The 72089-nt window shown below is 42.5% G+C and overlaps 1 protein-coding gene and 2 non-coding genes across 3 annotated transcripts; 2 read left to right on the forward strand and 1 right to left on the reverse strand.

The window, feature by feature from the left end:
• Positions 1-393: 393 nt before the first annotated feature.
• On the reverse strand, positions 394-1556 carry TMEM74 (transmembrane protein 74). Its single transcript, XM_063450289.1, has one exon. The coding sequence runs from the start codon at positions 1506-1508 to the stop codon at positions 690-692; it is 819 nt and encodes a 272-aa protein (XP_063306359.1). The 5' UTR covers positions 1509-1556; the 3' UTR covers positions 394-689.
• Positions 1557-34431: 32875 nt separating this feature from the next.
• Positions 34432-34566, forward strand: LOC134609522 (small Cajal body-specific RNA 11). The gene has a single exon (XR_010090810.1). It is a non-coding gene; the product is annotated as a small Cajal body-specific RNA 11 (non-coding RNA).
• A 4775-nt stretch (positions 34567-39341) lies between these two features.
• LOC134609521 (small Cajal body-specific RNA 11) lies at positions 39342-39476 on the forward strand. The gene has a single exon (XR_010090809.1). It is a non-coding gene; the product is annotated as a small Cajal body-specific RNA 11 (non-coding RNA).
• Positions 39477-72089: the final 32613 nt, after the last annotated feature.

A 72089-nucleotide genomic window follows, 5' to 3' on the forward strand; every position in this document is an offset into this window, starting at 1 on the left:
TGCATTAAAGAATAATATCGGGCTCTATCAGAATGGGAAAACAGACAACGAGAGTTACAAGATGCAATGACAAGGCATTACAGAAATATTATTCATTAACGTATTTTTTTAATGCCTTATGCATTTCTGCTTTGGGGGCTTTGTTGCCATTATATGAAATTAAAACTCTTGACTTCATGGCTCCTTACCTTCCTGCATCTCACACAAGTAAGGTGACATATAGTAGAAAATGTACAGTTGTATACTTCCCAAAAAAATCACTCCGCAACCTTTTCTCACTTAGGGGATGCTGACGTACGGCAAAGCCATTTACAGATTCTTTATTAATTACAAACAAAAAAAAAATGAATGAAAACAGCTCACTTGTAATACTGGTATTGCCCAAAATAAATAGAAAGCTATGAACAGATCTGTTGTGCATGTATACACTTTGTATCATTAACTTGAATGAGACATTAATGAGCAAGAGTCAATGCCCAAGTCCAAACACCATAATTATTCTATGGAAAGTTATAGGTGAAAAAAACATTGGCTAAGAAAACCCAAAGATTTCCTTCCCCAGAAGGTTGCTAAAACAATATGTAAGAAAATATGAGAAGTAAACCTAACCTTGAGTGACCCTTTTATTTTAACACAAAATGTAGTATATTTATTTGTAAAAGCAGAATATAGAAAAAAAAACGTGTATTTTAATTAATGTCCACTGTATCCTCTTGCACTAATACATTGTCATTACCACCAGTCTTTGCTTGGTTAAAATTGATGGATCCATACAGTTTTGAAGATTCTTTAGCTGCTAAGGTTTTTCTCCTGTATATTTCACCCTTCCACATGGATATCATTAGTAAAATTGATAAAACTACACCACCCAGAGTTAAAAGACAAAGCCCAGCTATAACGCACCTATCCAGATGGCCACCTATGATGGCATTCTTCTTTTCTAATTGCTCCATTTCTCTAGCTGTGGTTGAGTTTGGATCGGATTTGATGTCCCTTGGGACTAAGTATGAAATGATTACAAGTAATATCCCCGTAACAAGGAAAGTAACTGCACTGATGAATCCATAATCTACAGACTTTCCAGAGGCTTCAGATAGAGCATCATCATCGAACATTAAGGATGCATCCTGTATCGGATCTGGTTGAATTTCTAGGTCAGTCGTGTGATGCAGATGTCCATGGGTTGTCGTATTGGAAGGTGGATGGGTCACTAGCTCAATGTTGACATTTTCATCAACATATGTAAATGAAGTCTCAAGTTCTTCCAAGCAGCATATCTTTTTTTGCTCCTTGGCTGCATCTCCATGAAGATGTTTCACATCTGGTGCATCAAGTGTTGGTTCCAACTGTATAGTCTCATACTGATCTGGTGAAACCTCGGCTGCTAAATTATAATTTTCATAACAAAAAGTCTTTATGTCATTGTTGTTGGAAGTGCTGTAGCTCCAATCCACATTGTTGCATTCATCGAGCCTCTGAGTCTTCCCAGTGATATGTAAAAGCTCCATGCAAGCCGTATACTCTACATATTAGGTCTAGCTCATTCCACGGTGAGCGATGCTGTGTTGAAAATAAAATATAGATAAATGTTAGGAAACAAACACATAGATAATGTAAAAAGGAAAACATCCCAACGGCTCAATGAGAAATCTGTATTCCTTAAATGTTTAATATTTTCTGTTAATAGAGATCACAGAATGGAAAAGATACAAACAAACATTTCAAATACTATTTTAAAAAGGGCATCCTTGGTTGGAAGAGTCAACATTTAAATGTAGAATAGAAATAATATATAAAAAATATGCAAAACAGGAAAAAAAGATTACATTGGATGCTGTTCACCAACTTTGCAGCATGGTCCCTTCAGAATAGGAGATCAGAATGTTCCAATTATATTTGATAGGAGATGGACATAGCTTCTAAAACTCCCAGGACTTTATGGCAACATCCAGATCACAATTTGGCAGCTATTCTATTAATCAGAACAAAATGAATGGAGGCTCTGTATTAGATGATTACAGCTACACTAAATTATTATCTCTATACTGCATTAAAAAAGGCACGTGGCCAATTAACTTAAGCATTGAGTGTTATTTTAATAATTTATAAATACCATTATTTTTATAATAATTTTTATTATTACCATTATTATTATAGTCATCCAGACTAAGTGTAGGTTGATCTTATACAATTATTTATAGATTCCGCAGTGCTCATCACCCCTTTAACTTCTTTCGCACCATAATACTACGTTTTATTATTCACAGATGAATCAGGCTCACTGTAGCTGATCCTGTGCAATGTCTCATATTCTATTTATATCGTAAATCTTGTTTTCCTTTATCTTAAATGTCAGCTTTTATTACATCTATATGTATACCACACTACATATCTTCCTGTGAATAAACTATTGTCAATTTCTTTTTATTCAGATACATTTAACGATCTCTGATCATCCCCGCATAATCGTAAAAGTGTCTGTCTGAATCTATGTTAAATGACAAATTAAGGACAAAGCATAGTTGTGAATAAATTAATGATCATTGCCTTGGTTCATATTTTGCACAGGGAATGGCCCTTGAGAACCAATTTCATTGTATTCTATTATTTTTGCACACTGGCAAATTTTGGCTTGCGCATAGGTACAAAAAATTTTACTTTTTTGGTGCACATAACTCACAGGTTTCTGTGCAGAATTGCATTGGGCAGATGGAGGCTGCAGGGGTCACTAGTTGTAACAGTATATTTTCTTACAACCTCCATCAATATGAGTTTGCACAGATTGAGGAAACATTCACAGATATTTGAGCATGCCAACAACATTCAGACTCTTATTCTCTGGAATCCGTTGCCACCGATAACAACACGAGCACATCAGTATCTTGAGTACTGGATCACTCAAACGTTACCTTCATACCATACATAGTCATCATAGTCATAGTCTTGTACTCCTGTTGACTCTAGATACTGCAGTCTTCTGCAAAATTTACAATGGTCAAGTCCAAGCCTGGGTTTTAAAAGTCTGCAGAATGCTAGTGGACCGGGAGGATGGGAAGGGGGTGTGGTGAATTTCCCCTGAAACGTATCCACCTATTTTCCATTTCCTTCATTCAAGGTATCAGATCATTTCCAAAAATATTATATCTAAACATGGTATGTATTGTTTTATTATGAACACTTTGGCTTTGTAAAAAAAAAAGACATTAAATAGTATCTAGTAATTCCTATAGATGGAAGATATCAAAAAAGATGGATACACCTGCTACCTACCTAGAGACTGATGCCTTGTTTCCGAGTTGACACATATATACAGACAGGCACATAGACACACATACAAACAGACAGGCACACATATAGACACACACACGTATACACACAGACAGGCACACAGACAGGCACACACAAGACACACATACATACAAAGATACATACATAACAAAAACACACAGGCACACATACACACAGGCAGAAATGGAATGCAGGGGCCTCCATCTCTGGGTTTTCATGGAGGATACGGAGAGTGTCACCTGTGCTAAGAGCCCTGCTGGTCCTGGATGATGGGGGCCTCCGGCAGACCAGTAGTCAGGGGTTATATGAAGCTTGACTCAGACAAGTGGCTAGCAATAAGATAGATGTTGCGGTCACCGGCCCGCCGAGCCTCACGGTCGTGCCCGACCGGCACGACCGCCCCGACTACACGAGCTTACCTGCTCGTCGGCGAGCCGGGAACCGCGCGTGTAGTTCTTCCGGGCATCACGCCCGAATCCAATATGGCGCCGACCACGTGGTCGCGTCTATGGATAGCCCCGCCCCCGAGAATTATACTAACGTGTGCGTGACGTCACGACGTCAACGCACACGCACGTTCTGGGGTCAGAGGTCGCCCTCTGACCAATCATAGCTTAGAGAGGGGTATTTAAACCCCTAATTCACCCTAGTACTTTGCCATGTCGTGGTTTCAGTTTCCTGGTTCCCTGAAAGTGCTATTCTCGTGTTTCTGATTTCCTGGTATCCTGATCCTTGGCGTTTCCCTGGTTATTCTGATCTCTGGTTTCCCTGACTTGGCTTGTTTTATCGGTATTGAGTATTTTCTGGCTTCCTTGACCTCGGCTTTCCCTTTGACCATTCTCTGTCTCTAGCGTATTAGTCCGGCCATTCTAAGGTCCGGTTTACGCTCTGTCCTGTTATTTTTCCTTTTCTGACTTATGTATATGTTTACATAGTTTCTGCGTGCTGGACCACATTACTAGTCGTGACAATAGATATATTTGAGTTCTTTTGTAAAGCTACCTGGGGCTTTATTGGCACTTTTCCAATGCGTCATTTGCATGGGGGTAGGGAAGAGAGAGGTTGAATAGTTTTGTGTGATTTATTTAATGTTTATTTTATTAATTATAAAATGTGCTTGTTTTTTTCTTTCTGTTTCTAGTGGAAATAAGTCAATAGACACTAGTTTGTCTGTATGTGTATTTGTTTGTGTCTGTGTATTTGTATCTCTTTAGTGTGTGTCTGTGTCTGTGTATGTGTGTTAATGTGTGTACCTGTGCATCTGTGTCAGTCTTTGTAGGAGTGTCATTGTGTGTATCTGTGAGTTTGTGTATCTGCATGTATGTCTGGGTGTGTATCTGTATGTATGTAGGTGTATTAGATTGTGTATCTATTGTGTCTGTGTATCTGTATCTGTTTAGTGTATGTGTGTTAGTGTCTGTGTCTTTGTATGTGCGTTAGTGAGTGTCAGTTTATTTGCATGTGTGCCAGTGTGTGTACCTGTGCATCTGTATGTGTGTCAGCATGTTTCTGTTGATCTGCATGTCTATACCTGTGTACATGTATGTTTGTCAGTGTCTGTATCCATGGGCGTAGGAACCGGGGGGGATGGGGGGGAAGCATCCCCCCCAGCAAATCATGGGGGGGCCCCCCTTTTGCTGCAGCCGCCCGAGCGCTCTGCAGAGAGCCTCAGGCGGCTGCAGCTCTGCCCGGGCTGGTGCGTCCATGAGGGCGCACCGCCCGGGCGCAGCCAGAGGAGAGGGGCTGACAGGAGGTAAGCGCTCAGCGCTCCCTCCTGTCACTCCCTCAATGTAGCGTGGCCGAGCCCTGTATAGTCCGCCGGTACAGGGAGAATCTGTCTCCTGTACCCGGCCGGACTAACAGGAAGTGAACACTGAGTGTGCACTTCCTGTTAGTCCGCCGGATACAGGAAACAAAAGCTCCCTGTACCCGCGGACAGTACACAGCTCGGCCACGCTACAACACAGGTAGGGGAGGGGGGAAGAAAGAAACAAGGAGGGGGGGATAAAGAAACAAGGAGGGGGGGGATAAAGAAAGAAACAGGGAGGGGGGGATAAAGAAACAGGGAGGGGGGGATAAAGAAACAGGGAGGGGGGGATAAAGAAACAGGGAGGGGGGGATAAAGAAACAGGGAGGGGGGGATAAAGAAACAGGAAGGGAGGGGGGATAAAGAAACAGGGAGGGAGGGGGGGATAAAGAAACAGGGGGGATAAAGAAACAGGGAGGGGGGATAAAGAAACAGGGAGGGAGGGGGGGATAAAGAAACAGGGAGGGAGGGGGGATAAAGAAACAGGGAGGGAGGGGGGGATAAAGAAACAGGGAGGGATGGGGGGATAAAGAAACAGGGAGGGGGGATACAGAAACAGGGAGGGAGGGGGGATAAAGAAACAGGGAGGGAGGGGGGGATAAAGAAACAGGGAGGGGGGGATAAAGAAACAGGGAGGGAGGGGGGATAAAGAAACAGGGAGGGGGGATAAAGAAACAGGGAGGGAGGGGAAAGAAACAGGGAGGGAGGGGGGATAAAGAAACAGGGAGGGAGGGGGGATAAAGAAACAGGGAGGGAGGGAGGATAAAGAAACAGGGAGGGAGGGGGGATAAAGAAACAGGGAGGGAGGGGGGATAAAGAAACAGGGAGGGAGGGGGGATAAAGAAACAGGGAGGGAGGGGGGATAAAGAAACAGGGAGGGAGGGGGGGATAAAGAAACAGGGAGGGGGGATAAAGAAACAGGGAGGGAGGGGAAAGAAACAGGGAGGGAGAGGGGGAGAAAGAAACAGGGAGGGAGAGGGGGGAGAAAGAAACAGGGAGCAGGGAGGGAGAAAGAAACAGGGAGGGAGAAAGAAACAGGGAGGGAGGGGCGGAGAAAGAAACAGGGAGGGAGGGGGGATAAAGAAACAGGGAGGGAGGGGGGGATAAAGAAACAGGGGGGATAAAGAAACAGGGAGGGAGGATAAAGAAACAGGGAGGGAGGGGGGGATAAAGAAACAGGGAGGGAGGGGGGATAAAGAAACAGGGAGGGAGGGGGGGATAAAGAAACAGGGAGGGAGGGGGGGATAAAGAAACAGGGAGGGGGGATACAGAAACAGGGAGGGAGGGGGGGATAAAGAAACAGGGAGGGAGGGGGGGATAAAGAAACAGGGAGGGGGGGATAAAGAAACAGGGAGGGAGGGGGGATAAAGAAACAGGGAGGGGGGATAAAGAAACAGGGAGGGAGGGGAAAGAAACAGGGAGGGAGGGGGGATAAAGAAACAGGGAGGGAGGGGGGATAAAGAAACAGGGAGGGAGGGGGGATAAAGAAACAGGGAGGGAGGGGGGGATAAAGAAACAGGGAGGGGGGGATAAAGAAACAGGGAGGGAGGGGAAAGAAACAGGGAGGGAGGGGAAAGAAACAGGGAGGGAGGGGAAAGAAACAGGGAGGGAGAGGGGGAGAAAGAAACAGGGAGGGAGAGGGGGGAGAAAGAAACAGGGAGCAGGGAGGGAGAAAGAAACAGGGAGGGAGAAAGAAACAGGGAGGGAGGGGCGGAGAAAGAAACAGGGAGGGAGGGGCGGAGAAAGAAACAGGGAGGGAGTAGGGGGGAGAAAGAAACAGGGAGGGAGTAGGGGGGAGAAAGAAACAGGGAGGGAGTAGGGGGGAGAAAGAAACAGGGAGGGAGTAGGGGGGATAAAGAAACAGGGAGGGAGTAGGGGGGATAAAGAAACAGGGAGGGAGTAGGGGGGATAAAGAAACAGGGAGGGAGTAGGGGGGAGAAAGAAACAGGGAGGGAGTAGGGGGCAGAAAGAAACAGGGAGGGAGTAGGGGGGAGAAAGAAACAGGGAGGGAGTAGGGGGGAGAAAGAAACAGGGAGGGAGTAGGGGGAGAAAGAAACAGGGAGGGAGTAGGGGGAGAAAGAAACAGGGAGGGAGTAGGGGGGAGAAAGAAACAGGGAGGGAGGACAGGGAGGGAGGGGGGAGAAAGAAACAGGGAGGGAGGACAGGGAGGGAGGGGGGGGAAACAGGGAGGGAGGGGGGGGAAGAAAGAGAGTGACGAGGGAGAGAGATTGACATCCATCACACGCACACACATACAATCACACAATCATGCCACCCTTACACACACAGAAACACACAATTCATCCTTACACACACTCAATGCACCCCGTGCACACACACACAATCATGCAATCCTTACACACACAGAAACACACAATGCATTCCTTCCACACACTCAATGCACCCCGTACACACACTCAATGCACCCCTTACAGACGCACACACTGCATCCCGTACATACACAGAATCACACCTTGCAGCCCTTACACATACAAACACAGATTCACACAATGCATTCCTTACACACATATCAGGACATCCCCTACACACTCCACCCCCTGTGAACAAACTCATTGGTGGAACGTGAAGGTGGACCCTGGGAGCAAGACCTTGAGCTGTGTAAAGGGCCCCCAAAAAATGGAGCTGATTCCCGTTCTCACAGAACATTGATTTTTGGGACCACAGTTACAAACAGCCTCCAGAGAGCCTGTTCTACACCAGACCAGTGGAGCCAGACTGCAGCTAGAGCCCATCATCATCCTCATCTGGTTGTAAGTAGAAAATCTAGCATATTATTCGTGTCACTAATCTCTAATTTACCTCACATTAAAGAAACACTATAGTCCCCAGAAGCACTGCAGCTTAATGTAGTGGTTCTGGTGTCTATAGCCTGTCCCTGCAGACCTTTTAATGTAAATACGGCGGCACTCCAGCACTGGCGTTAGTTAACATGGCATAAAAATAATTGGAAAGGGTTAGGGGGGCTACTAATAAGGATAGGGGGAGAGGGGTAGGTAGAAAAATAATTGGAAGGGTTTAGGGGGGGCTACTAATATGGATGGGAGGAGGGGGGAGGTAGAAAAATTATTGGAAGGGGTTAGGGGAGTACTAATATGAATGGAAGAGGTAGGGTGGGTTATAATATGCATGGAAGGGGTTAGGGGGTACTAATATGCATGGAAGTGGTTAGGGGGTACTAATATGCATGGAAGGGGTAGGGGGTTAAAATGCGTGGAAGGGGTAGGTGGGGTTCTTTTGTGCATGGAAGGGGTATGGGTGGTTCTAATATTCATGGGAAGGGTAGGGTGGTTCTAATCAGGAGGATCCCGGCGCTGTATACGGGTAAGTAAAACCCCTTCCTTGTAGTGACCCTTTAATGTTATTATTTAATCATTTATATGGCGACTGCAAATTCCGTAGCGCTGTACAATGGGATAAACAACTCCTAGTTTACGGAATAAGAATATACCCGGCGAGTAAAAATGCTATCCCCCCCCAGATTTTTTTGGGTTCCTACGCCCATGTCTGTATCTGTGTATCTGCAAGTGGGCCTGTGTGTGTGCCTGTGTATCCGGATGTGTGTATATGTGTGTGCATGTGCATCAGTGTGTGTGTCGCAGTATATATGCATATATACATACATCTAAGCATTCAAACTCCAACACTACACACAGATACAACCCTGCATCGAAACATCACTACTCATTGGCGTACAGCAAAACATTGGACCCTGGTGCGAAAATGATCTGTGAGCCCCCCCTCCTCCCTATTCCCCCCTGACAGACACACACATACACACAGACACATACATACAAACAGACAGGCACACATATATACATACAGACAGACACACACAGACACATACATACAGACAGGAACACAGACACACAGACAAACAGACAGGCACACATACAAACATACAGGCACACACACAGACACACACACACAGACACACACACAAGACACACATACATAAAAAAAAACACAGTCACACATACACACAGGCAGACACATACAGCCAGACACACACACAGATAGACATACACACATACAAACAGATAGGCACACACACACAAGACACCCATACACATACATACATACAGACATACATACAAAATGTTTAAGTCAGCCTCCTGTTTCCTACCTTTAAGGTGCAGGAGGGTGACTTTCCCTGGGGTCCAGTGGTGGCTCAGGTGGATGGGAGTCAGAGTTCCCACTCTGACTCACCCTGCTTCCTCCCGGCTCTCAGTGTTAGCTGGGAGGAGTGACGTGCGGTCACTTCCTCCCAGCTTGTGATATCATCACAGGGGCCCGGTCGCGCTGTTAAAGTGCCCAGCGCTTACCGGGCCCCCTGACAATCCACATCAGCATGGGCCACCCGATGGACCCCTTGGACGGCGGCCCCGGTGTTTTGACGTGTGGGCCGGGGCCGCAGAAGATAATGGCGGTGGATACCCGGTCACAAGGGTCCGCAGGGTGGCCAGGCCCCCTGGAGTGACGGGCCCGGGCGCAGCTGCGACCCCTGCGACCGCGGTATGTACGCCGCTCTCACTACTATATACAGACACCCCATACAGACACAGCTGGAATTCATTTTGCTTTTTAAGTTCTGCGCCTTGTTGTATGCAATGCCCCCTAACCACACTTTTATGGGCCTCCAACCTGATTGTCAGGGATGTCTGCTCAGGGGTATTGGTTTCAAAGTATTCCCTGAGGATCTTCACTATGGTTGCGGTCAGATCTGGTCTGGGCAACAGGTATTCGTTGAGTCTCCACTTGGATGTTGTGGGCTGGAATAGGAGGGATTTAAGTTTGATTGTTACTGGGGCGTCGTCCGACCATGTCGCCACCCTTGTGTTCAGCGTTATGCTGTAACTTTATGTGCCTATTCTTAAGCTAACTTTTTAGACCCAAAAACGATTCAGTGGAATATTAATGGTTATGACGTATAACTTAAATAAACCTTGAAATACATAATTCTCTGATCCACTCTCTGGTTTGGTAAATGCTCATGGAAGAAATCCCATTTGTCCATTAAAAAAAATATATATATATATATATATATATATATATATATATATATATATATATAATATGAGTGGGTGTACTAAATGAGAGAAATACAGAAATGCAGAAATCTTAAAATTGTTGTGAATATTTTAGCTAAGACTGGCTAAAACTGGCTTTAAATAAAACACACATCAAAACCAGAGTGAAAAAAAAAATATATAACAATAAATATATAGAAAAAAAAGATATTGCTTTTCTATTCATGAAGCTGTAGTCAAAGTAAATCTAAAGTTACCAGACTAGTAGAGTGGAGGCACTTGTCATTTCTGCTTTGTGACTTTGAAATTTGAAATACTGCGTGCATTTGATTGTCTGTCTTGTCTGTTGCACATAATGTACCCTGCATGCTGTTAAGATTTGTTATCCTGTCATGGCAAAGCTTCATGCTTCATTCATCCTTTGACAAAAATATCTTCCAACTACAGCAAACACAGACAAACCTGTTTTATGAATAATGAACCAATGTCAGTACAATAAAATGAGCGGGCAGTTTTAATGATAATTTTACAGTTTTAATTAAACAAAGTAATTGTCATCTACACAAAACTTCAGCAAATATTAGTTTACTTACTCTTGTAATTTTAAATTAATTTACCTTCTTAGACATTCTAAAACAAACACTTGAAAGGAAAATGTGAATTGGCCAAAATATATGTATATCTATATTTTTTTAATTGTAGCATACTTTAAAGGGACATTATAGTCACCAGAACAACTACAGCCTATTGCATGTCCCTGCAGCCTTTTGCCATAAACATAGCTTTTTCAGAAAAAAGGCAGTGTTTACTTTGTTCCATAGGGACACCTCCAGTGGTCACTCCCCAGAAGGCCACTGGAAAGGCTTCTTGGTGCAGTGTTCCATGGAGACACTTAACTTTCCCTATAGAGATGTATTGATTTAATGCGTCTCTACGAGGAGATGCTGATTGGCCAAACCGGCATTTGGCACCTCCCCACTTCCTTGACGATCACAGCCAATCCAATGCTTTTCCTATGGGAAAGCATTGTGTAGCAGAGCTGCAATATTAAAATCAGTATCTCCGCTGGTAGACTGTAAGGACATCAAAGAAAGGCGCAGTTCAGCAACACAATCCCAATCTCCCAATAACCGGACGATACACGTTTCTGGGAGTCAACTGATTTTTATTTAGTCACAGCAGGCTTTTATGCAACTCCCCATGCAAGGAGTTTCTTTAATTACATTCCAGGGGTTTTCCCCTGATGGACCTTGTTGGGGACAGGGAACAAAGCAACATTCCCTAGACTCCTTTTCTGTAACTGGGTAATAATTGAGTAAGAGCAACTCCTTTATTACATTATCTCCCAGGTACAGAAAATATACAATAATTCAAAACCTCATAACACATATTAATATTGTTCAGAAATCCACAAAAGACACGTCCCCGAATAGCAAGGATCTGAGCACCCACATTGTCAAAAAAATGGCTCAGATCCATTCGGTAGATTAGGAACGCTATTCGAGTGAAGTTTAGACCGGTCAACCATGAGGTGAAACCCCCAAATAGTTCCAGATGGTTTTAGGCTTTTACCGGTCTTCTTTCGGGAGTATTCACCATCAAAATAACGAAGGGACTTGTTCGTGTAACGGGGAGTCGTGTGACCTGTATTCATTAGTTTATTCCATACGAATGCCGCTGGTTGTAGGTGAAATGGAGCGAACACACAAAGGGATGGTAGTTCAGCGATGTTTGCGCCGTCAAGTGTCCGATTATAGTTCCATGCACACGACGACCAAACATACAGTAAAAACATACACACTATTACATTGGCTGTCAGGTCCAGAACACTCCCATACAAAACAAGATCATTCCTCCCCTGTGCCTGGGAAATAATTGAGTCAGGGACTGTACAAAACTCAATTATCTCCAGGCACAAAAAACACACATTTCCCAAACACCCAAAAAGTACCTTGAAAATACATAAAACCCCCTAAAAGTTACATCCCCTGATAGTCCTGATCTGGATGACCAACATATCCAAAAATCACCCAGATCGGTACAGGATTTTCCTGGAAGTCATAATTTGACTGACCACATGCATGGTCCAATGCCCAAAACAGTTCATAGTATCAGGGCTAGCGGTCGGTCTAGTTCAGTAGTTTAAAAAAATGAACAAACTACCAAACATAGTCCATATTCTTACCCTGGAGTTTGTCCCCCTTGTTCGTGGGAATGCTTCCACCGAAGTCCCGCGGTGTTCGGGAGTTTCAGTGTCCGAAAATAGTTCCATGAACTCGACGACCAAACACCGCTGCCTGCGTTTGTGCAAACAAGATGGCCGCCACCTCGTGGTTGTCCATAGGAAATGCGGCCACCCAGACGAATACTTATAACACTGCGGTGAAAATTGCTACAAAGTAACAATTAGGCTTAACAAGCTCCAGGGTGGGTCTCTGGTTCGTGCAGCTGTTCCGTTCCCGAACTATACAGTCCAAATACACGAACGGAGACCTTTACATTTGATTTTACAGAGTCCATAGTCTGTGGGTAGGAGGCTGGCAAGTAGGCTACTCCAGGAGCTTGTGGCAAACTTAGAAAGGAGGGTTTGTTACATTTATATCAACAACAATAAAAAGAAAAGAAAATCCTATTTCAATGTTGTATATCCATCATATGTCAGCCTGACAAACATAGTTAATGAAGCCATGACCTTGTGTGTTTGGCTAACACCTGGATCTAAAGGACCAGCCAGAGTTGTTCCTCTGTTGAAGCACTACTCTGGAACACCCATGAAAGCGTTAATTTACACACGTGTGAACTTGCAATAGGAAAGGGGCAGGTAACCTTTGGCACTCTAAAAGTTGTCAACTACATCTCCTATTATGCTCTTATAGCCATAATACCAAGAAAGCTGCAAGGTATTATGCACAACATCTGGAGTGCTGAGTGTTGCTTATCACTGAGACTCACACACATATGTAAATATTTAGGATATATAGTGTATGGCTGGTTTAGAATTCTCCATAAGTGAGGGCAACAATGCTATCTGCCTATGTGCAGTGCTGTTTACCAACATGTGACAGTGGTGGCAATTATTAACATCAGCCTAAAAATACCCTTGAGAAGGTGCCCAGTGCTATACAATCCGAGATGTCCATTTTCTATGTTTTGAGATACATATACATCTAGTAAAATACTTTTTCTTGAAGGAGGAACTTGCATATTAAAAGGTACAATATTAAGGGGGGTGGAGCTAACTGGCTAGCAGTCAAGACGCATGGCGCTTGAGCTCTGACAAGCTATTGCATATTACACACTACAAAGCATTCCTTGGCTACATCACAGGGCCCTGGAGGTGTATAACAACCTCAATAAGCCATGGGGAAACATTCCAAGAAACTCTGAGGGCTGAGTGAGGGACATACCAGAGATATCGGCCAGCTCCTATCCCAAGCAGGCAGGCCCAAGATGGTGGACCTCCTGCCAGAATCGGCACAGGATTCCCAGTCAGCATCTGAAGATGAAGACATGGGACTTTTGGCTGCTTCAAATCCACTGAGCAAGAGCAGGACTGTACGTTCCAAGAGACCTGAACCAATCCTGGCTACTAAAGTGGATCTCAAAAGCATGGTGACAGACCTCAAGGCCTTCTTCGCTTCGCAGTTGGATGTGCTGGAGGAGTACCGAAACAATCTAACAGTCTGGATGTGGGCTACAGAGGAAGATGTCCGCCACCTAAAAATTAAACAAGACACCTTAACGTCTCAATTGCAGGGACTCTCTACTACCTGCTCACAACTAAGCACCAAGATTGGGCAATTGGAGGACACAGCAATGCAACACAAATTAAAGATTATGGGGATCCCTGACACCATAGATGCAGCAGAGCTGCCTCAGTATGTTAGGAGGCTGTTTTCTGCCACTCTGACGCCGAAACAGGCTAAACGTCTATCGCTGGACAGACTCTACTGATTACCGGGGCAACCTCGCCCTGCGACCCCCACATCTAAAGATGGTATTCTATGCTGCAAGTCACGGAGTGATGAAGAGGGTTTCTTACGAGCAGTCAGAGGGCAAACCCCTTATATCTTTGAAGAACACCAATTGAGCTTTTTCCAGGACTTAAGCCACCAGACGCTACAATGGCAAGCTTCCATCAAAGGAGTAACCTCACAACTGCATGCCGCATCTATCCCATAAAGATGGGGGCACCCAAGAGTCCTCATTGCCGAAAAAGATGACCACCATTACCGGCTGACATCAATGTCGGAAGCCACCTCGTTCCTGCACTTGTTGGGACTTATACCAACTAGACCGGTACATCAATGGGACGTGGCAAACATGACAGTCTTTGCCCCAGCTGGATCCACAGCTCCTGGCTGATTTAGCCTGTCATCCATTTTGTCTCCATTTGGAGCACGAACAGTTGCTGAGGACCTCTTGGGTTGTCCTTATCCTACCGAGTTTCTTATACTGACGATTGTTTGACTTTCAGTTAACTTTTGTTTATCGTTGTCACCTACCATTTAGCTACCGTGGGCCCTGGTAGGGACTTAACCATTCCTCCTACTTACCTTACTTATTATACATGTGAGAAATACTCTATGTATGCCCAGGCTTGCCCATGATCCAGAGCTGATTTTTCTCTCCCCCACCGCAGCTCCCGGGTTATGGAGCTCATTAACCCTACTGTCTAAAGCACCATGCCTCCAACCTGAGAGGCTAATTGTAGATACTCCTATACTCTCCATCTAAAGGATCGTATGCCCACTATCCCTGTTAGCCGTGTTGCCTCACTTAGCAGTCTTTACTTAAGTCCTCAACATTACGGTCTATAACACCTACCATCCTGTGGTCCAACCTCCGAGAGTGGTGCGCTCTAGCGAACACAACTCCCAGGGAGGCATTGGCACAGTGAAGCATGTATTCTACTTACATAACAATAAAAAACGGGTTTGCACCTTTTAGACAGGGTTGACACTTACAATCCAGTCTTTTCAGTATTGCTTTGCACAATTTGTTTGTTGATACTTGTCTATTGAATGAGATAACATGCATTTGATGTGGCTTGTCATAGCTTCAGACCTCCAACACTGTACTATTACTGTTTGTCTAATCTCTGCCTTAATAAGAAATAGATTGACAAAAAAGGTACAATATTATATAACCAGGGCCGGACTGGCCCACCGGGATACCGGGAATTTTCCCGGTGGGCCGCGGCACCTGGGGGCTGCTCTGAACAAGTATGTGCCACCGGGTGGCCGGTCCGGTGGCACATACTCTGAAGGGGGCGGTCGGCGGCCGCATTCCGCACTGGAGCCGCCGGACCGGGTGGCAGCCTCGCCGGTCCGGCGGCACTGCTTTCACTAATGCAGACACGCTGAGGGCTGATGGAGGAGGGAGGAGCATGTCTCTGTACCATGCTCCCTCGCGGTTCCTGTGCTGGGAATTGTGGGAACCGCGAGGGAGCATGGTACAGACATGCTCCTCCCTCCTCCATCAGCCCCCAGCGTGTCTGCATTAGTGAAAGCAGTGCCGCCGGACCGGCGAGGCTGCCACCCGGTCCGGCGGCTCCAGCGCGGAATGCGGCCGGCCCCAGCCCCACTCAATCAGGTAAATGGGAGGGGAGGGGAGTGGAAGGGAAGGGAGGGGGGAAATAAAGAGACACAAGGGGGGGGAATAAAGAGGCACAAGGGGGGGGGAAATAAAGAGACACAAGGGGGAGAGAAAAAAGAGGCACAAGGGGGGGGAAACAAAGAGACACAAGGGGGGGAATAAAGAGGCACAAGGGGGGGGGAATAAAGAGACACAAGGGGAGGGGGGAAATAAAGAGACACAAGGGGAGGGGGGAAATAAAGAGACACAAGGGGAGGGGGGAAATAAAGAGACACAAGGGGAGGGGGAAATAAAGAGACACAAGGGGAGGGGGGAAATAAAGAGACACAAGGGGAGGGGGGAAATAAAGAGACACAAGGGGAGGAGGGAAATAAAGAGACACAAGGGGAAGCGGGACATAAAGAGACACAAGGGGAGGGGGCAAATAAAATAGAGGGGCACAGTGAAAGGATGGGGGAAAGAGACAGAGGGGGGATAGAGAGATGGTGGAGGGAGGAAAAAGAGACAGGGGGAGAGAGAGACAGAGAGGAAGAGAGATGTGGGGGAGAGAGAGACAAAGGGAAAGGGTGGAGCCGGCAGGGGAGGGAGAAAGGACCCGGGAGGTCAGCCTGCAGCTCCTCTGCGTCCTTCTCGCACGAGCACAAAGCGTTGCCGCGGTTACCACGGCACTGCTCCGGCTCTCACGAGAGTGAACTCTAGCCCTGGAGCTATGGACTAGAGTTCACTCTCACCACGAGTTCCTGGTGGTCGCAGTGTTGAGAGTGAACTCTAGCCCCATAGACACACTGCCCCCACACACACACCATACACATTCACACACTGCCCCCCCATATACACACTGCCCCCACACACACACACCATACACATTCACACACTGCCCCCCATACACACACTGCCCCCACACACACACACCATACACATTCACACATTGCCTCATACACACACACAGTGCCTCCATACACACTGCCCCCATGCACACACACACATTCACAGCCCCCCCATACAAACATTTCCCCACACACGCTACACATTCACACACTACACCCCCCACACACACATACACTGAACCTTTCACACACACTGCACCCCTCACACATTGTACCACTGCTCCTATACCCTACTACAGCCCCATATCCCAGCAAACCCCAGGTAAGTTGTCAAACTGTTCTTAAGCGGTTTGACTACTTACTCTGTGAGGGGGTCCCGGTGTTCTATCATTCTGCTATACCTGTCAGATTTCTATACCCTCGTCACTTCCGGGGAGGGGAAGCAGCTGGATCCTGTGCTGCACATGCGTGCTAGCACTCCTGCTACTCCTCCACAGCCAGGTCCTGGAAGGTAAGTAAAACTAGTTTTACACTTTCATTATAGTTCGTGCATTCACTAAGCTTAGGACATGGGACATTTAGGGGTAATGTTAGGGTTCAAATTAGAGTTAGGATTAGGGACTTGTTCACATTTAGTGATATTTCACAATAGGGGAATATCATTAAATAGGGATTTCTCACACTCTATTTTAACCCTTACCCCAAGGGTTAGGGTAAGAATAGAGAGTGAGAGAGGTTAGAAGCACTTACCTAACCCTAATTTGAACCCTCACTTAACCCTAAATGTCCCGTGTGCCTAAGCTTAGTGAATGCACTAAATATAATGAAAGTGTAACACTAGTTTTACTTACCTTCCAGGACCTGGCTGTGGAGGAGTAGCAGGAGTGCTAGCACGCATGTGCAGCACAGGATCCAGCTGCTTCCCCTCCCCGGAAGTGCCGAGGGTATAGAAATCTGACGAGGTATAGCAGACTGATAGAACACCGGCACTTCTTGCACCATAACCACTACACAGAGCAGTAGTGGTTATTGTGCATGGATTTTTTCTTTAAATAATTTACAAGTGCCCCTCCCGGGATCAGGCTCTGGATCCTCCACTGGTATATGACATGTATATTAATGTGTGTATTAGATATATATATATATATATATATATATATATATATATATATATATATATAATTATGTCTATTATATTTACACATATATTAATGTACATTTATATATGCATAATACACAGAGAAATGTCATTAATATGTACCATATGTAATGAGCAGATATTGGCCCAGTCTTGTTGCTAGGTAGGTGCACACTCCAGCACAATAACATATTTAAAAGTGAAGAGCGCACCCACAGGACTTCAAAGTAAACAAGATAACGTCAATTTTTTACAGTTGTGCCCTACATACATTCACCATTTCAGTCCCATTACCAAGCTTTCCTTAATATGTCATGGTAGTTGGACTGAAACATTGATTACATGCAAAGGCACATCTGCTTAAAATAAATCAGCACTTTTGTTTATTTTGAACCATATGAGTGCTTTTTTTACGTTGGAGTAATCATTTTTAATTCTAAGTTCTCTTTTCTAACTCTGTATCTGCACACTATGCTGGCGCAACGCATTATGGGGCTGGTAAAAAAATGTTTTCCAGGGCTGCTTTTAATGCCCAGTCCGGCCCTGTATATAACTAATAATACTTAGCAAATAGTAAAACCCTAATTATTCCAGTACCAGGGCATGCATAAGACTGCAAAGTGTTAATGGAAGCAAAAACCTTTGTCTAATTCATACATTTATTCAAAGAGCAAAATAATTAAATAAATTTGCTGGATAAAAAAATAAAAACAAACTACAATCTGTTTTTCAAACGATGCCAAAAAGATTAAAAAATATATAAAAAAAAAAAAAAAAAAGAAAAGAAAAAGATAAGTAAAATGACGAATTATTCTTGGCAAAGCTAATGTTCAGTACAAGTGATTTATTTCCCATGCAGCTTAACCAGAAGTGAGATATTCTTCCATAAAACAATCTGGGATCATATATTCATCATATGGAATTAAAATAAAAAAAAATAAAAGAGCATATTAGAGTCCAAATTTTCTAATTTGTTAGAGAAATGGGTGGATTAGAAAATAAAATGTCATATGCCCAGTTCTATTTCTTTATTTTACTTAATTACATTTATTTTTAAGCAAGCTAGAGATTAAAAAAAGACAGATCACATTAAATTGAAATACACTGACTGTACAAGAGCCTTTATAGATTGCCAGCCGGATAGTTCAATTAATTATTTATGTTTCCGTATTTAGAACACTCAATATCATCATGTGGAAGCAAGGAGGTTCGGCAGAAGACTCTTGGCAAACAGTATACTAAGTGAATTCTTGGCTCTTGGGATATTTACAATAAATTTAACGTTGGTGGGCATCTGATGGACAATGTTTAATTGTGGGGACATGTTAAATAGTGTATTGGGTTTTCAGTCTCTAGCATTCAAAGTAATGATTGCTTTGGGGTTTATAAGATAAATAACTGCACCCAGTACCCAAATAATTAAATCTACTCTACCATACAACATTCATTTTAAAGGGACACTATAGTCACCTGAACAACTTTAGCTTAATGAAGCAGTTTTGGTGTATAGAACATGCCCCTGTAGCCTCACTGCTCAATCCTCTGCCATTTAGGAGTTAAATCCCTTTGTTTATGAACCCTAGTCACACCTCCCTGCATGTGACTTACACAGCCTTCCATAAACACTTCCTGTAAAGAGAGCCATATTTAGGCTTTCTTTATTGCAAGTTCTGTTTAATTAAGATTTTCTTATCCCCTGCTATGTTAATAGCTTGCTAGACCCTGCAAGAGCCTCCTGTATGTGATTAAAGTTCAATTTAGAGATTGAGATACAATTATTTAAGGTAAATTACATCTGTTTGAAAGTGAAACCAGTTTTCTTTTTCATGCAGGCTCTGTCAATCATTGCCAGGGGAGGTGTGACTAGGGCTGCATAAACAGAAACAAAGTGATTTAACTCCTAAATGGCAGTGAATTGAGCAGTGAAATTGCAGGGGAATGATCTATACACTAAAACTGCTTTATTTAGCTAAAGTAATTTAGGTGACTACAGTGTTCCTTTAAATAACTGATATACAAAAGATATACAGAGGCAAGGGGTGAAGTGGTAAAAGTGGTGTGGAAGAACCAAACAGTAGAAGGAGAAAGAGAATGACCTGGGCAATGGAGGTGAAAAAAAGAGAAGAGGGAAATTGTTCCAATCACCCAGGATGATAGTGGTAGTTTCTAAAATGTGTTTTCAATTACTTCTTAAAGGACTAGAGGCAAGGAAGCGTCTGATGATACGGGGTAGAGAAGTCTGTAGGAATAGGGCAGTCCTAGAAAAGTCCTGCTGACGAGAGTTTGCAATGCGGCAACAAGCAGCTGTCAGAAGAAGGTCACTCACAGAGCGAAGGTTAACGAGAAATGGTATATTTGTTGACTAAACTGGAAATGTGAGGAGTGCAGTTATTGATGGCTTTGTAGGTTAGTGTTATTTGCCGTTAAAGGGACGCTATATTCACCAGACCACTTTATCTCACTGATGCAGTGTGGATGTAGTGTCCCTTTCCTTTTCACCCTGCAATGTAAAATATTTTTAGAAACTGCAATGTTTAAATTCCAGCTCTATATTATTTCACATCTCGGTTCCCACATATTAAAATCAAAAGTTTATAAATAAATAAAAATTTTAAAAAACTCCTTAACTACACTGTATTACAAACAAACAATATACCACACATGTATTAAACTGTTCACATGTACACATACCTTCATATAATACAAAACAAAGATAAACATTGCAAATAAACAAATAAATAAAACGTGAGTAAAAATATGAAATGCACCCACAGAAATTAAAATAAACCAATGAAAAAATTCCTAGAGGGGGCGGGGCCTGACCGCTAAGCTGAGCTGGCGCAAATCAGAGCAGCTCCTGTTTTTCAAGAATGGAATAGCAGTCTACCGCAAAAATATAACCTGAGACACATAACGGCCACCTGGCAAAAGCTGACACTGCAGTGACCATGCTGGCACCAAATATGCCGACTCTTCTGCGTGATTCGCCTACACGTGCTTGGCGGCCTACGAGCAAAGTGTGTGCGGGGGAGACTGCCGCTCCCCTGACACCTCTGAAGGCTGAGAACCAATCTATTGGCACCTGTTACACCCTCCCGGACCAATGAGGCTCATCCCGGCCCCAGGAGAGAACAACCTCATGCTCACTGGCAACAGAGGCCTAGTACCCCTAAAATGGCAGAGATCTCACGTGAGCCCACCATAAAAACACAACCTTGCACTCTCCAATGGCTGGACAACATCTTCGCTGCCTTGTGGTTCCATATTGAGGAACGTCAGAGGGGATATCCCCTGGCTTCCCAACAATCCTTACCTGCAGCACACCATACGGAAGTTTCTGCGGTGCAGCGAAGGCCTATCGCAATGGGCGCTGTCGTGCAAAGGGTTCCTGCAGCAAGGTGGAATGTAGCTAAAGAAGCCTACCAAGACAGGGACTAAGGTGTTGCCTCACATCCTACAACCACCTGACTTGATTGTGGCATGTGGCCAAGATCCCTGTGTGAAATAGACAAGCCTGCTTCACTGGACGCCTGCCTGATACTGGTCTTGGAGGGCCCTCTGTCATACATGATCTTCCTAACTTTATACCTACATCACAAAAAAAATGCGCAGCTTTGCCTGATATGTTGTGTGTTTGAATTTAGTCTGTAATCACCAGTTTTGCCTTGCACCAAGTATCACTGTCAATACATGTCTGTATTACTGCACTTCAAAAATAAAGAATAATAAAAAAAAAAAGTTCCTAGAAAGAGATGCAAAGTAAAATGCAAGAAAAATATCAGGAAGACTTGAAAACCACATTAAGCACATGACATAAACAAATGTTTCATTGCAAAATTAAACAAAAGACATGAGAATATAAAGTGAGATTACGATAGGAAAATGGTGGGTAATAATAAAACAGCTGAGAAGATTGTTTTAATACCCTAACCTTCAGAAATGCAAAGGCAGATGGATGCCACAGTAAATACTACGACACATGCTCCTCAAACATCATATTACAAAATCTTGAATATTAATTAAAATTAATATATAATTTGTCACAGTTTGAAGCTGACTCCACTGTTCTATTAATGTTTTCCACTAGACTCTGGAGTAGAATTGTGGGCATTTGCTTCCACTCAGCAGCATTAACGAGATCACAATTGAGAATAGAGATGACTTGCAGTCTGTGGTCATTTTTCACAAGTCACCCGAATGGACATGGCTTTATTGACAGGGACACTATCACATACCTTTGCCATACATTTGGAAGCACAAAATACTCTAAAATATCACATAACACAAAAGTGCTGTCTCGACTAGAACCAAGGGACCTTTGCAAAGCAAAGGAAGATAGTTCAGATGATTATTCCACTTCCGTCAAACTTTCAAACTTGACACCTGGTACTCTGCACCAAGACGTGTAACATTCTGGCGTTTCACCGGATTCATCCATTCATGTTCCAAGATAGTGAAGTTTCATTACTGCAGAGGAAATTTTCATTGCTCCACTTTCAAATAGACATGAGCAGGGCTGGATTTCCCATTAGGTAGAATAGGCATCTGCTTTGAGACACCTGTTTGGACGTTTGGAGTTTAGATGGGTAGATGGGCTGGTGAGGGAAAATGAGTACCAGGAGCCTTGGCCAGTGTTACAGTCCAGTCAGCCTCCTGTGCTTGATATCAGGAAGATGCAGGAACAGTTAAAGATTGTTCCAGCTCCTCCTGTGTCTGTGTGTGAGGTTGGACAGGAAATGCAAGGGATCACTTCCCATCTGCCCATTAACAGCCTCTCACACGGGAAATGCCAGGCAGGAAGAGTAGGGACAACACTGAGTGATTCACACATTGCAGCTTTTGCAACTCTATTTTTACTATTCAAATAACCCTTCACGCTCCACCTGACTGTACCACATGTCATGTCACAGGTTTTCCTTAACCCTAAAATTAAACTCTTCCCAAAACCCAAACAAGCTCTTTTTGCACTCCAAAGAGCAATATGGACGTATTGCCATCACCCGGGGATTGAGAAATGATTTGGATAATCTTCTGATATCTGGAGGGCATGAACCAGAGCATCCAGATTGTCGTCTATGTCTGCACTCTGTCAGTTGCACTAAATATCAATTCCTTCATGGAGGGCAATGCCTATATTAAAAAGAGTACTGTAGATCCATAGGGGGTGAGATAAATACCTTTTGCAAGCCAGTTTTGTAAATGGGGAGTCACGGCCTGCTTACTGGTGGCACTAGTCCCTGCAACATATTAAGAAAGAGCTAGGCCTTAGAGCCACACGTGTCTTTATAAAGGCAGTAGTTGGAGGCAGCAAAGGCAGATGGCACCATACTTGCCTGGGAGAAGCTGGAGGGGTAGAGGGGTCGATACCTTCCTAGAAGGAGGAGGCACTGGCAGATGGGCCTGTACCATACCTGGAAGGAGGAGGCATTGGCAGATGGGCCTGTACCATACCTGGAAGGAGGAGGCAGTGGCAGATGGGACTGTACCATACCTGGAAGGAGGAGACAGTGGCAGATGGGACTGTACCATACCTGGAAGGAGGAGGCACTGGCAGATGGGACTGTACCATACCTGGAAGGAGGAGGAATTGGCAGATGGGCCTGTACCATACCTGGAAGGAGGAGGCAGTGGCAGATGGGACTGTACCATACCTGGAAGGAGGAGACAGTGGCAGATGGGACTGTACCATACCTGGAAGGAGGAGGCAGTGGCAGATGGGACTGTACCATACCTGGAAGGAGGAGGCATTGGCAGATGGGACTGTACCATACCTGGAAGGAGGAGGCAGTGGCAGATGGGACTGTACCATACCTGGAAGGAGGAGGCATTGGCAGATGGGCCTGTACCATACCTGGAAGGAGGAGGCAGTGGCAGATGGGACTGTACCATACCTGGAAGGAGGAGACAGTGGCAGATGGGACTGTACCATACCTGGAAGGAGGAGGCAGTGGCAGATGGGACTGTACCATACCTGGAAGGAGGAGGCAGTGGCAGATGGGACTGTACCATACCTGGAAGGAGGAGGCAGTGGCAGATGGGACTGTACCATACCTGGAAGGAGGAGGAATTGGCAGATGGGCCTGTACCATACCTGGAAGGAGGAGGCAGTGGCAGATGGGACTGTACCATACCTGGAAGGAGGAGACATTGGCAGATGGGCCTGTACCATACCTGGAAGGAGGAGGCAGTGGCAGATGGGACTGTACCATACCTGGAAGGAGGAGGCAGTGGCAGATGGGCCTGTACCATACCTGGAAGGAGGAGGCAGTGGCAGATGGGACTGTAGCATACCTGGAAGGAGGAGGCATTGGCAGATGGGCCTGTGCACTGAGATCAGCCGTGGGAGATCTTGTCTCTGCAAGGATTCCTATCTGAGGTGGCAGACCCACATCCATGGTGTTTCACTACAAGTACCAGCTGCCATCTTTATCAACCCCAGTTCCTGTGTTTTTGTGCATAGTTGAAAGCTCATTTGTTTCCACATTAGAGGTATGGCTTTTAACAAGTCTTCTATAATGAACACTTCTCACGAGTCTTCTGACAGGTTTCTGTCAATTCTGAGCTGATGGTATTGATTGACATTTTCCAATTGCAATGGGAAGTAAGCATGATTCGTCTTATCTGCTGCACTGAGTTTATTTGGTTTGGCTGACCACTGTGTCTAAGGCCCTCAATATTGGTTTTCTTAGTTCTTCTTCAGAAGACCTTATACAACACATCTGAAAACAGCCTTAATTTTTTTGCATATTAAATGTGTGAAAAATGATAAGTCGCTATGTGCTATACATGGTAAGACAAAGCGTCAATATGTAAACCACACAAAGTCTTCATATATTGAGTTAATATAGATCAAAATGTATCCATCCAAAAATGCAAAGGCCACTGACCTCACTACAACAGGTCTGCTTCAATAAATGTCTCATTCATCAAGCACCATGAGATCACTGTAATTTACGGAGGAACAGATGTGCATAGCAAGAATGATATGCTCTCCGAGTGTAGGTCATTATTGATTCGAGAGAACAGCCAATATAAATGGCAGAACAGGCCAACCCTTTCACTGCAGTCTCTCCAACACACATACTAAACAACTACCTGTTTATCAATTATGTGTTTATGCAGAAAATGTTTATATATATATATATATATAAAAAGTCTAGAATTAATTTGTCTATTGACAAAATACAGTGAATAAAAGCCAATGAGTTCATCTAGATTGCAAATTTCCTATCCGTAATAATTTATCCTTTAATTTGGTTGTTGTGTCAAGGCAGCAGTAAGTCTGTCTTTGGGGATTTTACGGGGTAAGCTTTGGATAATGGGAAACTGAAAAAGGTAAAGATTTATCAAGTGTAATCGACAATTTTGCATCTTTATGGTGCAATTTATTAAAAAATTTTGTTTGTTTTGGTCTGTTGCTTCTTTTGCGCCCTAACTGTAATTTTTAAATGAACGTCGTTTTGTTGCGAAGCAACACATTAATTAGTCTTTTCATCACTTTTTCCACTAAGAACATGTACTGTTTCACTTATCTTTTGATTTTCTGCCACTCTAAAATTCATGCGCCTTTCAAAAATGTATAATACTGCAATAACTGGAAAATTAGGTAGAAAAATATAACACTTTTAAGACTAACTTTAGAATTTCTTCTTCTTTCCATTTTGTATTTGTCTGTGTATATTGTACTTTCTCCCCCAATTGTACAGCGCTGCGGAATATGTTGGCACTGTAACAATGCCAGTAATAAATAAAATAATATGAACAAAAAATAAAACACACAGAAAACCAAGATAGAAGCGCTCAGTTCCTGGACTCTACATTTAATTTTATTTTTCAATCCTCAGACACACATTTGTTAAATATAGGGAACAGTCAACATTATATTAAGAAAAATGGAATGTGATGGCTCCCCTTTAAATAAGCAGCTGAAGGACAAGGAGGAAAAATAAAAAAAGAGAGATGCTAGTTTGATTCAGCATTTGACTTCATATGTAGTGCAAAGTGTAGCACGTGTTCACATGAAAAGCAATGTCATGTGATTTAGCATTAAAGGGTGAAGGAATGTTTGAATAGCCATAGTTACTAAACTACATCGAATTGTTTTGTTTAGATATTTAAATGTGACTGTAGAATGTCAGCGAACATTTTTATCATAAGTAGTGATGTCGCAAACATAAAATTTTCGGTTCGCAAACGCGAACTTCCGCAAAGTTCGCGAACGGGCGAACCGCCATAGACTTCAATAGGCAGGCAAATTTTAAAACCCACAGGGACTCTTTCTGGCCACGTAAAGCACGTAAAATAAGGCAGGGGGACGACCTACTAAATAACAATAAGGGGGGGGGACTACTGTCCTCCCCCCCTGGCCCCCACCCCTGAGCGGTGGGTGGGGGCCCTAAATAAAGATAGGGGGGGTACCTACTGTCCTCCCCCCCCAGCCCCCACCCCTGAGCGGTGGGTGGGGGCCCTAGATAAGAATGGTGGGGGGGACCTACTGTCCTCCCCCCTGGCCCCCACCCCTGAGCGGTGGGTGGGGGCCCTAAAAAAACAATAAGGGGGGTACCTACTGTCCTCCCCGGCCCCCACCGCTGAGCGGTGGGTGGGGGCCCTAAATAAAGAGAGGGGGGGACCTACTGTCCTCCCCCCCGGCCCCCACCCCTGAGCGGTGGGTGGGGGCCCTAAAAAACAATAAGGGGGTACCTACTGTCCTCCCCGGCCCCCACCCCTGAGCGGTGGGTGGGGGCCCTAAATAAAGAGAATGGGGACCTACTGTCCTCCCCCCGGCCCCCATCCCTGAGCAGTGGGTGGGGGCCCTAGATAATAATGGTGGGGGGGACCTACTGTCCTCCCCCGGCCCCCACCCCTGAGCAGTGGGTGGGGGCCCTAAAAAAACAATAAGGAGGGGGACCTACTGTCCCCCCGGCCCCCACCCCTGAGCGGCGGGTGGGGGCCCTAAGTGAAAATCCCCCCCAATCAAGGTGACTAGGGGTCCCAAGCCCCTAGTCACCCCCCCCCCACCCAAATCAAGCTATCCCCTACCTACCCCCCTCACCCTAAAAATAGTGAGGGAGGAATAAAATAACTAACCTGTAAAAAAAAATTTTACTTACCATTTGACATCTTCTTTTTTCTAAAATCCTAATTTTTCAGCCCCCAAAAATGCCAAATAAAAAGCCATCATACCCGACGAACTTAAAATAAAATAAAAAACCAGAGCGCAAAAAAATAATCCATCTTCACCCACGGAGGGCTCCGCGCAGACTGAGCTACGCAGGGCGAGGCAAGGCTTATAAAGCCTTGCCCCGCCCTGCAATTAGGCTAAGAACACTCTGATTGGTGGGTTTAAGCCAATCAGAGTGCTCTTTGTAATTTTACACAGCGTGGGAAAGTTCTTTGGAATTTTCCCACGCTGTGTAAAATGACACAGAGCACTGTGATTGGATGGTTTTCAAGCCAACCAATCACAGTGCTCTGTCATTTTACACAGCGTGGGAAAATTCCAAAGAACTTTCCCACGCTGTGTAAAATGACACAGAGCACTGTGATTGGATGGTTTTCAAGCCATCCAATCACAGTGCTCTGTGTCATTTTACACAGCGTGAGAAAATTACAAAGAACTTTCCCACGCTGTGTAAAATGACAAAGAGCACTCTGATTGGCTTAACTCCACCAATCAGAGTGTTCTTAGCCTAATTGAAGGGCGGGACAAGGCTTTATAAGCCTTCCCCCGCCCTGCGTAGCTCAGTCTGCGCGAAGCCCTCTGTCACGTTTACATAGATTGATGTGGAGCGCAACTGCAGATTTCTTAGGATTTAAATTGAGGATTAGAAAATTAGAGAATAAAATAGGAATTGTCTATTCAATATAGGAAAATACAGGTACTGTATCTTTAATTACTTCGCTGTAGGAAAATACAGGTACTGTATCCTTAAATACTTCGCTGTTGGTAAGCAGCTTCCTATATACATGCAATCTAGCACATTTGGTGTTTGCAAGTTTTAGGTTAATGGAGAAAGCTATAATGAAGTTGTAACAGCAGAGATTCGTTTTAGTTTTAAAGTTAGCAGGTTAGGGAGCAGCTGGTGCCTGAATGCTTAATGGGATTGCGAGCAGGTTGTAGCAGAAATGATTGGAGAGCTTGAGAGCAGACTATGGAAGGAATGCTCAGCAGTCTTGAGAGAAAGAAGTTCGTATCACAGATGAAACGATTAACTTAGCTTCCAGAGGGTGGAATTCAGGTTCCGGAGTTCTCCTCCGGGGAGGTTCTTTATGAGACAGGATGAGAGAAGTCCAGATACTAGCCGTGGTCGAGGAGAGGAGAAGGAGTTTAGTTCGAGTTCCAGTCCGGTTCGGTACACAGGTAGGTTTGCAAAGAAAACTTTCAGCCGGGTTGATATCGCGGTAACGCTGTTCATTAATCCAGCGTCTTGTATCTGGCGCGGTCGAATTATGTAGCGTGGAGAGACCGCGTCAGAGAGGGGGTGTGGCTAAACTCCGTCAACCTGGAAGAGACAGGGAATTACCGGTAGCTGGGGCATGACAGTACCCCCCCTGTAAGGAGCACCCACCGGGTGCTATCCACATGGTTTAGAGGGATAACGTTTGTGGAATGCTGTAATTAGCCTATTGGCATGGATCATGGAGGAATTTTCCCATGTATCCTCATCAACTCTGTAACCTTTCCATCTAATGAGGTACTGTAGAGAGCCACGATGGATCCGTGAATCCAGAATTTTTTGGACCTCGTATTCTTCTTCACCTTGTACCAGAATAGGATCAGGAGTAGTGATTACATCTCTATGGAAAGGGTCAGGAAGATGGGGTTTGAGCAAGGAGACATGGAAGACTGGATGAAGTCTTAAAGTAGGTGGGAACTTCAATTTCACAACGTTACGGTTGATAATAGACAATATTTGAAAAGGACCAAGAAAAAGGGAACTTAGTTTCTTTGAAGGACGGTTGGTGGATATGTTTTTTGAGGAGAGCCAGACAAGATCACCAATTTTATAAGCGGGAGGAGGTTGTCTCTTAGTATCAAAAAACTTATTTTGGTTGGAGGATGCTAATTCAAGATTTTCATGTAATTTTCGAAATAGGGAGGACATGTGAGAGATTTGATTTGAAACGGTGGGGTTAGATGAAGGAATTATATGAGCAGGAAACGAAGAGGGATGAAACCCATAATTGGAGAAGAAGGGAGTCATTTTGCTGCTTGTATGAACTGAGTTGTTATATGCAAATTCGGCCATGGGCAACCATGTCATCCAGTCATCCTGTAGGTGGGAACAATAGCATCGTAAATATTGTTCTAAGCATTGGTTAACTCTTTCAGTTTGCCCATTGGTTTGGGGATGATAAGCGGAAGATAGTTTACGTTGAATACGAAGAGAAGCACACAATGCGTTCCAGAATTTGGAGGTAAACTGGGTTCCACGGTCCGATATGATTTCGTCTGGAAGTCCATGAAGTTTCACTATATTATCGAGGAATACTTTTGAAAGTTCAGATGATGAGGGTAATTTCTTCAAAGGGATAAAATGGGACATTTTTGTGAAGCGGTCCACTACTACTAAAATGGTAGTATGATGTTGAGAAGGGGGAAGTTCCACCAAGAAGTCCATGGAAATGGATTGCCAAGGACTTTCCGGAATCGGTAGATTCAACAATTGACCAAAGGGTTGATGATGTTCAGATTTGGATCTTTGGCAGGTTGAACAAGTTTTGACATAGGATTCGATGGTGGTGTCCTGGCGAGGCCAACAATAATATCTTTTGGATAATTCTAGGGTCTTTTTGATACCAGGATGACCAGCCAGAGGAGAATCATGAATGAATTCGAGTATTTTATTTCTGAATGCGGGAGGAATGTAAATCCTGTCATTGAAATAATAGAGACCATCTTTCAGTGATAACTTCATTGATTTAGGAAGTTCAAGAGCATCTGGACTTAGGCCTTTTATGTCATCTATAAGGGACGTTAAGACTCCGATGACTGTATGTGGGGGTTCCAATTCAAGGTCTTGGTGAATTCTGGAAAGGGCATCCGCCTTTTTGTTCCTAGATCCAGGTCTTAAAACTATGTGAAAATTAAACCGGGAGAAGAAGAGATTCCATCTTACTTGCCTAGCAGAGAGAGTTTTGTTGGAGTGACGATATTCAAGGTTTTTATGGTCAGTATAAACTATTATAGGAGCTTGTGTTCCTTCAAGAAGATGTCGCCAGGTTTCTAATGCTGCTTTTATACTCAATAATTCTTTTTCTCCTATAGGGTAATTTTTTTCGGCAGGAGACATTGAACATGAGAAAAAGGCAACGGGATGAAGAGGATCTTGAGGAGTTTTGTGTTGGGAGAGGACAGCTCCGATGGCTGTTTCTGAGGCATCTGTTTCAAGGACATAAAGACGTGGGGTTTGGAAGTTGAAGGATAGGAGCAGTTGTAAATCTTCTTTTTAATTCATCGAAAGCTTTTTGAGCCTTTTCATTCCAATTGAAAGGATGTTTTTTGCTGTTAAGTGAATTAAGTGAATGAGCTATGTCAGAGTAATTTTTTAATAAATTTTCTGTAGAAGTTGGCAAACCCCAGAAAACTTAATTCTTTTACATTAGAAGGAATGGGCTAGTTGAGGATACAATTGATTTTAGAACTATCCATGCTTATTGAATTAGGAGTAATAACGTAACCTAAAAAGGTTATTTCATTGACGTTAAAAATACATTTTTCTGGTTTAGCGTATAATTTATGAGTTCGAAGTCTGGACAACACCCATCTCACGTGTTTTTTGTGTTTCTCAGGAGTATTAGAATATATAAGAATGTCATCTAAATAAATGATAACACAGACGTCTAGAAGATCCCTGAAGATGTCATTTATAAAATGTTGAAAGGTTGCAGGGGCGTTGCAGAGGCCGAAAGGCATCACAAGATACTCGTAGAGGCCATATCTTGTTCGGAAAGCAGTTTTCCATTCATCATTAGCCTTGATTCTAATGAGGTTATATGCCCCACGGAGGTCAAGCTTGGTGTAGATAGTAGCAGTTTTTAACCGTTCAATCAATTCATTTATCAGGGGAAGAGGGTAACGATTTTTAACTGTTATTTTGTTTAAGGCTCTGTAATCTATGATGGGACGTATGGTCTGGTCTTTATTTCTCACAAAAAACATACTGGAGGCAGCAGGTGAGCTGGAAGGTCTAATGAACCCCTTACGGAGGTTTTCATCCAAGTATTCCTTGAGGATTTTTAATTCAGATTCAGAGAGAGGGTAGATGTGCCCAAAAGGTATGGGGGCACCAGGTATGAGGTCTATGGGACAGTCGTAGGGACGATGAGGTGGAAGTGTTTCAGCTTCCTTTTTACTGAATACATCTGAGAACTCAGAATAACAGGTAGGTATAGTTGGTTCTTCAATGGTCTGAAAAATTGGAATATGTTGTAAGCATGTCTCCTTACAATACGCAGAGTTAAAGGTGAGAGAGAAGGGAGACCAAGTAATTTGTGGGTTGTGGTCCCTTAACCAGTTGATTCCTAGTATGATCGGATAAAGGGGAGAAGAGATAATATCGAATATAAGATATTCGGTATGAGTATGATGGGTGGTTGTTCTTACAGGAATAGTTTCATTTATTATAGGGCCCGAGGCTATGAGGGAGCCGTCAATCACTCTGACAGAAACAGAAGTGCTTTTGCGAACACAAGGAATTTTATTTTTTGTTACAAAGGATGAATCGATGAACACCCCGTTTGCCCCAGAATCAATGATGGCTTCAGTCGTAATTCTTTCTTTGTCCCACTGTAATATGAGAGAAATAGAGGAAAATTGAGTGGTTGATTTAGAAGGAAGTGCACTTAGTATAGAAGTGGTATGAGCATGCTTACCGCCCTTTGGCCGTTTCAGTAAGGGCAATCTGGGATCAAGTGATCTTGTGAGGCACAATACATGCAGAGGTTTAGTAGACGTCTTATAGTTTTCTCTTCTAGTGTGAGAGGACTTCTTATAGTGCCTATTTCCATAGGTTCATTTGGTAATTATGTTTTTTCAGTTGTTTTTGAAGGACCAAATGTTTTTTTCCATGATGAACCCGAGAGAGCTTTTTCGCCCTTTCTTTCTCTAAGCCTTCGGTCAATGCTGATTGATAGTTGAATCAGCGCGTTTAATGTAGTAGGAAGTTCAGTTCTAGAAAGTTCATCCTTTACTGCTTCGGATAACCCAATTCGAAACTGGTTGCGAAGGGTTATGTCATTCCATTGAGTTTCTATTGCCCATCTTTTAAACTCAGCAATGTAATCTTCGACAGGTCTATGTTTTTGCTGAAGGGTTCTGATGGTTAAATCAGCTGTAGACTGTTTGTTAGGATCTTCATAAAGAAGAGACATAGCTTCAAAAAATTCATCCAATGAGTCTAAGATGGGATCGTCATTTTCCAAGAAGGAGTGGGCCCAGGCCATAGGTTCACTTCTTAGGAAGGAGATAACTGAACAAACCTTAGATCTTTCAGTGGGATAAGATCTAGGTTTTAGAGCAATTAATAACTTGCAGGAATTAAGAAACTCCCTGTATTTGGATCTATCTCCAGAAAACGTTTCGGGATTACAGACAGCAGGGTCGCTAGCTGAGTGCATAACAGTATGAGGACTATGGGTTTGTAAGTCTCTGACATAAGTAAGAATCCGTTCATTTGTAACCTGGAGGTCTTGCATGCCTTGGGCAAGTGTATCGACTCTTTGATTCAGCATAGTAAATTTTGAATCGAAATCTGCTGGATCCATTACAGAGGCTGGATTAATCTGTCACGTTTACATAGATTGATGTGGAGCGCAACTGCAGATTTCTTAGGATTTAAATTGATGATTAGAAAATTAGAGAATAAAATAGGAATTGTCTATTCAATATAGGAAAATACAGGTACTGTATCTTTAATTACTTCGCTGTAGGAAAATACAGGTACTGTATCCTTAAATACTTTGCTGTTGGTAAGCAGCTTCCTATATACATGCAATCTAGCACATTTGGTGTTTGCAAGTTTTAGGTTAATGGAGAAAGCTATAATGAAGTTGTAACAGCAGAGATTCGTTTTAGGTTTAAAGTTAGCAGGTTAGGGAGCAGCTGGTGCCTGAATGCTTAACGGGATTGCGAGCAGGTTGTAGCAGAAATGATTGGATAGCTTGAGAGCAGACTATGGAAGGAATGCTCAGCAGTCTTGAGAGAAAGAAGTTCGTATCACAGATGAAACGATTAACTTAGCTTCCAGAGGGTGGAATTCAGGTTCTGGAGTTTTCCTCTGGGGAGGTTCTTCGGTAACGCTGTTCATTAATCCAGCGTCTTGTATCTGGCGCGGTCGCATTATGTAGCGTGGAGAGACCGCGTCAGAGAGGGGGTGTGGCTAAACTCCGTCAACCCGGAAGAGACAGGGAATTACCGGTAGCTGGGGCATGACACCCTCCATGGGTGAAGATGGATTATTTTTTTGCGCTCGGGTTTTTTCATCAGGTGTTTTTTTTTTGCACTCGTTTTTTTATTTTATTTAAAGTTCGTCGGGTATGATGGCTTTTTATTTGGCCTTTTTGGGGGCTGAAAACTGAAGATTTTATAAAAAAGAAGACCTCAAATGGTAAATTTAATTTTTTTTTACAGGTTAGTTATTTTATTCCCCCTCCATATTTTTAGGGTGAGGGGTGTAGGTAGGGGATAGCTTGATTTGGGTGGGGGGGGGGGGTGACTAGGGGCTTGGGATCCCTAGTCCCCTTGATTGGGGGGGGATTTTCATTTAGGGCCCCCACCCGCCGCTCAGGGGTGGGGGCTGGGGGGGACAGTAGGTCCCTCCCTTATTGTTTTTTTAGGGCCCCCACCCACCGCTCAGGGGTGGGGGCTCGGGGGGGGGAGGACAGTAGGTCCCCCCCCACCATTTTTATCTAGGGCCCCCACCCACGCTCAGGGGTGGGGGCCGGGGGAGGACAGTAGGTCCCCCCCTCTCTTTATTTAGGGCCCCCACCTACCGCTCAGGGGTGGGGGCCGGGGGGACAGTAGGTCCCCCCTTATTGTTTTTTTAGGGCCCCCACCCACCGCTCAGGGGTGGGGGCCGTGGGGGAGGATGGTAGGTCCCCCCCACCATTATTATCTAGGGCCCCCACCCATTGCTCAGGGGTGGGGGCCGGGGGGAGGACAGTAGGTCCCCCCCTATCTTTATTTAGGGCCCCCACCCACTGCTCATGGGTGGGGGCCGGGGGGTCAGTATGGCCCCCCCTTATTGTTTTTTTAGGGCCCCCACCCACCGCTCAGGGGTGGGGGCCAGGGGAGAGGACGGTAGGTTCCCCCCACCATTCTTATCTAGGGCCCCCACCCACCACTCAGGGGTGGGGGCCGGGGGGAGGACAGTAGGTCCCCCCCTATCTTTATTTAGGGCCCCCACCCACCGCTCAGGGGTGGGGGCCGGGGGGGACAGTAGGTCCCCCCTTATTGTTTTTTTAGGGCCCCCACCCACCGCTCAGGGGTGGGGGCCGGGGGGGGAGGACAGTAGGTCCCCCCCACCATTATTATCTAGGGCCCCCACCCACTGCTCAGGGGTGGGGGTCGGGGGGAGGACAGTAGGTCCCTCCCCTCTCTTTATTTAGAGCCCCGACCTACCGCTCAGGGGTGGGGGCCGGGGGGGAGGACGGTAGGTCCCCCCACCATTATTATCTAGGGCCCCCACCCACTGCTCAGGCGTGGGGGCCAGGGAAAGGACAGTAGTTCCCCCCTCTTTATTTAGGGCCCCCACCCACCGCTCAAGGGTGGGGGCCGGTGGGGGAGGACAGTAGTTCCCCCCTCTCTTTATTTAGGGCCCCCACCCACTGCTCAGGGGTGGGGGCCGGGGAGAGGACAGTAGGTCCCCCCCTCTCTTTATTAAGAGCCCCCACCCACTGCTCAGGGGTGGGGGCCGGGGGGGACAGTAGGTCCCCCCCTTATTGTTTTTTTAGGGCCCCCACCCACGGCTCAGGGGTGAGGGCCGGGGGGAGGACGGTAGGTACTGGCTATGGAGGATACTGTATAATAAACACACAAAGAAATAAATAATACAAAAAAATAAATAAAAAATGAATGCAGCTTCAGAATTAATCTAAATTGTATGCTGTCTAGGAGGTGGGAGGGTCTGGGAGGGAGGGTATGCTGCTGATTGGCTGGAATTTGTCTGCTGACTGTGAGGTACAGGGTCAAAGTTTACTCAATGATTACGAATAGGGGGCGGACCGAACATCGCATATGTTCGCCAGGAACTATTCGCCAGCGAACCGTTCGGGACATCACTAATCATAAGTGTTTAGTTCTGTCTCTTTTAAATTATGTCACGCCAGCATATAAATATAAACCCAAAATGCCACCCTTACTGTTGCTCATAAAAATTACTGTAACATTAACAGAGGTCATTGGCATTCTAAAAAAAGGCAGTGGGGCAGACTGCCCTGGGTGACAGTAGGCAGAGGGGTGGACAGAGCTCTACTGGTGCTTTGTGGGTAGGGATGCCATGTGGTAGGCATTTTTAACCCTGTAAAATGGCAACTAGGGCATTATAGTGTAAGGAAGACATATATTTGTATTCCTAACTCTATAATGTTCCTTTAACTCTCACAGAAATAAATAAATATGTATTTCTTATAACAGTTGATTTTAGAATGGTTAATACAAATTGGTTAAAAGTTGGAATGTGTCATTTAATTTTCAGAATCAAACGAAATTAAAAGTTAAAACATTTATTACAGGATGTGCACAAACTAAGCGATTGTTGTAAAATGATTTAATAAAAAAAAAATTTATGTAAACACTAACCTTAGGAGCGGCATTTAATGGCAAATACTTTTTCAATCTAAACATATATCGCCATTCACAGTCTATAAAATTTTCTCCTTAGTATTTGAGAAAATTGAAATGTAAATTACACAAAACAATAAAATTAGAATAAAATAGATTGGTCTGGTGGTTATTACATTGTAGTTAGGATCAACACTACAAATGCACCAGTGATTTTCTATAAATAAATTAACAAAAAAATATCTAACTTTGACAATTAACCACGGTGAAAGAAGAGTCTGTGCAGTTAACACTGAGTGACTATCTCAAGAAGTCTTTTTTGGTCACGGTCAATGACTTTTTACTTGCAACAGCCTCTCTATCCCTTTTTCCCTCTCTTATAGGAGGTTAAAATTCTGGATAAGAAAGGTGGGTTTTAAGAATGGACAGGGCAGGGAATGATAAAGGACCAAGGGAAGATTGGAAGAAAGGGCATTCATTGTCAAACTTAAGCCTAAGGGACAAAACTGCAGAATTCCTAGTTTGTCTAAATAATATATTAAATGAACACCTTTTGACAGCTTTAAAACTGGGGCACAAGTGAAAACACCTGGTATAGCATGACGTAAGTCCTGAATCCATCCATATCCAGTACACTTTAAAGATATAAAGATATAAACCAGCTTTGCAAATGTACAACTCTGGAACTGACCAGCTTTAAACAATCTAATTAGCCAAAAAAACATATGAAGAAGACATGAATTACACAATGTACACGAGTATTAATATACAGTCCAAGCTATTGAAATTTCCAGATGTCATTATGAAGTGCAACAGATACAAAACAAGCAAAGTTATAAGTGTGAACTGAAACAAAATAAGCAAATGTTTCCCCTCAGATACTCAACAAAGAAGCAACCTTAGATACAGGCAGCCATTTTATTTTAATTTTAAAAGCTTAAATCTGAACTTGTCTTCATATTGGAGACCTTTCAAAATAACAAAGTAATTTACATCCATCTTAGAATATTTTCCTATCTATCTATAGGACAGCATTCAGTAATAATTTTCATTGATGACTCATGTTCAAATGAGGCATATTACTGGATTCAATAGGGCAATTGCATTAAGCTGATTAAGTAGATTTACCTCACATCACTAGGAGAATTTGTATAGAAATGTATAAAATGACACAGGATGCAAAAATGAATCCCACATCATACAACATGCCCTCCCCTCCTCCCCCCTGAAATTTCCATTTTTTAGACTAGAGTTTCATTATATCTTAAAAGGAACACTATGTTTGTATTCCTAACCCTGTAGTGTTAAAAACACTATTTAGCCTTGCAAAGATGAGACAATGGTAGATCCCCAGCTGGCAATGCATTGTGGGAGATGTATGACAGATAGGAATCTAACTTTTGGCCACCCTTGCGCTGGGGTGGGGTGTGGAAAAAAATATATTTGCACCAGGGCTCTCTATAAAGCTGTTCCACCACTGTGCCAGGCTACTATCCTAGATTTTCATGGATAGTTTTCATCATGATTGCCTTCTCCTGTACCATTAAGTCCTACGTACTGAGTAATATTTTATTTATAATTTAGTTTTAAACAAATGAACTGTACATTATTTTATTTTCACAGCCATTGTGATACTTCATGTGAGTCCAACAGATCAGGAGGTGGAGTTAAAATAAAGTGGATGAAGTCAAATTCAATGGGTGGAGTCTAGGTCCCCACCATCCTGAGACTTCACCAGCCACCACCACTTGGTTCTTCTACTTCCTGCAGGTTGATAACTTCTGTTCAATCAAATACTTCTCACAGAGAAGCATTGAGGACACACAGAGCATGATGTCACCATCATCCTAGTTCTGCTGTCTGATTGACAGCAACTAAAGGTGGAGAACGCACAAAAGAAAACAGTACCAGTTTTTAGAAATTTACGGTTTTCAATGATAAGGCTGCATGGGTAGGATTTATTACCCCATGCAGGCTTCTCATTTAAGATGAAATGCTTTTGGTGCTTAGGCTGGCTCACAATTCATGTGAAGAGCAGCCAGTCTACATAACTTCTTGTTAAGCGATAAAATAACAATGCATGTTTTGTATTAATAAAAAGAAATCCTTATACAAGTAACAATTCAGTGTTTCTGATCTTTGGCAAGTGACGAAGAACATGACCAGCCTTTTAGATTATAGCTAGTCCTTAACATTTTCTTTTTTTAAAGTCCTGTACCTAAAATACCTTTTCATTTATTATATTATAGTGTTACATTCTGTAAGGCATTTTATCCTTTAATATATCTAGAAATGTAGAATTTCAGAGAAAGAAGAGATCCAGGTTCTGACTGCTTTTAAGACAAGGTGTTCAACATCAAGTGGGATGTATACATTTTAATGAATTGCAGATAGTGGATGTTTATGGCAGAGGGACCACAAAACATAACTCTACATTAATATAAAAGCATTTATATAAATATGGATGCAAGTGTGTTTATAAAATAGTTAAGAATAGTTAAGATTTAATGAAGACCATCTATCTATCTATTAAGCAAAATGCCATTTAATTTATACCTAACTACTGCTGTGAACACAAGGAGGGTTATATACAAAGTAAAAATTGTTGGAGAATTCAAGATGAACTCAAAGTAAATTTGAAATGTAAGACCAAGATAGCTCAACTGGAAACAGCTCTAAGTCAGTTATGGTTCCAGTTTGGCTATTTTTGTCTAAAATGTAAAATTGCCTTTGAATCCCAAACAGTTAACATTAGAGTATTACCCTGAGGTTACATAGCTGAAAAGAGACTTGCGTCCATCAAGTTCAGCCTTCCTCACATTTGTTTTTTGCTGTTGATCCAAAAGAAGGCAAAAAAAACCCAGTTTGAAGCACAACTTTGCAACAAGCTAGGAAAAAAAATCCTTCTTGACCCCAGAATGGCAGTCAGATTTATCCTTGGATCAAGCAGTTATTACCCTACATTGAAAGATTATATCCTTGAATATTCTGTTTTTGCAATTATGCATCTAGTAGCTGTTTGAACATCTGTACGGACTCTGATAAAACCACTTCTTCAGGCAGAGAATTCCACATCCTGACAGTAGGTCCCCCCCTCTCTTTATTTAGGGCCCCCACCTACCGCTCAGGGGTGGGGGCCGGGGGGACAGTAGGTCCCCCCTTATTGTTTTTTTAGGGCCCCCACCCACCGCTCAGGGGTGGGGGCCGTGGGGGAGGATGGTAGGTCCCCCCCACCATTATTATCTAGGGCCCCCACCCATTGCTCAGGGGTGGGGGCCGGGGGGAGGACAGTAGGTCCCCCCCTATCTTTATTTAGGGCCCCCACCCACTGCTCATGGGTGGGGGCCGGGGGGTCAGTATGGCCCCCCCTTATTGTTTTTTTAGGGCCCCCACCCACCGCTCAGGGGTGGGGGCCAGGGGAGAGGACGGTAGGTTCCCCCCACCATTCTTATCTAGGGCCCCCACCCACCACTCAGGGGTGGGGGCCGGGGGGAGGACAGTAGGTCCCCCCCTATCTTTATTTAGGGCCCCCACCCACCGCTCAGGGGTGGGGGCCGGGGGGGACAGTAGGTCCCCCCTTATTGTTTTTTTAGGGCCCCCACCCACCGCTCAGGGGTGGGGGCCGGGGGGGGAGGACAGTAGGTCCCCCCCACCATTATTATCTAGGGCCCCCACCCACTGCTCAGGGGTGGGGGTCGGGGGGAGGACAGTAGGTCCCTCCCCTCTCTTTATTTAGAGCCCCGACCTACCGCTCAGGGGTGGGGGCCGGGGGGGAGGACGGTAGGTCCCCCCACCATTATTATCTAGGGCCCCCACCCACTGCTCAGGCGTGGGGGCCAGGGAAAGGACAGTAGTTCCCCCCTCTTTATTTAGGGCCCCCACCCACCGCTCAAGGGTGGGGGCCGGTGGGGGAGGACAGTAGTTCCCCCCTCTCTTTATTTAGGGCCCCCACCCACTGCTCAGGGGTGGGGGCCGGGGAGAGGACAGTAGGTCCCCCCCTCTCTTTATTAAGAGCCCCCACCCACTGCTCAGGGGTGGGGGCCGGGGGGGACAGTAGGTCCCCCCCTTATTGTTTTTTTAGGGCCCCCACCCACGGCTCAGGGGTGAGGGCCGGGGGGAGGACGGTAGGTACTGGCTATGGAGGATACTGTATAATAAACACACAAAGAAATAAATAATACAAAAAAATAAATAAAAAATGAATGCAGCTTCAGAATTAATCTAAATTGTATGCTGTCTAGGAGGTGGGAGGGTCTGGGAGGGAGGGTATGCTGCTGATTGGCTGGAATTTGTCTGCTGACTGTGAGGTACAGGGTCAAAGTTTACTCAATGATTACGAATAGGGGGCGGACCGAACATCGCATATGTTCGCCAGGAACTATTCGCCAGCGAACCGTTCGGGACATCACTAATCATAAGTGTTTAGTTCTGTCTCTTTTAAATTATGTCACGCCAGCATATAAATATAAACCCAAAATGCCACCCTTACTGTTGCTCATAAAAATTACTGTAACATTAACAGAGGTCATTGGCATTCTAAAAAAAGGCAGTGGGGCAGACTGCCCTGGGTGACAGTAGGCAGAGGGGTGGACAGAGCTCTACTGGTGCTTTGTGGGTAGGGATGCCATGTGGTAGGCATTTTTAACCCTGTAAAATGGCAACTAGGGCATTATAGTGTAAGGAAGACATATATTTGTATTCCTAACTCTATAATGTTCCTTTAACTCTCACAGAAATAAATAAATATGTATTTCTTATAACAGTTGATTTTAGAATGGTTAATACAAATTGGTTAAAAGTTGGAATGTGTCATTTAATTTTCAGAATCAAACGAAATTAAAAGTTAAAACATTTATTACAGGATGTGCACAAACTAAGCGATTGTTGTAAAATGATTTAATAAAAAAAAAATTTATGTAAACACTAACCTTAGGAGCGGCATTTAATGGCAAATACTTTTTCAATCTAAACATATATCGCCATTCACAGTCTATAAAATTTTCTCCTTAGTATTTGAGAAAATTGAAATGTAAATTACACAAAACAATAAAATTAGAATAAAATAGATTGGTCTGGTGGTTATTACATTGTAGTTAGGATCAACACTACAAATGCACCAGTGATTTTCTATAAATAAATTAACAAAAAAATATCTAACTTTGACAATTAACCACGGTGAAAGAAGAGTCTGTGCAGTTAACACTGAGTGACTATCTCAAGAAGTCTTTTTTGGTCACGGTCAATGACTTTTTACTTGCAACAGCCTCTCTATCCCTTTTTCCCTCTCTTATAGGAGGTTAAAATTCTGGATAAGAAAGGTGGGTTTTAAGAATGGACAGGGCAGGGAATGATAAAGGACCAAGGGAAGATTGGAAGAAAGGGCATTCATTGTCAAACTTAAGCCTAAGGGACAAAACTGCAGAATTCCTAGTTTGTCTAAATAATATATTAAATGAACACCTTTTGACAGCTTTAAAACTGGGGCACAAGTGAAAACACCTGGTATAGCATGACGTAAGTCCTGAATCCATCCATATCCAGTACACTTTAAAGATATAAAGATATAAACCAGCTTTGCAAATGTACAACTCTGGAACTGACCAGCTTTAAACAATCTAATTAGCCAAAAAAACATATGAAGAAGACATGAATTACACAATGTACACGAGTATTAATATACAGTCCAAGCTATTGAAATTTCCAGATGTCATTATGAAGTGCAACAGATACAAAACAAGCAAAGTTATAAGTGTGAACTGAAACAAAATAAGCAAATGTTTCCCCTCAGATACTCAACAAAGAAGCAACCTTAGATACAGGCAGCCATTTTATTTTAATTTTAAAAGCTTAAATCTGAACTTGTCTTCATATTGGAGACCTTTCAAAATAACAAAGTAATTTACATCCATCTTAGAATATTTTCCTATCTATCTATAGGACAGCATTCAGTAATAATTTTCATTGATGACTCATGTTCAAATGAGGCATATTACTGGATTCAATAGGGCAATTGCATTAAGCTGATTAAGTAGATTTACCTCACATCACTAGGAGAATTTGTATAGAAATGTATAAAATGACACAGGATGCAAAAATGAATCCCACATCATACAACATGCCCTCCCCTCCTCCCCCCTGAAATTTCCATTTTTTAGACTAGAGTTTCATTATATCTTAAAAGGAACACTATGTTTGTATTCCTAACCCTGTAGTGTTAAAAACACTATTTAGCCTTGCAAAGATGAGACAATGGTAGATCCCCAGCTGGCAATGCATTGTGGGAGATGTATGACAGATAGGAATCTAACTTTTGGCCACCCTTGCGCTGGGGTGGGGTGTGGAAAAAAATATATTTGCACCAGGGCTCTCTATAAAGCTGTTCCACCACTGTGCCAGGCTACTATCCTAGATTTTCATGGATAGTTTTCATCATGATTGCCTTCTCCTGTACCATTAAGTCCTACGTACTGAGTAATATTTTATTTATAATTTAGTTTTAAACAAATGAACTGTACATTATTTTATTTTCACAGCCATTGTGATACTTCATGTGAGTCCAACAGATCAGGAGGTGGAGTTAAAATAAAGTGGATGAAGTCAAATTCAATGGGTGGAGTCTAGGTCCCCACCATCCTGAGACTTCACCAGCCACCACCACTTGGTTCTTCTACTTCCTGCAGGTTGATAACTTCTGTTCAATCAAATACTTCTCACAGAGAAGCATTGAGGACACACAGAGCATGATGTCACCATCATCCTAGTTCTGCTGTCTGATTGACAGCAACTAAAGGTGGAGAACGCACAAAAGAAAACAGTACCAGTTTTTAGAAATTTACGGTTTTCAATGATAAGGCTGCATGGGTAGGATTTATTACCCCATGCAGGCTTCTCATTTAAGATGAAATGCTTTTGGTGCTTAGGCTGGCTCACAATTCATGTGAAGAGCAGCCAGTCTACATAACTTCTTGTTAAGCGATAAAATAACAATGCATGTTTTGTATTAATAAAAAGAAATCCTTATACAAGTAACAATTCAGTGTTTCTGATCTTTGGCAAGTGACGAAGAACATGACCAGCCTTTTAGATTATAGCTAGTCCTTAACATTTTCTTTTTTTAAAGTCCTGTACCTAAAATACCTTTTCATTTATTATATTATAGTGTTACATTCTGTAAGGCATTTTATCCTTTAATATATCTAGAAATGTAGAATTTCAGAGAAAGAAGAGATCCAGGTTCTGACTGCTTTTAAGACAAGGTGTTCAACATCAAGTGGGATGTATACATTTTAATGAATTGCAGATAGTGGATGTTTATGGCAGAGGGACCACAAAACATAACTCTACATTAATATAAAAGCATTTATATAAATATGGATGCAAGTGTGTTTATAAAATAGTTAAGAATAGTTAAGATTTAATGAAGACCATCTATCTATCTATTAAGCAAAATGCCATTTAATTTATACCTAACTACTGCTGTGAACACAAGGAGGGTTATATACAAAGTAAAAATTGTTGGAGAATTCAAGATGAACTCAAAGTAAATTTGAAATGTAAGACCAAGATAGCTCAACTGGAAACAGCTCTAAGTCAGTTATGGTTCCAGTTTGGCTATTTTTGTCTAAAATGTAAAATTGCCTTTGAATCCCAAACAGTTAACATTAGAGTATTACCCTGAGGTTACATAGCTGAAAAGAGACTTGCGTCCATCAAGTTCAGCCTTCCTCACATTTGTTTTTTGCTGTTGATCCAAAAGAAGGCAAAAAAAACCCAGTTTGAAGCACAACTTTGCAACAAGCTAGGAAAAAAAATCCTTCTTGACCCCAGAATGGCAGTCAGATTTATCCTTGGATCAAGCAGTTATTACCCTACATTGAAAGATTATATCCTTGAATATTCTGTTTTTGCAATTATGCATCTAGTAGCTGTTTGAACATCTGTACGGACTCTGATAAAACCACTTCTTCAGGCAGAGAATTCCACATCCTGATTGTTCTTACAGTAAAAAAAAAAAATGTCCTTTGTCTTAGACGAAATCTTCTTTCTTCCAGTCTAAACGCATGGCCTTGTGTCCTATGTAAAGTCCGGTTTGTGAATAGATTTCCACAACAATGGTTTGTATTGGCCCCGAATATATTTGTGTAATGTTATCATATAGGCGACGTTTTTCTAAACTAAAAAGGTTTACATTTCTTAACCTTTCTTCATAGATGATATGTTCCATTCCTTTTATTAATTTTGTAGCCCGCCGCTGCACTTTTTCTAGTGCCATAATATCCTTCTTTAGAACAGGTGCCCAAAATTGCACAGCATATTCAATATATGGTCTTACCAGTGATTTATAAAGAGGCAAAATGATATTCTCGTCCCGAGAACTTATGCCCTTTTTCATGCGTGACAATACCTTACTGGCCTTGCCAACAGCTGATTGACATTGCACATTGTTGCATAGTTTGTTGTCTATAACAATTCCCAAGTCCTTTTCGTGTGGTTTTTATCCCTAATTCGCTTCCATTAAGGGTATACGTTGCTTGTGTATTCTTTACGTCGAAGTGCATAACTTTGCATTTTTCAACATTAAATTTAATCTGCCATTTGAGTGCCCAGTCCCCCAGTCTATCTAAATCCCTATGCAGCAAAGTAATATCTTGCTCACATTGTATTATTTTACAAAGTGTTGTGTCATCTTCAAACACTGAAACGTGACTTTCAATGCTGTCTTCAAGATCATTTATAAATAGGTATAGAACAGGTGTTCAAGTCTTCTCCACAACATTGCAGATACACTGTTGTGACAAACACCCCTCTCCAAGTGAGTTTGCCACGAGCTTCTGGAGGAGCCTGCTTGCCAGCCTCCTGCCCACAGACTATGGGTCATGCAGGGAAACCTGTAAAAGACTACCGAACTTGACGACTGTTAGCACTGATTTCCCTGGAACTGTCTTGGGCATGGGGCCATGCTTGCGGTCGGTCAAAACAATGACTTCCAGGAAATTCCTATGGGCAGAAGTGCTGCGGTTTGCCCCCTATTCCAGCTAGGAAGCGGTCCTTCGCGGAGGTACCCAGCTAGGGGTACAGGGAGCTCAGTTACAACTGTGATTAGAGATAGCAAAACTCTGTATCCTTAATTTTGGAAACGTTTTCCTAGGTTTGCTAAACCACACAGTCCTATTTATTTATAATGCGCATTAGTGGGACTGGAAAGAAATTTGAGTTTTGCGGTCAGACTTAATTGGTGCTATTACTAACATTCCTACACATTGAGCTCTGGACAAATCGAGCAGGCTGACTGAGGTCAATATGTAGTTGTAGTTTTTAGCAAGCACCAAATCAAAATCTGTTTTTTGCAACACTAAATAAATTTATGTTTGGTTAAAGTACAATGAGTTCTGTTTTGCATATTGAAGAATGGTCAATCATTAGAACTCTCCAATGGCAATATTATGGTATGGTTATGGTAATTTTCCCAGATTATCAGCCAAAATAGACATACCCAGCATAAGGCCAGAGGAAGTAAATGTTCCCTCCTTGGAACTAGCTTCTCTTTAAATGGCCCCTAAGAGTGGCAGCGCCTACATGGCATCATGGCACTCTGACACATTCATGCCTAACATACATGTAGGGTAATTCTGCCTCTCTTAGTCCAAGAGAGCTGAGAAGACAACTGCTGAAAACTGTGAACCCGGCTGTGTAAAAACTAATAGTAATCTCAGTGTGGCTAATATCAGTTTATAGTATATTATGTATGGAAATGCAACTGGGAGACATTAGGTCTGTAAGGTTCCTGATTGGTAGAGACCAGAATGTGAATCTCCTGGTTGGTCGAGTTTCTTCTTGGTAAAGGAAGGGATTCCCTGAAGCATTAATTCCTCCTCTTCTGAGATCATCTGTTTGGGTGATCTGGGCTCCAATCCAATGCTTTTAATTGAGAAGCATTGGGAACCTGCTGCACATAAGCAACAATTGATGCTCAGATGTTTTTCTATGAGAATCAATGCACGAGTCCACGATGCCGTGTGATGCCACCAAAAAAGAATAAATTGAAATACTGAAAATCTGCAAAATGGAAGCACCTCTAGAGGCTGTCACTCTGACATTACATCATTCTGACATTATGATGAAGTGGTTTGGGTGTTTAGAGTGTCCCTATAAATACACACAGTGTTTTAGGTCTTTAAAAATATGTATAAAAATAAATACAAATAAAAATGTAGATGTCTTTAAGAAGAAAGCACAATTCCCTTTACGGTAGAAATGTGTCTCAAAGGCGGACACTGATACCAAATCAGATGCTGACGTTATACCGCAGCCTGCCACACAATCTGCTGATTACAGCTTTACAATGCCTCCTCAGATGAAAGACAAACAGGTATAGAACTGTTTTGGATGTAATTAAACACCAATGTCTACAAAATTCTAAACGAAATAAGCTTGGAACTATTTTAATGCGCTCAGTTTCACGCCAGACAGAAGATTCACAGCTGTAGTTGAATTACAAATCATGATGAAGCTGTAGGTCCATAACAGCTGCAGATCTATCCACAACTGCACTAATTCATGTTCATAATAAACCCATTGCTTTATCAAAGAGTAAATTAACTTTTAGTACGTACAAAACAAGTCATCAGAGGCAATATTCATAGATGTGTTATGATTTCTATAATTAGCATGTAATTTACTACTTTCAGTCTTGTGCATCACCACTAAACCATTCGAAGCCTTACTCCGAACACACCTACGGCCATATTTATTGGGACAATCCAACCTGACATTCATTTTAATGCAATTTAAACAGATTAAAATATTTAAAAAAAAATATTAAAATAAAATACAAAATTATATATTATAGATCTGCAGTGCCCAAAAGGTAGATCTCCAGATGCTGTAGAACAACAACTCCCATGAAGCGTTGAATGCTTTTAGAATGACAGAGCAACATGGAAGTCGTAGTTTTAAGATATCTGGGGATCTACCTTTTGGACCCCATCCCCCCCCCCCCCCCCTCCACAAATGTAGAAATTTGTGCATAGTCCTGCCTGTCGTTATAAGACACCATGTGACAGGAGATTGGGACATGGAACCTCCTTTCTCCATAATCTATGTAATAAGCATAAATTATTATGAGGCTTTGTGTGTCCTTATAAGTAACAGAATGCTTTATAGAACAAAGTGAAATGTGTGGAGCAATCACAATTAGAGCAGAAATGACCTATTCTTGCTTCAATAAACATGGTATAACATGGTATATTGTCTCACAGAACCATTTGGTAAATTTCAGGGATGCAAGATCATCCATTTTGTTTTCTATAATGGCAACACAACATTTAAACGCCGTCAGGCAGTACATGAAATTTTGAGCCCCACAAAGTGGAGAATTCATATATTGCCAGTGGAAATAAATTAATAATGTTGGTTCCTCTGGGATACTCTCTGTGATTAATTGAAAGATTTTCCTCTGGCAATGTATGATATGAAATTGGTTCGCTGCCAAGAAATGCTTTGTATGTGCCGAGTGACAGCATGTAGAGGTTACGTGTCCAGTAAAAAAAAAAAGAAAAGAAAAATGGCTGACCTGGCAGTGCTGGTAAATACACAGAGGCAGTGAGTTATTCATTTTAATCTAGTCCCCCAGTGACTGATTGACCTGTATAAATGTAGCTAATGTTTGCAGTTTTTACTAGATTGCTTCAATCTAAGCGACACAGGATGAAAAACACTTGTATCCTCTTGAAGGTGAGCCATCGCTTCTCTGGAAATTAAACCACAGAATAAAACATTGATAATTACAAATCCCTTTTCTCCTCCTCTCTATATTCTGATTGACTGGTGCAAGGTCAATTTTCTTTGTTTTTTTTTTTTTTTTTTTTTTTAAAGTGATTGACAAGGAGCACTCAGTTCTAGGTTAGAGCTGAACACAGTTGCTGCTTTCTACATTTAATATTATATTTCAGACCCCAAAACGTACCTATTTAGGAGACACAGCCATATTTTAAGCCCAAATCCACCAATTCCTCGTTTCTGTCCTAATGTCCTTCTTTTCTAGGAGTTCCATATTGTTGGTTTGTCTGAGCTCCACATCAATTGTACTCCCAATAACGTGTCTATAAACTACAATAAATATGTTTAGAAGTAATTCTGTCTAAATAAGATACATTGTACTTAGTTATATAAAATTGTTCTTACTAAGACACCTAACATTCATCAGATCAGCCCCGCCCCACCCCACCCTGGCCCTTTTCCCATTTGAAATGTTGAATTGCATGGACCTCTCAAACATATATTTGTTAAATATATGTAAAATTATTTTTAAAGATAATATGGAAGATTCTGGGAAGTAGCATTTCCTTTTTAAAACAGCGCCTGTGAGTTGCACGTTTATCACAGCCTATTTATAGTTTCTCTATCCTGATTGAAGTTTATAGGTGCTAATTAATGAAGGAAAAATGAAGGGAGGGGAGTGAATAAGTAAATTTTGCAGTAATTAATCTCTGTTCCTGTAAAATTTGCTCAGAATACGGAAATTGACATCTATAATTAGTAATTTTATTTAATCCACAATGAATGCAACTTTGATATATTATCATACAGAAACACAAGTCAGCTCTGGCTAGGTCTCTAGCATAGTGGGGGCTCGTCCATAGACAAACTTGGGGCAGTGCCCTACCATTTTTAATGTGGTAAAAAAAAAAATTATTTGCAGTAGTTTAAAGAAATTACCTTTTTTTTTTTCTAGAAAGCAGGGTGGTAAGCCAAAGGAAAAAAATGTGGAAAATTAGTGTCTCTTTAATTCTGTAATAGGTTTCAGGTCTACAGGACTCCTCCTTCCTCATTTCGGCATGTCAAAAAAATGGGGCCGATTTGAAATATGCCCTATTTCAGCAGGTTTTGCACATGCCTAGTCTCATTTAAGAAGGAATTTCCAGAATTTCCTTTAAGTAGTCATTCAGACAGCAGAGCCAGCTGCCCATAAGTTGAGGCATGCTATTGGCCTCTCCATTCAAGGGCCATCATTGGCTGATAGCACCAGGGTTACAGCGCCTAGAGAGAGAACAAAGAAGCCATACTGGAAGTAACACAGAGAGAGTGTATAATATTATCTTTTTCTCTCCCTCAAAATAACACACATATATACACACACACACACACACACACACGCCCAGGGGTGACTAGGGAAGGGGAAATTTTTTGCCATAGGGCACTGTTACTCTATCATTAATGGCTTTGAAGGAGCACTGTAGTCTACACATAAAAGCAAGAAAGAAAGGTCCCCTAGCCTTCTTCCTTGCTTTTATATGAACTTCCCCTTATTAAAAATTATTTTTGAGTCCTTTTTATGATATAAACTTACCTCCGTTCCAGCATGCACAGAGATCCTCGTCAGGCCGCGCCCCCTTTTTCATCAAAATGACGTAGTAGCAGGGCTCAGACGCTTCTCTTAGGCTCCAGGTTACTACAAGAGTCTCCTGTCATCACGTTTGATGTATTCACCCAAGCGTGAAGATGTCAAATTTGATGAATGCAAATTAGGCATTCATGAACTCAGAAGTCCCTCTGGTGGCAGTCTGAGTCACTGCAACTGGAGGTGTTCCTAGGCTCTAATGTAAACACTGTATATTCTCAGAAAATACAGTGTTCACATGAGAAAGGCTGCAGGGAGCTATAGTTCTCGCCTGAACAACCTCATTAAGCTGAAGTTGTTCAGGTGACTATAGTGTCCCTTTAACCCCTTAAGGACACATGACATGTGTGACATGTCATGATTCCCTTTTATTCCAGAAGTTTGGTCCTTAAGGGGTTAATGACTCCTACTGAACATACCCACCATTTTACCACTACAGATTAATTATATTGCCAGTAGTGATGTACCGAACTGTCCGCCGGCGAACAGTTCCCGGCGAAATTAGCGTGTTCGCGTTCGCCGCGGTGGGCGGACACATGCGCAGTTCGATCCGCCCCCTATTCATCATCATTGGTCAAACTTTGACCCTGTGCCTCTCGGTCAGCAGACACATTCCAGCCAATCAGCAGCACTCCCTCCCTTCCACACCCTCCAACCTCCCTCCCAGCATCCATTTTCGATTCATTCGGAAGATGCATGCTTAGTGAGAGGAGGGAAAGTTTAGCTGCTGCTGATTAGATAGGGAAATTGATAGCTAGGCTAGGGTATTCAGTGTCCACTACAATCCTGAAGGACTCATCTGATCTCTGCTGTAAGGACAGCACCCCAAAAAGCCCTTTTTAGGGCTATAACATCAGGCTGCTTTTTTTTTTTTTTTTCCTGTGTAATGTAATTGCAGGTGCCTGCCTGCCAGCTTCTGTGTGAGGTTCACATTGGATACTGTGCCTACTTGCCCAGTGCCACCACTCATATCTGTTTTAACAATTGGTTAAGCTTTAGATTTAAAAGAAATATTTTTTTTTCACTGTAATAGAAGAGCAGTTGCCTGCCTGCCAGCTTCTGTGTCAGGTTGGATGCCTTGCCCATTTGCACAGTCAGTGCCACCACTCATATCTGTTTTAACAATAGCTTAAGCTTTAGATTTTAAAGAAATCATTTTTTTTCACTGTAATAGAAGATCAGTTAGTTGTCTGCAAGCGTCTGGGTGTCAGGCCTACTTCAGCGTGTGCTCTGCAGACCTGTGCCAGCGTGCTTTGACAGTTGCCACTCATATCTTGTGTCTCTATAGCGTGCTTTTACAACCAAAATTTTGTTTCCACTGTAATAGAAGAGCAGTTGCCTGCCTGCCAGCTTCTGTGTGAGGTTCACATTGGATACTGTGCCTACTTGCCCAGTGCCACCACTCATATCTGTTTTAACAATTGGTTAAGCTTTACATTTTAAAGAAATCATTTTTTTTCACTGTAATAGAAGATCAGTTAGTTGTCTGCAAGCGTCTGTGTTTCAGGCCTACTTCAGCGTGTGCTCTGTAGACCTGTTCCAGCATGCTTTGACAGTTGCCAATCATATTTGGTGTCTCTATAGCGTGCTTTTAAAACCAAAATTTGTTTTTCACTGTTATAGATTGAATAGCAGTTACTTGTCTTCAAGCGGGTGTCTCAGGCCTACAGTGTGTGCTCTGCAGAACTGTTCCAGTGCACATTGCCAATCATATCTGGTGTCTCTATAGCGTGCTTTTAAAACCAAAATTTGTTTTTCACTGTTATAGATTGAATAGCAGTTACTTGTCTTCAAGCGGCTCTGTCAGTCCTTCCTTCAGCGTGTGCTCTGCAGAACTGTTCCAGTGCACATTGCCAATTTACGTTGCACTCATTAGAACCAAACACTGTGGGGTGATTTCACCAAGGACCACACGACGGAACAGGATCTGAATTTTAGGGTCCTTCAAATTGAAAAGGAGGATCCGGTATTTATTCTTATATCTGCTGTCAGTACACAGGAAAAGTTTAAATATTTCTTGTTCTACGTTCTCTGCAACTCCACGCACCGACTCATCCAATACGTGAAGATCTGGGGTTTCTCTGACTCTCCTCAGTAGTGTATCAAACAGAGTCTGCACTGTGGTAACACGGACATCCTCAGGACATAACTCAACTATTTGCAGATAGGCAGTCTGCAGCTTCTCTTTTTCACCTGTTCTCTTCTTTCTCTTATGCGTATTCTTGTCTATATGCAGGTGGTCTCTTGCCTTTCTTTTAACCAATTCGTTCCTTCCATATGGTTTCAAAAGATCTCTGGCATCATTACTTTCAACGCAAATAACGTCATCATAGTTAGTCTCCTCATTATTCACCGGGAAGAGAGTGTTTGCACTGACTACCCACAGCATGCTCTTGCCATTGCCTACTCCACCTTCAACGACAGGGTGCAAGTCCCAAGGAGAAGGATCATTCACTTCATTATCTGTCTTTATTTCACAAGTAGTGCCTGGAACATCCTCATGGGTCACAAGATGTAAATCTGGACTAATGTCAACCCCAGGGTCTGGAAAATCATCAATTTGAAATTTTTCGAATAATCCCAGTGGGCTGCCACATTCTTCCTCCTCTGATGGTATTAAAGTTTGCAGAGATTCACTATGGGGTGGTGTCAAGCATTTTGGAGAACAATTAAGCATCTCCATCCCAATACGTTTCAGATGTCCTATCAGCTCTTCCACCCTATGCGATACTATGGGCAGGCTACCCGTGACGTCATTACTCACGGCCCTATTTCACGCGGACACTCTGTCAGTGTGAATCATGGTCTCTGTGGACAGGGAACAGTCTCTATTCTGCTCTGTGTCAGTGTGTATCAGGGGTTTTGAGGACAGGTGTCAATCCATATCTGCCAAGTGACCCTATGTAGGGGGAACAGTCCCTATTCTGCTCTGTGTCAGTGTGTATCAGGGGTTTTGAGGACAGGTGTCAATCCATATCTGCCAAGTGACCCTATGTAGGGGGAACAGTCCCTATTCTGCTCTGTGTCAGTGTGTATCATGGTCTCTGTGGACAGGGAACAGACTCTATTCTGCTCTGTGTCAGTGTGTATCAGGGGTTTTGAGGACAGGTGTCAATCCATATCTTCCAAGTGACCCTATGTAGGGGGAACAGTCCCTATTCTGCTCTGTGTCAGTGTGTATCAGGGGTTTTGAGGACAGGTGTCAATCCATATCTGCCAAGTGACCCTATGTAGGGGGAACAGTCCCTATTCTGCTCTGTGTCAGTGTGTATCATGGTCTCTGTGGACGGTGAACAGTCTCTATTCTGCTCTGTGTCAGTATGTATCATGGTCTCTGTGGACAGGGAACAGTCTCTATTCTGCTCTGTGTCAGTGTGTATCAGGGGTTTTGAGGACAGGTGTCAATCCATATCTGCCAAGTGACCCTATGTAGCGGGAACAGTCCCTATTCTGCTCTGTGTCAGTGTGTATCAGGGGTTTTGAGGACAGGTGTCAATCCATATCTGCCAAGTGACCCTATGTAGGGGGAACAGTCCCTATTCTGCTCTGTGTCAGTGTGTATCATGGTCTCTGTGGACAGGGAACAGTCTCTATTCTGCTCTGTGTCAGTGTGTATCAGGGGTTTTGAGGACAGGTGTCAATACATATCTGCCAAGTGACCCTATGTAGGGGGAACAGTCCCTATTCTGCTCTGTGTCAGTGTGTATCATGGTCTCTGTGGACAGGGAACAGTCTCTATTCTGCTCTGTGTCAGTGTGTATCATGGTCTCTGTGGACGGTGAACAGTCTCTATTCTGCTCTGTGTCAGTGTGTATCAGGGGTTTTGAGGACAGGTGTCAATCCATATCTGCCAAGTGACCCTATGTAGGGGGAACAGTCCCTATTCTGCTCTGTGTCAGTGTGTATCAGGGGTTTTGAGGACAGGTGTCAATCCATATCTGCCAAGTGACCCTATGTAGGGGGAACAGTCCCTATTCTGCTCTGTGTCAGTGTGTATCAGGGGTTTTGAGGACAGGTGTCAATCCATATCTGCCAAGTGACCCTATGTAGGGGGAACAGTCTCTATTCTGCTCTGTGTCAGTGTGTATCAGGGGTTTTGAGGACAGGTGTCAATCCATATCTGCCAAGTGACCCTATGTAGGGGGAACAGTCCCTATTCTGCTCTGTGTCAGTGTGTATCATGGTCTCTGTGGACAGGGAACAGTCTCTATTCTGCTCTGTGTCAGTGTGTATCAGGGGTTTCGAGGACAGGTGTCAATACATATCTGCCAAGTGACCCTATGTAGGGGGAACAGTCCCTATTCTGCTCTGTGTCAGTGTGTATCATGGTCTCTGTGGACAGGGAACAGTCTCTATTCTGCTCTGTGTCAGTGTGTATCATGGTCTCTGTGGACGGTGAACAGTCTCTATTCTGCTCTGTGTCAGTGTGTATCAGGGGTTTTGAGGACAGGTGTCAATCCATATCTGCCAAGTGACCCTATGTAGGGGGAACAGTCCCTATTCTGCTCTGTGTCAGTGTGTATCAGGGGTTTTGAGGACAGGTGTCAATCCATATCTGCCAAGTGACCCTATGTAGGGGGAACAGTCCCTATTCTGCTCTGTGTCAGTGTGTATCAGGGGTTTTGAGGACAGGTGTCAATCCATATCTGCCAAGTGACCCTATGTAGGGGGAACAGTCCCTATTCTGCTCTGTGTCAGTGTGTATCAGGGGTTTTGAGGACAGGTGTCAATCCATATCTGCCAAGTGACCCTATGTAGGGGGAACAGTCTCTATTCTGCTCTGTGTCAGTGTGTATCAGGGCTGGGCTTTGAGGACAGGTGTCAATGTTAGGTGATTTCTGCCCTTTATGGATTAAAAGCAGACTCTGCATCAACTGTGCAATTTTCCATGGGAGTTTTGCCATGGATCCCCCTCTGGCATGCCACAGTCCAGGTGTTAGTCCCCTTGAAACAACTTTTCCATCACTATTGTGGCCAGAAAGAGTCCCTGTTGTTTTTAAAATTCGCCTGCCCATTGAAGTCAAATTTCGGGTTCGCGACAACACTAATTGCCAGCTGCAAAGGTAATAAGGAGTCTATCAGAAGACTCTTTAACCCTGTGTACACGGTGTGCTGAGAGCTAATAGTTAGTCAGGAGTAGTTGACATAATTGACATGGTTGGAGTCTATCAGTATCTTGATGCTTTAACCATGTGCACACTATTTGCTGAGAGCTAATGGAGTAGTTGACATGTTTCATAAAAGCAGCAATATTTAATAGAAAAATAAAGTTATTATAGCAGGAGCACTAATGACGGTGAGATCATGTAAAGGAGAGCAAAGAGAGGGCTATATGAGGAGAGAGAGCTGGGGCATTAAACAGAGACCTACTGTGTGAGGATCCTGCTATTGCAGTTCTGTATAATCCATCACAGTGATCATGACTGTGTGGAATAGTTATAAGTATATAATTAATGTACCCAGCACTGTGTGTTATTACCCTGTATTTTATTCAGCTCTACCTACTTGTATGGGTATCGCTGTAGTATATCCAGCTCTGTGTATTGTATAGGTATTGTTGTATTGTGCCTAACTCTGTGCATTGTATAGGCATCTCTTTGTTGTGCCCAGCTCTGTGTATTGTGGGGTACCAAAATACATTTCCACCCTGGGTGCCAGGTAACCTATGGACACCTCTGACCACCTGCTAAGTGTACTCGTAAGCGACGTTTGCTGTAATGTTGCAGAAGGCTGGGTTTTAGATGCTGGAAGACCCTAATTTTTGCTAGATTGCCCTGAAAGAGATGAATGGAGACAGATCTAGGGGAGATTGTTGTCCAAAAACCTACGGAAAGAACAAAAGTGGCATTGATGCTTGGAGAGTGTATCATTAAAATACAACTCCCTTTGGCTAGACTTTCCTTTGTTACTTTTTAAAATATAATCTTTCATCTAAAATCTCTACAAATTGGAAAAGTGCCCAGAGCAAATTAAGTAAGAGTCCCTGTATGATCCTTGGCAAATTGCATGAAGGACAAAGTATGACGCTACTCCACTTAAAATAAGAAAATTATTTTTTATAATGAGAGCTCTGTTGCCATCCGCACATCAAGACGCATCCTATATGTGTCAGGGAGAACCAGTAATTAGCTGAGTGCTTTCATTGAGCTGTAGAAGGAGTTTGGTGATTACTCTTTACTCTTCCTATTAGTGGCAGGGAAAAAAAAAACATATAAATGATTGGCAGAACTGACGGCAAGAATACCTACTCTGCTATCAGTACAGCTGCAAAAATGAAAAACTGCACAGACTCCTTACAGACAGGAATATAACAATCCTATATAACAACCACGCACACTGCTCATATTGTCTGGATTTGGAGAAATAAGGGGTTTATTCACTAACAAGCAGGCTGACAAAGACACTTAAAATCTCCAACTTATTGTTAAAATCTTTAAAAATGTTGGAGCTCTGCAAAAAAAAAAAAAAAAAAGTAAACGGATATTGAGAACACATCATGAAACAGAATTTTTTATGTGTCAGTACTATCATTTGAATACTTAACAGACAGATCTTTAGGCACAGAAATCCCACCCAAAAAAGTCCCTTACGTAGGTTCCCGCCTGGCTGGCATTCTTCCTTGTAGCCCAGTGATGCTCTTCTGACTTCTGCAGAGCTGCCGAAGCCAGAAGCTGCGGCGGTCAACATTAATTTTTTTCATTTCCATTTAATGACTGACATTCTGTGCAACAAAAGTTGCAAACAGTATTGACATTAGACAGCCCAGAATCTAACAGCTGATGACACCCAGAATCTAGTGGCAGATGACACCCCTATGACACTGCTGGAGGTGCAGTTACTGGAGGGGCTAATCTCTGTATATGCAACTTTCCTAGTTTGTTGCAAAATTGGAAGCACTTCAGACTGGGGTTTTTTGCCTTCTTTTGGATCAACATCAAAAACATATGTGAGAAAGGTTGAACTTGATGGCTGCAAGTCTCTTTTCAGTTATGTAACTATGTGACTATGTAACATTTCAAAGTTAAACAAAGCACAAACAGACTCCAGACACCTTAACTAATTAAAATCACTGAAGCAGTCATGGTGCTTGGAATAACCATTTAAGTATTGTGTTTGTTGTGGTTGCGTCTGTTAGTATAGTGAGTGTATGCCGCTGTGCAAATGCAGGTAGGGTTAAAATAATGTTAGAGGTGGTTAGGGTAAAGGGGGGTTTAGTGTTTGAAAGGTGTTAACAACAGGGTGTTGCATGTGATCTACTTGGATTTTGCCAAGGCATTTGATACGGTTCCTCAAAATAGTTAGTCTTCAAACTAAAAGAAATTGGTCTAGATGATTATTCTTGTTCTTGGGTAGAACATTGGCTTAAGGATAGAGTACAACGAGTTGTCATTAATTGTACATTTTCAGGCTGGACAAAAGTGGTAAGTGGTGTCCCTCGGGGTTCTGTTTTGGGACCGCTTCTATTTAACATATTTACAAATGATCTTGAAATAGGCATTGAAAGTCATGTTTCAGTGTTTGCAGATGACACCAAACTTTGTAAAGTAATAAAATGTGAGCAGGATATTGCTTTGCTGCAGAGGGATTTGGATAGATTGGGAGACTGGGCACTAAAATGGCAGATGAAATTTAACGTAGAGAAATGCAAAGTTATGCACTTCGGGGTCAAGAATGCACAAGTTAACTTACACCCTAAATGGTAGTGAATTAGGAATAACCACACACGAGAAGGATTTAGGAATTGTTATAGACAACAAATTAGGCAGCAATATGCAATGTCAATCTGCAGTTGCTAAGGCCAGGAAGGTTTTGTCATGTATAAATAGGGGCATAAATTCTCGGGATGAAAATATAATATTGGCACCTGTTCTAAAAAAAGGATATCATGGCACTAGAAAACATGCAGAGACAAGCTACAAAATTGATAAAAGGAATGGAGCATTTTAGTTATGAGGAAAGGTTAAAAAGTTTAAATCTCTTTAGTTTGGAAAAACGGCGCCTCGGAGGGGATATGATAACATTATACAAAATATATTTGGGGCCAGTGCAAACCATTATCTGGAAATCTATTCATAAACAGGGCTATACATAGGACACAAGGTCACACATTTAGGCTGGAAGAAAGGAGATTTAATATAAGGCAAAGAAAAGGTAAGAGCAATAAGGATATGGAATTCTCTGCCCGAAGAGGTGGTTTTATCAGAGTCCTTACAGATTTTTAAACGGCAATTGAATAAATACTTCCAAAAACACAACATACAGGGATATCCTTTCTAATTAGTGGGGTAATAGTTGCTTGATCCAAGGAGACATCTGACTGCTATTTTGGGGTCAAGAAGGGATTTTGTCCTAGTTTGTTCTAAAATTGGAAGCGCTTCAGACTGGGTTTTTTGCCTTCTTTTGGATCAACAGCAAAAACGTATGTGAGAAAGGCTGAACTTGATGGACGCAGCTATGTAACTATGTAACATTAGAGTTAGATTACACTGGGTGCTTAGTGTAATAAGGATCAAGTAAAAGTTTAGGCTTCTAGTGCTTATATTTGGGACAAAGAAAATTATTTGTTTGGGTTATTGGAAGGGTTGACTTAAGGGTTAGGGAAAGAGGTGTTTAGGGCATGTGGAGTTTTAAGGGTTATCTGCCAATATTCTCTCTCCTGTGTCTTCGGTAATCTAAACAGGTTTATAAGAATGAGATTAGACCTGCAGGGGCTGTTCTAGAGTGTGCATCACTCAGTGCTGTTCTAGGATACACACTGTGCATCACTCAGCGCTGTTCTATGATATACACTGTGCATCACTCAGTGCTGTCCCTGCTCCTCCAGCAATGCATTTCATGTGGGAGGCTGTTAGTGGGCAGATGGGAAGTGGTCCTTTCTACTACCTGTCCACTGGAGGATCTGGTATAGTACTGAGTTTCACCCTCTATAATTCCTGCATCCCTGCTATCAAGCCTAGGAGGCTGACTAGACTGTAGAGGACACTGACCAAGATTCCTGGTAATTATATCTCCCCACCAGTGCACCCTTTTTCCTGGTACTATAGCCCTCCCTCAGGGCCTCACTCCCTCAGCGTTGAAGGGGTTGAAACCCCTTCAGCCACTTGCCTTAATCCAGTGCAGAGTGGAGTTGAATGCACATGCATGGCCAGAGACTTGCGCGTTACGTGCTTATCTGATCACCCTAACAAAAGGAATTACTGAACATGAACTTCTTACTAATAAATTGCTCACACGTGCATTATTTAGCTAATTTTTCATTTTATAAAGTGACATCAAACTTTATTTAAAACCTTTTAAATAAATACATTTTTAAATATATACAAAAAAAATAATATTAATTAAAAAAAAAAAAAGGACCTACCTTTACAAATAAGTCGTTTTAGATTTCATATCACTCAAAGATGCTAGGCTAGGCAGCTTATGGGGCTGGGGGCATAGGAATTGCTTCATGAGAATTTCTACTGCAGTGAGAGATCTTTTCTTTAATATGAAATTTGAACTCAGAAACTATGAAATTTATAATACATTAAATCACTTGTTTTACGGAGCATTCAGTATCTTTTAGTGACATGGGAAGTCTGCCTGCGCTGCAAAGCAAACAAATAAAATACTATAATCAGGCATCTTAAAATTGAATGCAAGTTTCTCCTAACTCGGGTTGGAATCCATAAATAAATTTGTCTTTTATTAAAGAAATCTACAAAAATGTGTTCTTCAATAGTTAATTAGCTAGTTTCATATGAAGATAACAGGGTTACTTTGTATTTTAGCATGAAAATGATTTACTATGTGTGATGTTGCTCTAGGGTTTATTTACTGATGAGTAAATGACAACAGAAAATAAGCTTGCATATACTTAAACAAATTTTAAAAAAATTATTTAATGTACGTATTCTCCAAACAAGGACTTAAATATTGCAACTCAGATACTAATCGGCTTAATGGTTCCTGTATCATTTTAAAAGAAATTACTAAGTTTCAGAATTTCAGATAATCGATAAAGGGGGAGGGTGGCGGGACGGGGGACAGTAGTGTAGCATCACAAAAAAAATTAATAAACAAAAAAATGCATATGTATTATTTACAGATTAGTTTATTTACCAACTAGTGAATAGAAAAAATATTTCTAAAATAGCTGTGACTATAGTAGAGATTTCAATTTTACCCAAGTCAGCTATTGTGTCCTACAGTTTCACAATTCACTTTTTAATTCCCAAAACAATGTACTGTTTAGTGAATAAGCCACAGAATGTTTCACTGAAGGATACAGCATTGAATGAAAGCACATGAAGTACAGAATTAGAACAATGGGAACTGCTTAACATTTTCAGTGCCAGAACGCAACAATAACTATAATTTACAAATAGATAATAAAATAATAAAAACATAACAAGTGACTATAACGAAATTTAACAAAAATATTTGATGTGAATATATATATATATATATATATATATATATACTCAGCTGACAGTCTGAAAAGGTTGTGACCAGCCCAGAATAGTAGCTCATTGTAACCCAGAGAAGCTTAAAGGAAATCTGATCATCTCCAGGGAGTGAGCACTGTACAAGCAATGCTCCAGCTGCAGACCTAAGGCATTATCAAGGATGTCTTAATTGATTTTTTTTTTCTATCTTCTTCCTATTTCTATTAGTACATACACATACTAATAAAATAAACATTTTACTATGGTATTCTGAAAGCTCCCCATACTTAATAAAATAAAACATCACTGTATGTTTACTGTAAAAATTAATAATAATAAATATATGTATATATAGTAACATAAATCCATTTATTATTTAGAAAATACTATAGTAAACTATATATTTGTCTGCCATTATACAGCCATACATTCCATTCTAAATACATTATAAAACAAAAACAAAAAAACAAAAAACACATTTAACATTTAACTGCTGAACACAAAAGAAGGTTCGGTTATTTAACACAGAGACAGAGTAACAGCTTTTTCAAAGCAACTGCCGTGTACTGCCGAAGCCCGGTTCTTTGTGCTTTCAGCAGTAGATGTTCATAGATGGATACATTGTATCCAAGGTTTGTACCCTGATGCTCTATTTATCCCTGTGGAAGCTGGTACTCACCTAGTGATGGGGCTGAGCTCCAGGCTGGGTGTCCCACACGGTGATAGCAGAGAGAGGTTTAGGATCAGTACTTGTAGCCCCTGCTGGCGTGCTCTGTGTGATCTGCCTCTTCCAACAGGGATGTTCTTAGCTGGGAGTGGTTGGTTGCAAAGCCTGCTGGGAGTTGTAGTTTTTTTTAAATATTTTTTATTATTATTATTCAGATGCTCTTGTCTCCTCTGCCAGAATGAATTGAAATGTCAAGTGCTGAAACCTGCTGCTGGCTTGACATTTAGAAGAAATTGTGTCACTTCTGCACTGTCCTCTGATGCACTAAAAGATGGATAAATAGCATTTACATGGATTAGCTTTGCACACACATAATATGGAGCACACTTTATAAAATAACCGTTATAATTGAAATAACCTTCTTGCTGTTTTAGGAAGCTTTCCTGATTGCTGTCACTTCTGCCTATAGGGCTAATAAGAACTTGATGTCTATGAATCATAATTTTCTTTGATCACATACTTTCTGTGTATTCTGGCAGTACAGCCCCCCCCCCTCCCCCCCCCCCCCAATTTAGACTGTTTGATACATATGAGTGTATCACAGGGTTACAGTGGTTGCTTAGCAATGTTCCCTGCCACAAGGGCACGTGTTTTGGGGTTCCAAAATCACTGAAAAATGACTATATTACTCAAAGTGGCACTCCCAGGATATACCCAATTTTAAAGGAGGCGAATTCACCTTATAAAAACTGTGTTTAAACAAATTAGTGTTAATATAATTTACTGTAGTGATACCGGTGACAAGATATGTTGGTGATAAAATGATCTCAGGGTTATTTGCTAATCTCCAAACTGTATAACATGAGCTCTGAAAGACAATAGTTTGGCAAATGTAGCTAATTGAAATTCTTTAACTGGGATATCATCACAGCTTTTGGCTTTAGCCTAAAACCACTTTGGAGGATTTTCTTCCTCTATACCTTCCTTTATATTGTTTGTTATACTTGATTTTTATTTATTCTTAAGAAAAATTAAGGACTCTTTTTCTTAAGGGTAACATGCTGTTTGGCAATGTGCAGACCTTAAAGGACCACTCTAGGCACCCAGACCACTTCAGCTTAATGAAGTGGTCTGGGTGCCAGGTCCTTCTAGGGTTAACCCATTTTTTCATAAACATAGCAGTTTCAGAGAAACTGCTATGTTTGTGAATGGGTTAAGCCTTCCCCCTAATCCTCTAGTGGCTGTCTCACTGACAGCCGCTAGAGGCGCTTGCGTGATTCTCACTGTGAAAATCACAGTGAGAGCACGCAAGCGTCCATAGGAAAGCATTATGAATGCTTTCCTATGTGACCGGCTGAATGCGCGCGCAGCTCTTGCCGCGCGTGCGCATTCAGCCGACGGGGAGGAGAAGAGGAGGATCGGAGGAGGAGAGCTCCCCGCCCAGCGCTGGAAAAAGGTAAGTTTTAAACACTTTCCCCTTTCCAGAGCCGGGCGGGAGGGGGTCCCTGAGGGTGGGGGCACCCTCAGGGCACTCTAGTGCCAGGAAAACGAGTATGTTTTCCTGGCACTAGAGTGGTCCTTTAAGCTAGGTAATTTTTCCAAAATCACTCAAAAATTAACTTACCTCTCTCTTCTGGCCATTTATTTTTATATTCTTTAGCATCTCTGTACGTCATCTCTTGCATATAGTAGAATTTCATTTCTTAAAGGAACACTACAACATTATATAAAAAAAAAAAAATAAAAAAAAAAAATACAGTTAGTTTAGTGCTGGAGTGTTGAGATGTTTCATGGACTCCCTTTTCCCATTTTCTTTAAAAATAAAGGATTATTAACTAAACTCTGAAGCATAGTGAATTTAAATCTGAAACATTTAAGTTGTGAATGGAGCAGAGTTGGAGAATATTTCCACATCAGCTCTTTTAGATTCTCTAAAACATGAACATGTTGACATTAACATTTCTGTTTGCTATAAATTGGAATTTCATGCATAAACCCCCAAAGCGTTCACTCTAATGCAGCAGCAATAGGGCCCTTCACCAGAGCTAACTCATCCAGTGATGACCTCCTGGCTAATCCAATCCTTCTCATGGCAAAACAAGACACATGTATGGCAGTTGCTGCACTGCAGCAGCAAATATACTTAAAGAGGAACATTGAGTACAGTGCTTCTCTATGAGAAGTATTGCCATCGATTTGAGCTAAAGCACAGAGCTTTCTGAAAAAAAAACTCTCCTGGCTGTTTTTTTAATTAGCAGCCAGGAAAATGCAACTTAGGAACCTTAGCGTGCATCGCAGATCACCACTGTGGAATAATTTAGTTGAATGAAAAATAAGGAATATCTTGCACTCTTGAGCATCTCCATAGTAATGAACAGGGATAATCCTTGTAGTTGCTTATTTATTGTTGAAAAATATAAAACAAAATACACTAGGCAGTAAACAAAATAATGTACAAGGAAGATAAATCCAAATACAAGCAAAGTAAATAACAGGGAGACACCACTAAATGAGAGAGGACGCGTTTCACATCTGAAGAAGTGTCTCCTGTTAGACGTGAAACGCGTACTTTCTTGTTTAGTGTTGTCTGCCCGTTATTTGCTTTCCCCGTATTTGGATTACAAATAAAGGAAAAGTAAATGATGGGTGGACAAGGATTTTCCCGGTTCATTATTTTGGAGATTACCAAGAGTGCAATATATGCAGTATTTTTCATTGATCTGGATTTTCATTGGAACATATAGTTACACATCCAACTGCATTGTGAGTACTTTTTTCATTTTTAGCTTTTACATTTTTTTTTTCCTGCAACATACATTGGGGAAGCAGCACTTTAGTAGTTTTACATTGATTTGGATTGAGAATATTTTAGTTATTGTGGCAAAGATTTTGCAAGTGAGATTCACAGCAATAAAAAAACAAAACAAATGTAGTGTAGCTTTGTGCCACACTGTATTCAAAGAGCTCCACAGCAATAAAATGCACAATAAAATGACCTGCTTGAATATATCTGTGAGTGTCAGAGGAAGTAAAATGTCCATTAGTGTATCACTGAGCATCACAACTATAAAACTCACAGTGATATATGGGTTTATATGGTTTACATTTACTTTGTAGATAGAAAGGCCTCGATTGGTCCCCTGTCCTAATAAAAATGACCAGCTTTTATAGACAGCGCACTATTATTTGGGTGTGCGTCTGGTATTTGTTTTGTTTTTTTCAATAAAAGCAGACAATTTATGGAAAACTCTTGCCATCATAACAGTTATTTCTTTCATCCAACAAGCTTTTAACTATTTTTGTATGGTATGGATTTATGGAATCATCCCATGTGATAAATGCATTACTCTGTATTCGTATAGCAATTACATCAAGGCTGCTATCAATACATGTAGTATCTGCTGTCAATTAACACACGGCCACATTCATGCATAGTACTGGGCTGCTTTCTCTCTCCAGGAAGAGCGCAACCCAGGTAGTGCATCCCACATGTGAGCAAGACCCATGTTTAACTTGGACAAACAAAGCATTTTAGCTGCCTGAATTGCAAATAGGAGAGGCTGGTTTGGAGCTGTTTTGTTTGAAATATTACTGCAGTTGTAAGTCATATCTGAGAATGGGTATTCTCTGCACCATCAGTTTAGTAATTATAAAAAGTTGTGATGGTGCCTAGCATGACCCTTTCGTAAAACAATAAAACTCACAAGTGACAAAAAGTTAATCAGCAGATTTATATATTTATAAATAAAATTGCGGGTTTAGAAGCTGCACTGGCCCATGTCATGGTTTATACATTTCCCCTACCATTGGTGATACAGGTGCAAAAGGACAAGCTATGTAACTAGCAATGTTGGGTTGGTTGGCCAGTATTTGCTTGTCTGTCTGAATCTGGAAGTCCCACCGGATCTTAACCTTGTCATTCTCAATACCCTTTGTGGTATCTCCCATCTGGACTTAGACAGGTCCAGCCCATATTCTGAGCAGATATTTTGGTACACAATCCCAGCAACTTGGTTGTGTCTCTCCATGTATTGTGTTCCTGCTAGAATCTTTCATCCGGCTACTATGTGCTGGATTGTCTCAGAGGCCTCTTTGCACAGTCTGCACCTTGGGTCTTGCCTGGTGTGGCAGACTCCTGCTTATTGTGCTGCTAGTATTAGTATGTGGAAGCTATGGATACATAGACTGCGGGAATATGAACTATACACCAAAACTGCTTCATTAACCCCTTAAGGACCAAACTTCTGGAATAAAAGGGAATCATGACATGTCAGGCACGTCATGTGTCCTTAAGGGGTTAAGCTAAAGTTCTTTTGGTGCCTGTAGTGTCCCTTTAAATGTGTAAAGATATATCATGCTCATTAGAGACACTATAGTCACCTGAACAACTTTAGCTTAATGAAGCAGTTTTGGTGTATAGAGCATGCCCCTGCAGCCTCACTGCTCAATCCTCTGCCATTTAGGAGTTAAATCCCTTTGTTTATGAACCCTAGTCACACCTCCCTGCATGTGACTTGCACAGCCTTCCATAAACACTTCCTGTAAAGAGAGCCCTATTTAGGCTTTCTTTATTGCAAGTTCTGTTTAATTAAGATTTTCTTATCCCCTGCTATGTTAATAGCTTGCTAGACCCTGCAAGAGCCTCCTGTATGTGATTAAAGTTCAATTTAGAGATTGAGATACAATTATTTAAAGGGAAACTCCAGTGCCAGGAAAACAATCTGTTTTCCTGGCACTGGAGAGTCCCTCTCCCTCCCACCCCTGAATCCCCGGTTACTGAAGGGGTGAAAACCCCTTCAGTCACTTCAGTGAGGCAGCGGCGATGTCCCTCGCCGCTGTCTCCTCCTCCGCGACGCTCCTCCTGTCCATTGCATCGGCCGGTGGGCGAGACTGATCCCGCCCACCGGCCGAGGAGACCTAATGCGCATGCGCGGCAATAATTACACTTGCAGGGTTAAGAGTAGTGGGAGTTGGCACCCAGACCACTCCAATGAGCAGAAGTGGTCTGGGTGCCTGGAGTGTCCCTTTAAGGTAAATTACATCTGTTTGAAAGTGAAACCAGTTTTTTTTTTCATGCAGGCTCTGTCAGTCATAGCCAGGGGAGGTGTGGCTAGGGCTGCATAAACAGAAACAAAGTGATTTAACCCCTTAATGACTGGACTGTTTTTGCGATGTTGTACATTTGCGACCAGGCCTCTTTTTACACTTTTGTGGTGTTTGTGTTTAGCTGTAATTTTCCGCTCTCTCATTTACTGTTCCTATACAAATTATATGTTGTTTTTTTCAGGATAAAAAAGGCTTTCTTTACATACCATTATTTATATAATCTCATGTAATTTAATTTAAAAAAAATAAAAAAATATGATGAAAAAAATACATGTTTTTTGACTTTTACTTGAAAAATCTTTTACTCATCTACAAAAGCAAATAAAAGAACTGCTAAATAGATTCAAAATTTTGTCCTGAGTTTTAAAATATCCAGTGTTTACATGCTTTTTTGCGGTTTTTTTGCAAGTTATAGGGCTATAGGTACAAGTAGGATATTGTGGTTTCAAAACATAAATTTTTTCAAATTTATCAATAGTGACATTGTAACACTATTATTTGTCAAAATTCTCTGAATAACACCCCACATGTACATTTTTTTTTAAAGTAGACAACCCAGGGTATTCAATATGGGGTATGTCCAGTCATTTTTAGTAGCCACCTAGTCGCAAACACTGGCCAAAGTTAGCGTTCATATTTGTTTGTGTGTGAAAAAGTAAAAAACTAAATTGAACGCTAATTTTGGCCAGTGTTTGTGACTAAGTGGCTACTAAAAAAGACTGGACATACCCCATTTGCAATACCTTGGGTTGTCTTCTTTTGCAAATGGTATGCCATCATGGGGGTAATTCTCATTCCTGGGCTACCATACGCTCTCAAAGGCAACGTAACCAACCTGGCCATTTTCAATGTAAAAATATTTGACCCATATATTTGACCCTGTAACTTTCAGAAACGCTATGAAATCTGTACATGGGGGTACTGTTAAACTCTTAGTAAGTCACTTTCACTGACAATATCATCGCTGTGATAGGTTTTACTGTTTGGAATCACTAATATTTGTGTTCAGCAAAGTCTCCCGAGTAAAACGGTACCCCCCATGTACAGGTTTTAGGGTGTCATAGAAAGTTACAGGGTAAAATACAGTGCTAGCAAATTAAATTCTCTGCAATTTCGGCCTGGGTTGGTAGGCAGGTCCCTCAAATTGCAATTAATAAAATTATTTAATTATGTAAAAATATTACATAAATACACACGTAGAATTTAAAATATATATGCACATTTATATATTTGAAGTCTACGTGTATATTTATATAATTATTTATGTATTTTTGTATATAAACAAATGTATATTTCGTATTATTTTTATTTATTTATGTATACATAGATATATACAATTTCATTCTAAGTGTATTTTGATATAAATGTATATATTTGAATATCAAAATACAGTTAGAATAAAATTTCATATAGATATATAATTTTTCTTAATTTTTTTATTATTATTTGTTAAAAATTTTATTTAATTTAATTTACTTATTATTTGTATTTTATAATAATATATATATACAATATATATAGTTATATATTATATATATATACACACGTGTGTAATTTAATTATAAGTGTATTTTTTATATTAATATATGTACATATTAATATATCATATATATATACACACATATATAATTTTTTTTATTATTAACATTAACTTTATTTTTTCTTTGATGTTACACTAGCAGGGAGACTGCCTGTCAGCACAGACAGTCCCCCTGCAGGCAGACACATGGACACCTATTGTGACCATGTGGTCGCTCTGTTGAGCGATCACATGGCCCAGGGGTTCTAATTCGCCATGGGGAGACTGTCTGGGCTGCAGGCAGTCTCCCCACAACGGGAGCACCGCCGATTGCCGCCGATCGCCGCCGGGGGAACGACGGCGATCGGGTAAGTACATCTTAAAGTTAGGACGGTTCAGGACCGTCATCGGTCGGCAACGCAAAAATGCCGATGAATGTCCTGAACCGTCCTCAGTCCTTAAGGGGTTAACTCCTAAATGACAGTGAATTGAGCAGTGAAATTGCAGGGGAATGATCTATACACTAAAACTGCTTTATTTAGCTAAAGTAATTTAGGTGACTATAGTGTTCCTTTAAGTGACACAGAACTGCAGATTGAAAGCATATTTCTTTACAACGGCACATTAAAGGGAAACTCCAGTGCCAGAAAAACGATCCGTTTTTCTGGCACTGGAGGGTCCCTCTCCCTCCCACCCACCAATCCCCGGTTACTGAAGGGGTGAAAACCCCTTCAGTGACTTACCTGGGACAGCGGCGATGTCCCTCGCCGCTGTCTCCGCCTCCGCGACGCTCCTCCTAGTGATTACGTCGGCCGGTGGGCGAGACTGATCTCGCTCACCGGCCGAGGAGACCTAATGCGCATGTGCGGAAATTCCGCGCATGCGCATTACGTCTCCCCATAGGAAAGCATTGAAAAATCATTTCAATGCTTTCCTATGGGGTTTTGAGCGACGCTGGAGGTCCTCACACAGCGTGAGGACGTCCAGCGACGCTCTAGCACAGGAAACCTGTGCTAGAACCCAGGAAGTGACCTCTAGTGGCTGTCTAATTTATGAAAAACTGCAATAATTACACTTGCAGGGTTAAGGGTAGTGGGAGTTGGCACCCAGACCACTCCAATGAGCAGAAGTGGTCTGGGTGCCTACAGTGTCCCTTTAACCTTCATGACTACACTTTTGACCTTTACTACTGTTACAAGATTGTGACTGCTTTTCTGATTTGAAAGCATACTGCTGTTGGAAAGGTTATTGTACCCAGTTGATACATTAAAATAATTTTAAGTGTTGAGTTTGTTAGTAGGGCTAATACTTAAAAACCTGTATTATTTGTTTACATCAAAGTTTGTTTAATTTTAGTGTTTTGAATGCAGTACACTCTTTTTTTCTTCTTCATTTAGTTAGCTGGGCAGTTTCCTAGCACAAGAGACAATATCTGTGCCTGGGATGATTAAATAATGTTAAATATCTATCTGCTTGTTTTTATCAGGCACAATAAAAGCTCAGACACAAGCTATTTTATCTGTGCCCAATAACATACCAATGTTTCTCTGAAAATTCTATTCCCCTGCTCTGTATAACAGTATCTTGCACTCATGAAAATTGTTTATTAGGTGCTAAAGTTTTTTGTTTTTTTTTAAATAGAGTTTGTAAACAAAAAAATAACCTTACATGCTGTACATTTCCCTTACATTGCAAGACAAATGCAAAATAGTGTAAATAAAATAAATAAAACGGAACTCAAACAACCTACATCCATTCTTTTAACCCTTCCCAATGTCAGGACGTGCTATGCCATCTGTGACAAACGCCCTATGGTCTGGTCGTTTGCCACAAGCTCCTGGTGGAGCCAGCTAGCCAGCCTTCTGCCCCAGGTATATGGGCCATACAAAATACCCTGCAAACTACTGTGTCCGTGTGATTTGGGATTATGTTGTTCAGGAACCGAACCAGAAACCACCCGGAAGCTTCTTAAGCCCAACTGACATGGTGTTCCTGATACCGGAGAAACTGACGGAAGCCAAGCACAGAGAGATGGACACAGGTTTCTTCAGGAAGGAAGAGATTCTTTATTCGATTCACCATTCGATTGAGATTCCACCACATTCCAAGGTAGAAGTATGTTTTTAAACTACCGAACTTGACCGACCGTTTGCACTGATTTAATGTAACTGCTTTGGGCAAAGGCCCATGTGCATGGTCGGTCAAAATTATGACTTCCATGGAAATCCCGAACTCCTGAACCGATCTAGGTGATTTTTGGATATGTTGGTCACCCAGATCGGAGGTATCAGGGGATGTAACTTGTGTGGGTTTTCGGGGTTTTGTTATATTGCCTGTTTCAATAATTCCATTATATGTTTGTGTGCTCAATTAATTATTTTTCAGGCACAGGGGAGGAGTATGTTAGATGTTTGCTTGTAACTAGACTCCTCTCAGGTCCAAGGGGAGGGATTATCCTGTTTTGGGTGGGAGTGTTATGGTTGTGTTTGACTGTGTCTAAATTGTATAAAAGCAGTCCATCTGGCCAGATTAAAGCATTCCAGCTTGTACTCCCAGAACTATGTGTTGTCTGGTTAGTGGGAGGGGAAAGGGCTTATCACTGTTCCAGCTTTTTCCAGCGTGAAGGATTCAGCTGGGAAAGTCCTTGTACTAGAGCTCCCAGGACTGAGTGTCGTCCAGTGCCTGGGGTTGGATAGAGCGAGTTCCCCATTTGGCTCCAGGAGGGAGCAGTTGCAGGACCCCAGTCAAGCCACGGTAACTGTGGGCAGAAGTGCTGTGGTTTGTCCTCTGTTCCAGCTAGAAAGCAGTCCTTGGCAGAGGTACCCAGCCAGGTGCACCGGGAGCTCCGTTACATTGGTAGTAGAGGTGGGATGGCTTCCTAGGTGTGGGAAAACCAGCACTACTTCAGAAGTATGGAAGGCAAGTACTGCCGGGCAGTATCTGCTTCGACGCCAGGCTCCAGCAGCGACTACAGGATGTGCTGCGAAGTATGGAGTACCATATCCCAGAGGAAATAGAGAGTGGAGAGTGGTGCTTTGAACCTATTTCTGGAAGGAGGACATCGACGAAATTTGACCCTTCCAGAGCGAGGAACCAACCAGCGCCAAGCGGAACAGCTGGAGCTGTGGATGCCATTACTAGGAGACCAGACCTCAGAGGAATGGGTAAGCTTACTGGAAACACTTGATGCAACCGAGGTGTGGCTAGATGATTTATACCGGGCCCTGCGGTGGCATGCCTACCACCTCTACCCGTTGCTGGTCAAGTATAAGTGTAGTGAAGGGGGAGAGTACGATAGCCCTGGTTTGTTGCGGGAGGCTTTTGAAACTAGTCTGGGATTCGGAGAATCTGACAGTGCCTGCTTCTGGTGCATCCAAACTGAGCGGGCAGACAACTGGGACCTTTCTGAGATGACTGCCATTCAGGCAGACCTGTCTTTTCTTGCCAACTAGGAGTGGGAACTAGAACAGGATTATGTTTGCCTATTTCAAAGGGTAATGTCGCCTGTCTGCGAAATTATGGGCTGTGGAACACCGGGAGAGTTAAGTTTCATCCCTTCTTCCCAGCAGCCGTGCCTGTCATCAGGAGACAAGGCACCTGGCACTGATGGTGCAGATGGGACTGTGGTCTCTGTGCCTGCCGAGCAGGAAAGCTGGATGGCTGACCCAGACCTGCCACACTCCAGATGGGAGGACCTGGCTGTTGTACCCCCTGTTTCACTACCAGCTCCAAAAACAGGGGACCTCATAGACTGGTCCTGGGAAGACATCCAGTTGGCAGGTGCAGATGGGATCGAGGTCTCTGCACCAGCCCTACAGGGATGCTGGGCAGCCTGTCCAGATCCCCAACAGTAGTGTACACTACAGAGACAGGAAACAACTGGTCTCTCTCCCCAACCCCAGCTGGAGATACAGGGAGTGGAGACGGTCGGCCCCACTCCCCAGCAGCTGTGCCTGTCATCAGGGGACCTCATAAACTGGTCCTGGGATGACTTCCAGTTGGCCGGTGCAGATGGGACCGAGGTCTCTGCACCAGCCCTACAGGGATGCTGGGCAGCCTGCATAGATCCCCAAACACAGCTGGAGATACCGGGAGTAGGGGCAACCGGTCCCACTCCCCAGTGGCAGCAGACTTTGCTGGGAGAAGAGGCAACTAGTCTTTCTCTCCAGCGGCAGCCAGAGATACAGAGAGAGGAGACAGCTGGTCCCTTTCCCCAATCACAATGGGAGCACATGGAAATGGGGACAATCAGTCCCACTCCCCAGAGGCGGTGCCTGTTATCCAGAGACAGGACACCTAGAGCGGATGGTGCAGATAGGACCGAGATCACTGCACCAGCCCTATAGGGATGCAGGGCAGCCTGCCCAGATCTCCAACCACAGATGGGGATGTCAGGAATGGGGACAGTCGGTCCCCCCTCCCCAGCAGCTGAGAAAGTTATTGGAAGAAGAGACAGTCGTCTCTCTCCATGGGGGCCGAGCGAGTTACAGGGAGAGAAGTGTGTCGTCCTTCCTCCCCAGTGGCAGAGTGCGTTATTGGGAGTAGAGATGGTCGGTCTCTCTCCCCAGTGGTAGCCGGAGAGCCTGGGGGTAGAGGATGCCATCCCTCCCCAGCCACAGCGGGAATGCTGGGGAGAGAGGGTAGTTGATTGCTCTCCCCAGCGACCAATGCCCAACCATATCCCGGGTGCAGTGGAGGGAACTATGGCCTCCACTGACACCCTCCCAGCAGAAGAGCTGACATCAGGGCAGAGCGCAAGCCAACCAATCAGAATGCTCATAATAATATTGCATAGTGGCAACCTACCTGGGGACCCTAAAAAGCTTCACTAATTATTCTGGGAGGGCGACAAGTCACTTACATCACCATAACTACTTCATCGGGCTAAATGGGTATAATGCTCAGTGTTCCTTTAAAAAAGTTTCACAGCAGATCTTCGTGACTGCTTGCTTTTGTATTACACAATAGAGTGCACATATATTCATAAAGGTAAGTTTGTGCACGCTCAATGTCGTTTCAATTATTTTCATGTTAAATAATGTATAGATAATTATATCATCACATTGTTCATAGTCTGCAGCTTTTTAGTGTAGAAAACACACCTGTTCAGTTATGTACATGACATCTCGCGTGCAGCTAAATGTTCTAATCATACTTTTATTACTGAATGCCCCAATGCTTCAAACAAACTATTTATGTTTTTTATCCTTCATGTATTGTCTGTTCTCTCATTTACCACTACTCTTTGATGTGCTGTCTTGTGCGTTCTTCTGGTTCTTCTTCTGTAAGTGCCCTATTAAGATTGGGTCCTGATGGCGACTTACCTGCCTGCTAGTGTTCATTTTATAGTGCTAACAGGTGACAGGTGTAACATTAACCTATTATGACCTCAATTTAATATTTTCTTTCAACGTATCAAAACTATATAATATCTATAATAGTTAATACATTGCTAAACACAAATACACACACCAGTCAAGCCA

The sequence above is a fragment of the Pelobates fuscus genome, chromosome 4, assembly GCF_036172605.1.
Source record: "Pelobates fuscus isolate aPelFus1 chromosome 4, aPelFus1.pri, whole genome shotgun sequence".
In the NCBI taxonomy this organism is placed as follows: Eukaryota; Metazoa; Chordata; class Amphibia; order Anura; family Pelobatidae; genus Pelobates; species Pelobates fuscus.

What these genes read in the sequence shown, in the direction of transcription:
- TMEM74 (XM_063450289.1), bottom strand. Translation starts at nt 1,508, where the DNA reads ATGGAGCTTTTACATATCACTGGGAAGACTCAGAGGCTCGATGAATGC.